Source organism: Schistocerca cancellata, chromosome 2 (assembly GCF_023864275.1).
Source record: "Schistocerca cancellata isolate TAMUIC-IGC-003103 chromosome 2, iqSchCanc2.1, whole genome shotgun sequence".
Classification (NCBI taxonomy): Eukaryota; Metazoa; Arthropoda; class Insecta; order Orthoptera; family Acrididae; genus Schistocerca; species Schistocerca cancellata.
In genome coordinates this window covers 444,044,346-444,116,434 of record NC_064627.1, presented here as the reverse complement: position 1 = coordinate 444,116,434, position 72,089 = coordinate 444,044,346, and positions in this window count along the sequence as shown.

The window sequence follows — 72,089 nt, the reverse complement described above, 5'->3', positions numbered from 1 at the left end:
GCGATGATTTTTCTGTTATATAATTATTGAGAAGCCACATCAGCCACTGTAATTTACGACAAGTTAGATAAGTAATTAAAGATAATTGAGGGTCACTGTAGACCATTTTGATAGTTTTCTCTTTTGTGAAACTTAATTTAAACCTAGATTATAGATGTGATATGGCATAGGTCATCCTTCGATCCATTGTAGAACTTGGAAACCCACTCAGGGAATATTCGTTCACATTTTTGTTGAACGCAGTTGGTTTTTATCATCCTGTATTAAAATACTTCCTTTTATCAATAGTGCGATTTATAAACAATGTTTTGTGAGTAGAATAAAATTTCCAATGGTAAAGTTAACTGCTTTTTCGAGGTTATTTTACCAGCTAACTAAAAATAGGAAAGCCTTGAAACCCTTCCACTAAATTTAGTTCGTATTAAGATTCTCTTACAGGGAGTTCAGTGGAGCTGACGCTGAAATCATTAAGTATTTGGTTATATCATCGCTAGTCTCACTGAACTTTTCTGAACTCTACATGTCATGTGTGGTCTGGCGTCTCCTTACCAGCAACAGGTCCCAGGTTCAAACTAGTCAATTCCCTAAAAAACACGCTCAGAGCGTCGTTGCGCGAAAGTGGTAGGGAGGCACGACTTAAAACAGACAGACACCACGCAGAATGTTAGACATGTGAAGATCACATATAAATACATATTTTTATTTTATTATTTTATTATTTTATTTTATACTTTATATTTAGTAATAATGGAACTATATTCATGTATTGGAAATACTTATATCGGAACATAAATGATACAATGTATTTTTGTCATTGACGTAAAGAGCCAATTTAGCCTATCGAAATCGAGTGGTAGGGTTGGTGACGAGAGAGAGAATTAGTTGTGAGCGACAGCAGGGTCGGTTTTTGGCTTTCTTGTGTGAGGACGCGGATACAACATTTATATTAATATGTGCACCTCGTCAACATGAACTGCAGAAAGATAGTGATTAATGTTAACTGAGAACTGTGCCCTGCGTTTTTATTCCTGGATCAACTAAGTTTTCACGTGTGAAAGGGAAGCAAATCGGTGGGTCGCTGGTGAAGCAGTGTAAGTGCAGGACACTCAATCTAAACATTACGAGGACTGAGCTTTGACGTGAATATGCTTCGAATTGTGTCTCTTAATATAAAGAATCTGTTTTACTGGTGCCACAGAGGAGGACAATGTATAGACAAGTATACTCCGTAAAAGTCAGCGCTGCGTGTTTCAAATTGTGCACTGTTTGGAGCTGCAGTCCCACACAACATCAAGCTTTCGACGACAGTGCGGGAGTCGCATCATTACCGGGAACAAATACAAAACGCCAAGGAAACTGGTATAAGCATGCATCTTCAAATATAGACACATGTAAACAGGCAGAATACGACGCTGCGGTCGGCAGCACCTGTATAAGACAAAAAGTGTCTGGCGCAGTTGTTAGATCGGTTACTGTTGCTACAATGGCAGGTGATCAAGATTTAAGTGAGTTTACACACGAGCGATAGGACACAGTAACTCCGAAGTAGCGACGGAGTGCGGATTTTCCCGTACGACCATTTCGCGAGTGAACCGTGAATATCAGGAATCCGGTAAAACATCAAATCTCCGACATCACTGTTGCCGGAAAATTAAGATCCAGAAAGAACGGGACCAACGACGACTGAACTGTTCAGCGTGACAGAAGTGCAATCCATCCGCAAACTGCTGCATATTTCAATGCTGGGCCATCAACAAGTGACAGCGTGCGAACTATTCAACGAAACATCATCGATATGGGCTTTCGAAGCCGAAGGCCCGCTTTGTATCATTGATGACTGAACGACACAAAGCTTTACGCTTTGCCTGGGCCTTTCAACACCGACATTCGACTGTTAATGAATGGAAATATGTTGGTTGGTCGGACGAGTCTCGTTTCAAATTGTGTCGCGCGGATGGAGACAACCCCATGATTCCATGGCCCCGGCATGTCAGCAGAGGACTCTTCAAGCTGGTGAAGGCACTGTAATGGTGTGAGGGGTGTGCCGTTGGAGTGATATGGGACCCCTGATATATCTAGATACGATTCTGACAGGTGGCACGTACGTAAGCGTACTATCTGAACACCTGTTCCATTCTTGCCCATTGTGCATTCCGACGGACTTGGGCAATTCCAGCAGGGCAATGCGACGCCCCACACGTACAGATTGCTGCAGTGTGGCACCAGGAACACTCTTCTGAGTTTAAACACTTCCGCTGACCACCAAACTCCCGAGACATGAACATTATTGAGCAAATATGGGATGCCTTGCAACGTGCTGTTCAAAAGAGATCTCCAACTCCTCGCCCTCTTACGGATTTATGGACAGCCATGCAGGATTCATGGTGTCAGTTCCCTATAGCAGTACTTCAGACATTAGTCGAGTCCATGCCACGTCGTGTTGCGGCACTTCTAACACCATGACATCGGCAAGTACTGCTGAAATGGGCATCTGACCATCTGCACTTGACGCTGGCACAGTGGGAGAGCGATGCATGGTCTGATGAATCCCGATATTTTCTGCATCATGCCAATGGGAGGGCGCGAAGCCGCACGTCTGTTCTGTGGAACGGAGACAAGCTGGTGGCGGCTCCATTGCGCTCTGCGAAACATCCACCTGGGCATCCTGGTTCCAGTGCAGCTCGTGCAAGTTACCCTAAGGGCCAAGAAGTATCGCACACTGGCTGCAGACCGCGTACACCCCTTCATGAAGATCATTTTTCCCAACGGCACTGGAATTCTTCAACAAGATAATGTACCATGTCGTAAGCCAGGAATGTGATGGAGTGGTTCGAGGGACACAGTGGCGAATTCCATTTGATGTTCTGGCGCCCAAATCACTAGATCTGAAGTCGATCGAACACATCTGGGATGTGATTGAAGGCCTCATTGCTTCCACGCCACGACACGTCGCCGCTGTTGTTTGTACCAAAGGTGGATATACTGGCTAGTAGATAGGTGGTCACAATGTTCTGGCCGATAAGTGTACTTGTTATTCACAACAATGGTATTGTGCAGACTAAATTTAATGTCAAAGAATGATGTTTATTTAATTTTATTGATCCTGCTTTTTGTATGTTTGGGTAAAGGTACAGGACAATTATATAAATGACGCTGTAGTTCTACTGCACAGCAAATTTAATTCCATTCTCTTTACCTCAGAATTTCACACGTGGAATTAATCACTCGCGACTACCTCACTCAGTGTAAGATAATCAAATTAGGCCACCAGTTGATTATACGGTCATTTTTACTATTTAAATTTAGACTGACCAACCGATTCTGTTAGATACTGATACAATGTATACAATAAATGTGTGACATACCACATGTTCGTCATGCACTGTCATACAGATTGTCGTTAATGGGTTTTTCTGCCTTAGATGAATGCACAATGGCTTCTGGTAGCTGGATCAGACTGTCCAGTATGGCTTGCAGAAATACCACCCAATGCTGGACAAGATCCCAATGGAAATCAGCAGTGGCACGTGGCAGTGGCAGTCCTTCGGCCTAGACGCTTTCACCGAAGTTCAAGAGAATCTAAGTTTGGGAATCGAGCGGGGCGCCACTGAAGGTGCTTCTTGTCCACATTGTACGGATGCTCCTCTACGATTGTTGCTTCAGCATTATCGTCTTTGAAACGGAAAGCTAAAAAGACACTCACATCGCTGTAGGACGTCGTCCCTCTAGACCGTAGTGTTACGGTACCCCGGGAAACATGTCATATAGAGCAGATGTTCCTAACACGTTGCTACTCCAGATGAGAACACTAGCACCATATCAGTCCCTTTCTGCAACATTGATTCGGTTGGAAGGTATTCCAGAAAGCGCGTCAGATACTCTGACGCTGAAATTAACTCTCCAGGCTGAAGCGCGACTCATTCATGGATCGGACACTACGCTGCTGTTCATAGTTCCATTCAGCACATTCGCTGAGTTATGCGGGTATGTAAGGGAGTCCAAGCAGCTTGTAGACTAATACAATGTCTAAGGCACGCCATCCCAAATGTATTCAGAACGCGTGAATATATCCAGGTGTGGTTACTGCTAAGTAGAGCTATAGCGAACAAAATGGCGAATTTTCTGACGTACACAAGTACTGTATAGCTGCCAAATTACTGGACCGACATTTCTTTAACAATGTATTTTTCTATGGCATTGAAATGAGTTCCGAAGAGGACTTCGACGATGCAACATCTGTAGAACTTGATAAAATAATAACAAGATAACAGCGCTGCAAACCATTTTATTGCAGTTAATAGAAGAAGCTCCAAAAACATCTGCCCTATTGTACTAAATGTACGCAAACACGTAACTCAGTTACAATTCCTGTGTTTACCTGCTAGCTCATACTGTGCTCTTGTAGGGAACAGAGCTCCCTCGTGAACTTACTGAGACGCACACGATGTGTACGGATGTCGAAAAAGTGGAAACAGATTAAGTTTATGGAGAGTGTCGCCAGTTACAGAAGCTATGCAGTCTTACTCTGCATGGTGTTCTGACCGTGCCAAGCTGTCATGACCTGATGTCCGTGTGTCACAAATATCGCCTCATATTCCGCTATACATTACTAGTTCTACATACATTTGGGGTGAGTGGTCTTAGCTGGTTCATCGTGCAGAGAACATTATCGACCCGATGATGGGGAATCTGGTCTTATTCGTTCAGCTCCAAAATAAAAGATATTCATCACTGCACATTATTAAGTTCACCCCTTTGAGCGAAACATTCACAACATGATGACTTTAAGAAGCCGCACAAATAAAACTACTCCGTAGATACAGCTGTTTTGTTAGGTAGTAGTAAATAATAAGCGACACTCTCGTTATACACAGTACAGTCAAAACACTCACATACAGTTGGCTGCTGGCAGTTGAGGGTATATAAAGCATCCCGAGGCTACGCGTACAAACGGTGCAGTCGTTTTCGTATTGGGGAAATGGAGCGAATTACATGTCGTCCAAAAGGGCATGATCCTCAACTTTCGGGGCAAGGATGGAAGCATTTCAGAAACGGCTAAGTTTGTAAATGGTTCGTGTACCGCCTTGGTTAAAGTATACAGGGCATCGCAAAATCACGGTATCCAAAACCTGCGCTGGGACAGCTGTGGTGCACCACGGGCCATTACTGACAGAGTTGAACGACGGCTGTCGACATGTGTAAGGCCGAACAGACGCGCAGCTGTTGAGCAAGTGACCGCCCAGATGAACCAAGGAGCTACCAGCAGTCCTCCTCAACGACCGGACAGCGAACGTTGCTACATATGGGCCTAAGTTCATGCACCCACTCTGGCTGCTGTTCACCGGGGACGAAGGCTGGGATTTGCACGCCAGTACTGAAACTGGACGCCCACTGTGTGGCGACAGTTGGCCTTTTCAGATAGGTCGCGTTTTACACTCCGTCGGACAGGTGGCCTTTGGTGTATACGACGTGAAACGTCTGAAAGCGAACTCCGTGCAACATTCGTCGAAAGGAGAATGTTTTCGTGGCATTCCCTGAGCGATCTCATCATTTTGGAAGACACAATGGATCAACTCAAGTGTGAATGTAATCTTGAGGAACATGCCCACCCCGACATGCAGTTTGTTTTTCCTCGCCACAATGGCATCTACCAGCAAGATAATGCAACATCTCACACAGCTCACTGTGTACGCGCGTGATTCGAAGAGCACCAGGATAAGTTTATCATACTCCCCTGGCCGCCAAATTTCCAGGATTGAAACCCAATCGAGAATCCTTGGGAGCATCTCTATCGGAATGTTCGTGCCAGGGACATTCAACCGAGAAACCTAACGAAACTGGCCGGCCGAAGTGGCCGTGCGGTTCTAGGCGCTGCAGTCTGGAACCGCGAGACCGCTACGGTCGCAGGTTCGAATCCTGCCTCGGGCATGGATGTGTGTGATGTCCTTAGGTTAGTTAGGTTTAACTAGTTCTAAGTTCTAGGGGACTAATGACCTCAGAAGTTGAGTCCCATAGTTCTCAGAGCCTAACGAAACTGGCCATGGTAGTGGGGTCGGCATGGCTGAACATCCCTGTCATTACTTCCAAAACCTCAGTTATTCTCTTCCTGCATGTCGCACAACATTAATGTGACTGGACAGTGTATCTGCGTCATCTTTGTGTCAATCTGAAAAAATTACTCGTTGCCTCAGTACTTGAGGCCACTTTCTAATCAGAATGGTCCAAGAGAGGAATGTATCTGCAGTGAACACCATCTCTCGCCAGTACAGGACATAAAGTGTGTTAGGGTGACTCACCTTCATATTTCCAAAACTTAGGCTTCTGGTAAAAGACTCTTCCGACTATCCTGTCACAAGTTGTCACCTGGTGGCGTGTCCTGCATCAGAGAGCTCCTGGCGACTTGGGCTTCTGGAAAAAGATTGGGTCTTCCGACTGCCGTGCCACAAGCGGCCCCCGGCGGCATGTCCCACATTGGAGAGCTTCTGGCAACTTCCCCGGCTGACTCAACGCATCGCGCGGCCGCGTCATACCCCGCGAGGACGCTCCACGGTGAAAGCGTTCTCCAGTAGCGGCGGCCTCCAGAAAGACCTACGCCGTTCTCTGGCCTGCGTGGCGCCCCGCACGCACCACTTGCGCTTTCTTGTGACATGTTGTCTTATCTCCCTCACAGATCTCGCTCCTGCCCACAGGCAATAGTGCTATCGCATTTTTAAGTGACTGATAGTGAGAGACTATCGGGATAGTTTCAACAATTTGTACAGTATCGTTCTAGATTAAGTCGCTGACATTTCAGAAGCTTTACCTGACGGCGGTGTATATCACTTTTAGGAAAGTTCTTCTGGGGTGTACACTACAACATGTTATACGAAGGGCGCTGAGTAGGGGAGACCGGTGCACGTTGGCCATAGGGGCAGGATGGCCCAGTCGAGTTAGTTCGTACAATAGACGCTAGATCGTGCTGGGAATCAATCAGCAAGTTGGTAACACTGTCCCGATCTCTCTACAGGAGCAATATGGCCGGCGGAGCAGTTTTGGACAAGCTGTGTTGATTAACTGTTTTTGTGCGTGTGTGAGTAAAATTCTACTCGTCGGTTAAATGTGTGTTATGTAAAGTTTGCTTACTTTAGGCGCAAGAGGTGAGTAGTATAATTAAACATCGTAGTTTGAGGATTATTTCTATATGGCATACAATCTAAATTGCTTCAGTGGGCTTTGTGACGAATAGAATTTATTGTAAACATGGCGAGGGGGCAGGTTGGCCCAGAGACGACGGGGCACGATGCCCACCCAGGTCAAACTCGATGAAAGATTTGTTATTTTTAATGATAATAATATTTATAATTCGTCGAATTTATGAAATTATTAATATAATTTTTGAAGTTAAACATATTTAGATACGTTTCAGAGGTCAAAAGATCGTCATATTCACGAAATAAAAAGCATTTTAAAAAGAAAACACCAACCTGTAAATGTTGTTATAATCTTATGTTTTTAGAACATCGGAGTTACGGCCTTTGTTTAAACCATTTGTTTTACCTATAGGGACATAAAAATGGTGCGAAATTATGAAAGAAAAAGTGAAAGAGGAATGACTTCTGAAGATACGATGCTAAAAGCAGTTTTAGAAGTAAAAGAAAAGAGAAGATCTGTGAGGGCTACTAGCGAGGTATTTGGGATTCCAAGAAAAACTTTTGGGAGGTACTGTGCTAAGTACAAACAGACCTCTTGTCAGCCTACACAGTCAATTGAACTTCAGGAAACTGAAACTGAACCTCAACCCATGCCAATGGACCAAAACCCTCAGCCTGGAGGAGTCCTGCAAATACTTAATGACAAAAAGAAACCTTGGTACAAATTTGGCTATGATAAAAGATTTCAGGTATGAAATGTTGTTAACTAAAATTATTTTTATGTGCAAAGCTATTTTTCAATTTCTAATGTTTTTTCTTTATCCCTGCCATTGTTATTGTGTCTATCTCTACGTCGTACACACACACACACACACACACACACACACACACACACACACACACACACAAACAAACACACACACTCACACACACGTGAAACAAACTGGGCCTCTTTGCATAACTTAACTAGAGTTGTTTATTTTCAGATATTTAATTCCGAACAAGAAGATATGCTTGAACAATACCTCATGAAGGCAAGTGACATATATTATGGTCTTTCCCCGAAAGAAGTCAGGCGGTCTGCATATAGATATGCTATTGCAATCAACAATAAAATACTCCAAACATGGACCGAGACCGAAATGGCGGGAAGTGATTGGTTCACAGGATTCTTTACGAGGCACCCTCAACTCTCCATTCGGACTCCTCAAGCAACTAGTTTAGCCCGGGCACCAGTTTCAACATGCATAATGTAGAACTGTTTTTTAATAATCTCGACATAGTTTTAAAAAGATTAAAAGTGACCCCTGCAGACATCTGGAAGATTGGCGAAACTGGAGTAACTACCGTCCAGCGTCCTCATCGTGTAGTCGCTCGAAGAGGTTTTCGCCAAATAGGGCGAGTGATATCGGCTGAGAGAGGGTCACTTGTTACGATCGCTTTTGTACTTAGTGCGTTGGGTAATAGTGTGCCTCCATTCTTCATCTTCCCGAGGGTCAACTTCAAACTCCATTTTATCCTTTATGGAGCAGCTCATCCTTCGGGATGGATGACGAGACAAACTTTGTAAAATATATGAAACATTTTGTTCTACACGCTCGCTGCTCAAAAGAACGCCCTTTCTTGGTTTTGATTGATAATCACAGTTCACATCTCGACTCTGAAGTTCTTTATTATTGTAAAGATAATGGAATCACCTTTCTATCTTTTCCGACACATTGTAACCACAAGCTGCAACCTTTAGACAGAAGTGTTTATGTGCCTTTTAAAAAGTTCGTGAACTCAGCATGTGATAATAAACGGCCGATGACTATTTGCGACATACTGTCTATAGTGCGAATAGCACTTCCAAATGCTGCAATTCCCAATAACATAAATAGTGGATTCAAGGTAACTGGGATCAATCCCTTTAACAAAAATATTTTTACTGACAGTGATTTTATGCCTTCCTACACTTTGGATAGGCCAGACCCAAACACTGAAAACAGTCCATCAACTCGAGCTGAGATAAACATAAGGCCGTTTCCAACTCCAGAAGAGGTTAGACCTTTTGAAAAAGCAGAGCCCAGAAAAAGTATGGGAGCAGGGAAAAGGGAAAGAGTTTCTGCCATAGTGACAGAAACTCCAGTAAAAAAAGCCCTCGAGGAAGAACAAAAAGGTGCAAAAGAAAAGAAGGCGAAAGCATTGGAAAGAAAACTTAAATCACAGGCTAAAAAAACACTTTTTCAAAAAGAAAGTAGGAACAATGGTAGAATGAAATTAACTAAATAAACTGCAGTAGGCCTAAAACGCAAGAAGAAGCCAATGGAAGATGACAATGATGAAGATGATGATGACGATGAAGAAGATGAAGATTCACTGTGCCTAAGGTGTCTCAAGCCTTTTTCAAACAGTCAACCTGAAGCACAAACTGCAAGCGTTGGGCTCATCAGACATACGTGAAAAATGAAATCCCTGGACTATTTTATGGGTGTTATAACTGTGCTGATACTTTGGATGTGGACTGTGATTAAAGGTGATTGGTTTGTATTAAGACACTATAATTCCTACTAATTTTAAGCTTTCCTGTTATAATAAAATGTTAAGCATTTAACTCAATATTCAACTTGATTTGATGTACATTAAAGTATGTTTATTGATAACTATTCGTTTTATTTTGATGTCCTAAAGTTATACTAGTTTAACTTACCAAAATATTACATGGGTCAATCTGCCCCAGCCTCTGGGCCAGCTTACCCCAAGGTAGGGGCAGATTGGCCCACTTGACATATGTCCAGTAATTAATTTTTTAAAAACTTTTTAACTTATATCTTCAAGGTCAATAATTGTGATCCAGATTCAGTAAGACTGCTCTAAATATTTAGCAATAATTTCATAAATTTAAATACGGAAAAAAATTAATATAAATTTTTTTAAAAATATGACCAACGTTTCCCCTAAGTAATGGAACACATCTTTTTCTGAAAGCAGGTTGTTTTTAGTCAGAATTCCAATACACCATATTATTCCCCATTTTTTGGCTACAAAATGCTATTTTTCAACATAATCTCATAATCAATGCGATGGTCTTACGCCACCTTACTGGGAGGGCCTTTATGCCGACACGGAACCACTCTTCTGGTCGACGTCAGAGCCAACATCTTGCTGAATCTATAACCTTCCCATCATCCACGTACTGCTACCTGCTGAGAGCATCCTCCTTTTGGCCAGACAGATGAACGTCAGAAGGTGCGAGACCTGGGCTGAAGAATGGGTGAGGAAGAACAGTCAAATGAAGTTTTGTGAACTTCTTTCGGGTGGACGGTCTTGTGCGAGGTCTTGCATTGTAATGCATTTTTGTGGCGACGAAGACCCTGATGTCGTTACTTCAGTTCCCTGAGGGTAGCACGGTACACTTCAGAGTTGATCGTTGCGTCATGAGGGGGACATCAAATAGAATAGCCCCTTCAAATTCCCAGACAGTCACCATGACTTTACCGGCTCAGGGTGCAGCTTTGAACTTTTTCGTCGGAGGACAGATAGTGTGGCACACTCCATGGATTGCTGTTTTGTGCCCAGCTCGAAATGATGAGCCCACGTTTCATACCTTGTGGCGATGTTCGCTAAAAACTGTCGCGATCAGCCTCGTAACTTTTAAGGAATTCCGCACACATGGTCATTCGTTGTTCTTTATCGACTTGTTAGGCGTCGGGGAACTCAGCGGGCATACAGCCCTGAATACCCCAAATGGTGGACGAGAGTATTAGCTCTACCATCAGAGACGTCCAGCTGCGTAGTAAGGTGTTTGATAGTGATTCGATGATCACCTCGGATGAGAGTGTATCCACGTTCCAACATTGCAGGAGTCACAGCTGTGTGCAACCGGCCAGCACACTGGAGATCGGACAGGTCTGCACGTCCTTGTTGCGATGATGGCAGACGCCTCATCCAACGAGTCACTGTGCCTCGGTTCACTGCCAGCTCAACCTATACATCTGCAAACCTCTATGAATTCCTGCGACGCTCTGGATTTTCGCCGAAAGAAACTCAATGACAGTTTCGAATGTACCCCCATTACAGATGCCCTTTCAAAGGCTACGTGTAAGACCGCAATCTATCGGAACTTCATGCAACTATAGGTGCTGAAGAGGGAAAATTCCACGAAGTCGCACAGCAAATTCCGTGTTTCGAACCAAAACAGAGAGAGAGAGCAAAAATGTGTTGCATTACATATTGAACGCGCTTGAAAAATAGTGAACCAACGTTTAGGCAAGTGGTTTTCAGGATACATATTCGTAAGGGCATATATTACCTACTTTGATGACGACAGCTGTCTTCAGCATCCAAATGGACAGCCAACACGCAGTGGAAATACTTTAGACTTTGTATCTACCAGCAGCCCCGACATTATCGACGGCGTGAGTATAGAGACAGGAATTAGTGGCCATAATGTCATCATAGCTTCTATCGTCACTTAATTTAACAATTCAGTCTAGAAGGCTGGGAGAGTATTTTTGCTAGAGAGAACAGGTAAGAAGTTCATAGAATTCCACTTAGACTATGAATTGACATCGTTTAGTTCCAGTTGATGGACATAGAGAAATTATGGGTGAAGTTTAACCACACTGTAAATCGTGCTCTGGAGTAGTACGTCTAGTGTAGTAACATAGGGAAGTCGAAGCTTTAAATTTCACGTTTAAGAAATCATTCACGCTGGGGGAGTGTACAAACATATTGTCGTTTGACTGTCGCAGGGACTCCTGCATGGAGGACATAGAAATAGGCATCCCTGGCGTCGAGAAGCAGTTCAGACAGTTGAAAACAAATAAGTCATCAGGTCTAGATGGAATCCCAGTTGGGTTTTACAGGGCACTGTGTGACATTGGTTCCGTACTTATGTCGAATTGCTTGCGAATCTCTCTTCCAGCGCAGTGTCATAGCGAGTGGGCAAAAGAGCTGTGGTTCCTGTATATAAGAAGCGTAAAAGAACGGACCCACAAAATTACTGACCAATATCCTTAACATCTGTCTGATGCAGAATTTTTGAACATTTGTCGAGTGCGAATATAATAAATCTCCTTGAGACAGAAAACCTTCGGTTCACAAATCAGCACGGGTTTAGAAAGCATAACTCGTGTGAAACCCAGCTCGCCCATTTCTCACATGAAATCCTGCAGACTATGGATGGAGGGCAACAAGAAGATTCCATATTCCTAGATTTACAAAAAGAGTTTGACACGATGCCTCACTGTAGACTACTGATGAATCTCGAGCATACGGATTGAATACCCACATATGTGAATGGCTCGAAGACATTTTAAACAATAAAACCCAATACGTTGCCCTCGACGGAGCGTCTTCACCACAGACAAGGCTGTCATCAGGAGTATCCCAGGGAAGTACGATAGAACTGCTCGTATTCTCTGCATACATAAATGATCTGAGGGACGGGGTGAACAGTAATTTACGGCTGTTTGCTGATAACGTTGTGGTGTACGGTAAGATGCCATCGTTGACTGGCTGTAGGAGGGTACTCGGTGACTTACACAAAATTCCTGGTTGGTGTAATGAATGGCAGCTTGCTCAAAATTTAGAAAAATTTACCTTAACGGGTATGAGGAGGAAAAACAATGCTATAACGTTCGAATACAGCATTGGTGGTGTGCTACTTGAGACAGTCACATAAAAAAAATACCTAGCCGTAACACTGCAAAACGATATGGAATGGAATTAGCACGTCAGGTTGCTGGTAACGAAGGCGAGTGGACGACATCCTTTTCGTGAGAGAATTTGGGAAAATGAAGCCATCTGTAAAGGAAATGGCGTGTAGAACGCGAGTGTGACTAATTTTTCAGTACTGCTCGAGTGTTTGGAATACCCACCGGGTCGAGTTAAAGGAAGACATCGAAGCAACTCGGAGGCATACTGCTAGGTTTGTTACCAGTAGGTTCGATCAGCACGCAATTAATAAGGAGATGGTTTGTGAACTCAAATGTGTATCCCGCGAGGGAAGACGAAGCTCTTTTCGCGAGGCACTACTGCGGAAATTTAGTAAACGAGCATTTAGGACCGATTGCAGATCGATTCTACTGGCGGCAACGTACGTTTCGCTTAAGCACCACGAAGATGAGATGAGGGAAGTTAGGGCTTATACAGAGGCATATAGATGTCGTTTTTCCCTCGCTCTATTTGCGAGTGGAACGAGAAATATAGTCTAATGGCTGGTAGTGGTACAAGGTATCCACCTCCATGCACCGTATGGTGGCTTGCGGAGTATGTATATAGATATAGATGTAGAGAAGTGGGGCTTTGGTCAGTAGGAGAACAGAGGTTGCCCTGCAGCAACGCAACCTGAGGCAAAGAAACTCCCCATTCCAGCCATACGACTCGCTTTCCCCTGGCATTTTCTGGTGTTAAAGTAATCAAGCGAGCTAGCTCCAGTTGAGAGCATTGCTCGTAAGACACGAGTAACTGCAGTCAGGTGTTCCACACCGGAGACCAATGGCCTGACACAGTCCCATATCGGAGAGCCAGTTCCTTTCATCATTACCTTGGGAGGAAAGTCTCTCTACAGAAACCAAATATCCTGCTCCTCTCGCGATAGTATAAATACAGCTGTTAAAAGACCACTTAACATTAAATTACGATTGTTCTACGTAACTTCACGGTGTATATATAGGGTATAATTTAAATGACTTTATTTACATTCCACACAACATGTAGCGGTTCCCTTCTATTTTCCTTTCTAAAGAGGCTTATATTCGAATTTCATTGGATATCCTAGAATTTCATAAACGTAAGTTTTTTTTATTCTGATTAGGCTTGAGCGAACCACCATTATGTCCGAAAGAACAGACACCATATTCATATATGTATATAGCTCCGCATGACCTTCTTCTTCTGTGTGGATGCACACATATTCGCCGAACTCTTACGGGACTTGATAAGAATGTCTTCCACGAGTAATGAGTGTGTTGGGGTGGGACACTACGAATGTAGATTGTGGACATACGTATAAGGTGAGAATGTGGGTCTCGCGGGAGTCGTGCGCTAGATAGTCCCTGCAGTCGCACGATCCTCTGTGCCCTCGGTGGCTCAGATGGATGCCGACACGGTAGCTCAGCGTGTTCGGTCGGAGGGCTGGTTGGCCTCTGTAACGAAAAAACTGAGTGAAAGGATCAACAAAACGAACTTGACCGGATGTCATATGGCGTCCGCAACGACCAAACACAACTATCAACAACGAAAAAAAAAATAAAATAAAAAAAGATGGATAGAGCGTCTGCCATGTTAGCAGGAGATCCCGGCTTCGAGTCCCGGTCGGGACACACATTTTCACCTGTCCCCGTTGATATATATGAGCGGCCGTAAGCAGCTGTTGGTATTAATATAATTATAATTTCGTTCTAGGCGGCCGCAGGTCATCCGAAAGAACAGACACCATATCCATATCTGTGTTATAGTTCCATAGTTCTCTTAATTCTTAAGAAAACAACAGCTAGTTGTGATGTCTTGACTTAAACTATTATTCTACGGTTTCGCGGTATCCTTATCAGTCTTTTGAGTACTCCATTCCCCAAAATGAGATGCTAGATGGCGGCTCGGACGTCCTTTGCCGCTTGTAACGTAGAACAGATTTTTACGAAAAAGATTAATAAAAGAAGTTTTTCTCACGTTTCGCCATTATCCCATCACTCAACTATCGCGTAATATTCATTATCTTTCAATTTCACTATAAAATTAATGCTTAAGAGGGGAACAGAAGTCATATGTAACTGGACTTTACAAACATGTTACACGTGAAGGAAGATCCTGCACGTTACCTGGAAATTTCGTAGGACTACTTGGAAATACTTTACACTCAGTTTTACAGTAAGATTTCATGTTCTTCTGGACATAAATCACATTCTCAACGACAGACTTTGTTTCAGCAGGTCTAATGCCTACTTATAGCTAGAGTAATAACTGATGTTGACAGAGTTACAAAATGGTTCAAATGGCTCTGAGCACTACGGGACTTAACATCGGAGGTCATCAGTCTCCTAGAACTTAGAACTACTTAAACCTAACTAACCTAAGGACAGCACACACATCCATGCCCGAGGCGGGATTCGAACCTGCGAACGTAGCGGTCGCGCGGTCCAGACTGCAGCGCCTAGAACCGCTCGGCCACACCGGCCAACTCAGAGTTACAGAAAGACTAGATATGACTGAAGTGAAGATGTAACAGTAATATACAGTGACGGGAAGAAAATAGCAAAACCACGAAGGGTTTGTGTGACATATAAGAAAATTCGTATGCGTGTTTCCACATCAGATTTCAAGCCAGTTGCATAAGAGTGGCACTAACAGCGCCACTATGAGGATGGAAATTACGCTACTGGCCATTAAAATTGCTTCACCAAGAAGAAATGCAGATGATAAACGGGTATTGATTGGACAAATATATTATACTAGAACTGACATGTGATTACATTTTTACGCAACTTGGGTGCATAGATCCTAAGAAATCAGGACCCAGAACAACCAAATCTGGCAGTAATAACGGCCTTGACACGCCTGGGCATTGAGTCAAACAGAGCTTCGATGGCGTGTACAGGTACAGCTGCCCATGTAGCTTCAACACGATACCACAGGTCATCAAGAGTAGTAACTGGTGTATTGTGACGAGCCAAATGCTCGGCCACCATTGACCAAACGTTTTCAATTGGTGAGAGATCTGGAGAATGTGTTGACCAAGGCAGCAGTCGAACATTTTCTACATCCAGAAAGGTCCGTACAGGACCTGCAACATGCGGTCGTGCATTATCCTGCTGTAATGTAGGGTTTCACAGGGATCGAATTAAGGGTATAGCCACGGGTCCTGAAACATCTGAAATGTAACGCTCACTGTTCAAGTGCCGTCAGTGCGAACAAGAGGTGACACAGACGTGTAACCAATGGCACCCCATACCATCATGCCGGGTGATACGCCAGTATGGCGATGACCAATACGCGCTTCCAATGTGCGTTCACCGCGATGTCGCCAAAACGGATGCGACCATCGTGATGCTGTAAACAGAACCTGGATTCATCCGAAAAAATGACGTTTTGCCATTCGTGCACCCAGGTTCGTCGTTGAGTACACCATCGCAGGCGCTCCTGTCTGTAATGCAGCGTCAGGGGTAACCGCAGCCATGGTCTCCGAGCTGATAGTCCATGCTGCTGCAAACGTCGTTGAACTGTTCGTGCAGATGGTTGTTGTCTTGCAAACGTCCCCATCTGTTGACTCAGGGATCGAGACGCGGCTGCACGATCCGTTACAGCCATGCGGATAAGATACCTGTCATCTCGACTGATAGTGATAGGAGGCTGTTGGGATCCAGCACGGCGTTCCGTATTACGCTCCTGAACCCACCGATTCCATATTCTGCTAACAGTCATTGGATCTCGACCAACGCGAGCAGCAATGTCGCGATACGACAAACCGCAATCGCGATAGGCTACAATCCGACCTTTATCAAAGTCGGAAACGTGATGTTATGCATTTCTCTTCCTTACACGAGGCATCGCAACAACGTTTCACCAGGCAACGTCGGTCAACTGCTGTTTGTGTATGAGAAATCGGTTGGAAGCTTTCCTCATATCAGCACGTTGTAGGTGTCGCCACGGGCGCCAACCTTGTGTGAATGCTGTGAAAAGCTAATCATTTGCATATCACAGCATCTTCTTCCTACCAGTTAAATTTCGCGTCTGTAGCACGTCATCTTCGTGGTGTAGCAATTTTAATGGCCAGTAGTGTACGTTTGCTTTAAATACAGACTGTGACGGCCGTGAGAGTTAGCTACGTTTGCGACTGAAGGCGGTAGTCTAGAATGCCTTTAAAAGGTGACACAAACGCCATTAGCAACACCTCACTGAGTTTGAACGAGGTCGCGTAATAGGGCTACGAGACGCTGGATGTTTCTTCTGCGATACTGCAGAAAGATCTGGCGGGTCTGTACCCACTGCACATGACTGCTGGCAGCAGTGGTCGCGGGAATGTATGGTCACCAGAAGACCGGGCTCTGGACGGCCACATGGCACTAGCAGGAGGGAAGACCCTCGTGTTCGGCGTATGGCTCTGGCACACGGTACTGCATCTGCAGCAGCAATTTGAGTAGCGGTTGGCACCACAGTGACACAACGCACTGTTACAAATCGGTTACTTGAAGGCCAGCTCCGAGCCAGACGAGCTGTAGTGTTCATTCCATTGACCCCGAACCAGCGCCATTTGCGACTTCAGTGGCGCCAAGCGAGAGCACCATGGAGGGCAGGGTGGAGGCCTGTTGTGTTTTCTGATGAAAGCTGTTTCTGCCTCAGTGCCAGTGATGCCCGTGTGTTGGTTAGAAGGAGGCCGGTTGACGGACTGCAATCAACCTGTCTGCTAGGTATCCTGCGACTACAAATGGAGTTATGGTCTGGGGTGGGATTTCGTATGACAGCAAGAACACTGCTCCCTGACAGCGAATTTGTGCCTCACTCTGGTGATTCGACCTGTTGTAATGCCATTCATGAGCAGCATTTCAGGAGTGTTTTCAAACAGGATAGTGCTCGCCCACACACTGCTGTTGTAACCCAACATGCTCTACAGAGCGTCCATATGTGGCCTTTGACTCTTAGGTCACCGAATCAGTCTCCAGTCGAGCACATATGGGACATTACCGGACGGCAACTGCAGCATCACACTCACTGTACTGACCGACCAAGTACAGCGGGCATGGAACTCCATCTCACAAACTGAGATCCGGCACCTTCACAACACATCGCAAGCACGTGAATGCTTGCATTCAATATTCTGGGGGTTGCAACAGTTATTAATGTAACAGCATTTCACATTTGCAACAGCTTATCTTGCGCCTACAATAACATCTACATCTACATCTGCGTGATTGCTCTGCTATTCACAATAAAGTGCCTGGCAGAGGGTCCAATGAATCACCTTCAGCTGTCTGTCTACCGTTCCACTCTCGGACGGCGCGCGGGGAAAATGAGCACTTAAATTTTTCTGTGCGAGCCTCGATTTCTCTTACTTTATTGTGATGATCGTTTTTCTCTATATAGGTAGGTGCCAACAGAATCTTTTTCAATCAGAGGAAAAAATTGGTGATGAAAATTCATGAGAAGATCCCGTCGCAACCAAAAATTCCTTTGCATTAATGATTGCCAATCCAATTCACGTATCATGTCTGTGGCACTATCTCCCCTATTTCGCGATAGTACGAAACAAGCCGCCCTTCTTTGAACTTTTTCGATGTCATCGGTCAGTCCCACCTGATGCGGATCCCACACCGCACAGCAATACTCCTAAATAGGGGGGACAAGCATGGTGTAAGCAATCTCTTTAGTAGATCTGTTGCACCTTCTAAGTGTTCTGCCAATGAATCGCAGTCTTTGGTTTCCTCTACCTACAACACTATCTATGCGATTGTTCCAGTTTAGGTTACTTGTAATTGTAATTGTAATCCCTCAGTATTTAGTTGAATTTAGGGTCCTCAGATTTGTGTGACCTATCGCATGATCGAGATTCAGCGGATTTCTTTTAGTACTCATGCGCATGACTTCACACTTTTCTTTATCAGGGTCAAATGGTTCAAATGGCTCTGAGCACTATGGGACTTAACTTCTGAGGTCATCAGTCTCCTAGAACTTAGAACTACTTAAACCTAACTAACCTAAGGACATCACACACATCCATGCCCGAGACATGATTCGAACCTGCGACCGTAGCAGTCGTGCGGCTCCGGACTGAGCGCCTAGAACCGCTCGGCCACTTCGGCCGGCTATTCAGGGTCAATTGCCACTTTTCGCATCATACAGATATCTTATCTAAATCATTTTGCAATTCGTTTTGGTCATCTGATGACTTTACAAGACGGTAAATGACAGCATCCTCTGCAAAGAATCTAATAGGGCTACTCGGATTGTCTCCCATGTCGTTAATATAGATCAGCGATATTCCGTAGGCTCACAGTTTGGTTAGAAGACGCTTCCGAGGAACTGTGTCGAAAGCCTTCTGGAAATATAAAAGTATGGAATAAGTTTCACATCCCCTGTCGATAGCACTCATTACTTCATGAGTATAAAGAGCTAGTTGTGTTTCATAAGAAGGATGTTTGCTGAATCCGTGCTGACTACGTGTCAATAAATCGTTTTCTTCGAGGTAATTCATTATTTCCGAACACAGTATATGTTCCAAAACGCTACTGCAAATCGACATGAGTGATATGAGCCTGTAATTCAGCGGATTACTCCTGTTTCCCTTTTTGGGTATTTGTGTGACATGAGCAATTTTCGAGTCCTTAGGTACTCGTGATCTTGCAAAGTTAATCACTTAAATATGTTACACAGACAAATGTATTCCCGAGATTTCATTCCTCTATATTAATTATTTTTTGATGTTGCGTTTTTTTTTCAACAGTGCATGTTGCAGCGCCGGGTAACATCCTAGATGTGTAGCACCAGTTTCAGATCATGTGGACTTGCTGGCCATTATATCAACGTGAGGTGACTGTCATGGTCCTCAGATCACTGTAGCTCGATTCTAGCCTTGTCACACGGACAGTTATCTTGCTAGAAGATGTCGTTGTGTAAGACAACAGGTATGAAGGGGTGCAGGTGGTCCGCATTAATGTTCACGTACTCCACAGCTGTCACGGTACCTTCGAATAGGACTCACGGCAGTCAAGGTCGATGTTCACACAGCATAATACTGCCGCTACGGGCCTGCGTATTTTTCGCGGTGCATGTACCGGGGAGCGTATCCGTGCACAACTATTGACCTAGTGTAATAAGAAACGCTATTCATCCAACGAGGCGACTTGTTTCCGTTGATCCACGGTCCAACCTCGAAAACTCGGTGCCCACTGCAATCATAATAGGCGACGTTGCTGGGTCCACGTGGGAAAACGTAGGGATCGTCCGCTGTGCGCCTAACGGTGTGCTCCGAAACACTTTTGCCTGCCCCACTGCTGTGGTCTGTCGTCAGATCTGCCACAGATAGCCGCCTGTCCAGCTTCACAGAGCGGGCAAGCCTCCGACTTCCATGTTCTATCATGATGCGTGGACGTCTGTCACCTTGTCGCCTGCTCCTTTAATTGTTTCACACACTTGCTCACGATAGTATCTCGTGAACGGCGGACCAGATGCGCCGCTTCCGAGATGTTCGTTCCCAGGCGCCGAGCCATAACAATCTAAGCTTTGTGAAAGATACCTATCTCACTGGATTTACCGACTCGCGGCCTGTATCGTCGCTAGAATGATAGAACGATCTGCCATCATCTCTGTTCCGCTTATACAGGGTGTTGCAGGAGAATAATCAGTATTCAGGAATGCGACAGGAATGATAATTTGAAGCAAAAAGCTTCATATGAAATATGCCCTGTGTGATATTCCTGGCTGTGGCCGCCAATATTTTACCTTGCTAGAAGCTTGCCTTGATGCAGCTTGATACACGTGAAGTAGCATATGGTAAAAAAGTGGACTGAGGTACAAGCAATAGATGGTACAGTATGTACCATTCCCGTGGGAGAGTCCGCCAATTATATTGAACTTGCTTCTGATTGGTCGACACATTCGGGTGCTAGGCGCCAAAATGCCTAACTTCTCTTATTAATTGTTTATATACTGTTCATTGTATTTAATCCAGTTTTCAGTATTACAGTCTTTCATGGTTACCCTACCAGTCTATTGTTTTTGTTTATTACATTTCACTAGATTTGAGAAACATAAGAGTAACGATATTGCAACCGAAGTGCTTCAGACACCTTCGGGTCGCTTTTGCGTGCCTATGAGGAGTAGTACTTCGGGTGCACTAGAGAGACTGTTTCGGATGTTCTAGAGGGATGCACGCGTAATTCTGTTTCCGGTGGTCATGTCGTACTCTATGTCGGAAATTGTCAGAAAAGTTACCGTACTATTAAGAAAGCTATGTCGACTGTTGTAAAAGACAGTGTAAAATGCATAATAATGAAACAGGATACAGTAATGAGAAGTGTCGCCCACCATCACTGTCAGTACTGTAGATCTTGTCCTATGTAGATACGGAGACTAACCTGGGCAGGTGGTACCCCATAAAAAAGCACAATCACAGGTTCCAGATGACGGTATTGCAGCCTCCGCCGAAGAAGATCCCGCGATCGACGAGCTGCCTTCTGCGCTGGGGGTACAATTTTAGAAGACGACAGGGTTGAAAGAACGGTTAGGGACCCTCATTCAGTCTCTCCAGCTTTCAGATCTGACTTCCAACACGACAACGTATAATTTTATATCTGTTCCGAACGGTTGCCGAGATAAACACATTTAATGTACATTGCTATTTATTTTCTGTTATGTGCAATACATCGGCAGGTTTACACATGTAAACATGTACAACAGTCAGTAAATATTGCAACATGTGTTTTATAATGTGTCATTTCAAAAATACATAATATATAAAACCATAAAAAGGCCAGTATTATTACATGGAACAGAAATACGAATACATAAATACACGGAAAGAAAGTTAAAAGTTTTCGATAGTAAAATCCTGCGAAAGGTAGTTGGACTAATCTATGACGGAGAGGAATGGCGAAGAAGAAAGAACAGTGGGCTCAGGGAGCTATACAATGAACCAGATGTAGTTGCGGTAACCAAGAGAGGAAGACTAAGATGGGCCGGCCACGTCTATAGACGAGAGCAGGGGTCTTTACTGAGAGAAAGAGAATAAATCGAAAGGACGAAGACCTCCAATCAGGTCGAAAATGAGATGGAGAGGCCAGGTTGCCAATAATCTCCAGGTACTGAGAGCAAGGAAAGAAGATGCCGAATACAGAACACTGTAGCAGAGGCTACTTGACGAGGCCGAAAACCGACTGCGGTTTGTGGGTCCAGGAGAGTGAGTGATTGAGCGCATATTTTTAACACATTCACATCTAAGCATTATCGTACACGTCACATTACAGCTCTTGTGTCATTCTCTCTTCTGAAGTGACTAGGCCTATCAGTATTTTACCGATCATGCAGAACGAAAACACCAATCCAGAGAGGAACTTTGAAACTGGTTTCGATTGTAGCGTGTGGATTTTCCTGCGACGATCGATGATTATTACATGTTTTGTTGAGTCCATTCCCTGTAAAAGTGGCTTCATGAGCTGTATGTCAAATGGGTACAAGTTTTCCGCATGTAATGTTCGCCATACAGTAGCCGCGCCATTTCAGTACTGTGTTGCGGTTCCTGCACAGGTTGTTCAGTTACACGTTCAGGACAAAAATTGTGACAAGACGTGTTCCACGCAATGTGGTAAAAATTCTCCTAAAGACGCTACGATGAGGAATTAGACGTATCGAAAAACGCCGACGGTGTTATTTTAAAGTAGAAATAGCAGTACCATGACAGTAGCCGTAACCATATAGCACATCTGCATATTCTCCATTAGTCTAGATGTGTGGCATTTTAGTCATCCGGTGTACAGATACAGCTCGATGCTTCTCCCTGATACACTCTCAGTCCCTCCCACTACTTCACTCATAACAAACCACGGATAGCTGTGCAATCGACGGACTAGTCCAGCGGCAGACAGACACCCCGAGCAAACAGGTAAAGCAACGCGGTAGCTAGGGCTAGAATAAAACCTCGGAGAGGCTGGGTGGGTAACACAAATACAGGGCTATTACAAATGATTGAAGCGATTTCATAAATTCACTGTAGCTCCATTCATTGACATATGGTCACGACACACTACAGATACGTAGAAAAACTCATAAACTTTTGTTCGGCTGAAGCCGCACTTTATTTTTCTGCCGCCAGAGCGCTCGAGAGCGCAGTGAGACAAAATGGCGACAGGAGCCGAGAAAGCGGTTGTCGTGCTTGAAATGCACTCACATCAGTCAGTCATAACAGAGCAACGACACTTCAGGACGAAGTTCAACAAAGGTCCACCAACTGCTAACTCCATTCGGCGATGGTATGCGCAGTTGAAAGCTTCTGGATGCCTCTGTAAGGGGAAATCAACGGGTCGGCCTGCAGTGAGCGAAGAAACGGTTGAACGCGTGCGGGCAAGTTTCACGCGTAGCCCGCGGAAGTCGACGAATAAAGCAAGCAGGGAGCTAAACGTACCACAGCCGACAGTTTGGAAAATCTTACGGAAAAGGCTAAAGCAGAAGCCTTACCGTTTACAATTGCTACAAGCCCTGACACCCGATGACAATGTCAAACGCTTTGAATTTTCGGCGCGGTTGCAACAGCTCATGGAAGAGGATGCGTTCAGTGCGAAACTTGTTTTCAGTGATGAAGCAACATTTTTTCTTAATGATGAAGTGAATAGACACAATGTGCGAATCTGGGCGGTAGAGAATCCTCACGCATTCGTGCAGCAAACTCTCAATTCACCAAAAGTAACGTGTTTTGTACAATCTCACGGTTTAAAGTTTACGGCCCGTTTTTCTTCTGCGAAAAAAACGTTACAGGACACTTGTATCTGGACATGCTGGAAAATTGGCTCATGCCACAACTGGAGACCGACAGCGCCGACTTCATCTTTCAACAGGATGGTGCTCCACCGCACTTCCATCATGATGTTCGGCATTTCTTAAACAGGAGATTGGAAAACCGATGGATCGGTCGTGGTGGAGATCATGATCAGCAATTCATGTCATGGCCTCCACGCTCTCCCGACTTAACCCCATGCGATTTCTTTCTGTGGGGTTATGTGAAAGATCAGTGTTTAAACCTCCTCTACCAAGAGACGTGCCAGAACTGCGAGCTCGCATCAACGATGCTTTCGAACTCATTGATGGGGACATGCTGCGCCGAGTGTGGGAGGAACTTGGTTATCGGCTTGATGTCTGCCGAATCACTGAAGGAGCACATATCGAACATTTGTGAATGCCTAAAAAAACTTTTTGAGTTTTTGTATGTGTGTGCAAAGCATTGTGAAAATATCTCAAATAATAAAGTTATTGTAGAGCTTTGAAATCGCTTCAATCATTTACGTGCGCGTCACTAGCCTTGAAACAAATGTACACTGAGATGACACGAGTCATAGGATACCTCCTAATATCGGATCGAACCTTATTTCGACCGGCATAGTGCAGCAATTCGACGTGAGATGCACTCTACACGTCGTTGGAAATCCCTGCACAGATATTGAGCCATGCTGCCTCTATAGCCGTCCGTAAATGAGGAAGTGTTGCCAGTGAAGGACCTTTTGCACGAACTGACTTCTTGATTATGTCCCATAATTTTCGACTGGATTCATGGTAGGTGATCTGGGTGGCCAAATAATTCGCTCGAATTGTGCAGAACCAGCCGTGCACAACTGTGGCCCGGTGACATTGCACATAAAAATTCCATCGTTGTTTGGGAACATGAAGCCCACAAATGGCTGAAATTGGTCTCCAAGTAGCCGAAGATAACTGTTTCCAGTGAATGATCGGTTCACATCACCCCACACCATAGAAAGTCACCACCAGCTTGCACAGTGCCTTCTTATTGACAACTGGGGTCCACGGCTAAGTGGGGTCTGCGCCACACTCGACCCTGCCATCAGCTCTTACCGACCGAAATTGAGGCTCATCTAAGCAGGCGTCCGCCCCCGGTAGCTGAGTGGTCAGCGCGACAGAATGTCAATCCTAAGGGCCCGGTTCGATTCCTGGCTGGGTAGGATATTTTCTCCGCTCAGGGACTGGGTGTTGTCTTAATCATCATAATTTGATCCCCATCGACACGCAAATCGCCGAAGTGGCGTTAAATCGAAAGACTTGCACCCGGCGAACGGTCTACCCGATGGGAGGTCCTAGTCACACGACATTTTTTTTTATCTAAGCAGGCAAAGGTCTTCTTGTAATCTAGGGTCCAAACGATAGGGTCACGACCCAGAAGAGGTGCTGGCGGCGATTTTATGCTGTTAGCAAAAGCACTTGCGTCGGTCGTTTTCTATCATAGCCCATTAACGCCAGATTTCGCCGCACTGTCCCAACGGTTACGAAAATGGTTCAAATGGCTATACGCACCACGGGACTTATCATCTGAGGTCATTAGTCCCCTAGACTTAGAACTACATAAACCTAACTGACCTAAGGACATCACACACATGCACGTCCGAGGCAGGATTCGAACCTGCGACCGTAGCAGCAGCGCGGTTCCGGACTGAAGCGCCTAGAACAACTCGGCCACAGTGGGCGGCTAACTGTTACTTTCGTCGTAGATTCCACACTGATTTCTGTGCTTATTTCACGCAGTGCTGCTTGTCTGTTAGCACAGACAATTGTACACAGACGCCGCTTCTCGATCGTTGAGCGAAGGCTGTCAGCCACTTCGTTCTGCATGTTGAGGCGAAATGCCTGAAATCGGGTAATCTCGAAACACTCTTGACACTGTAGATCTCGGAATACTGAATTCCCTAATGACTTCCGAAATGGAAAGTCCCAAGTGTCCAACTGCCATTCCGCGTTCAAAGCCTCTTAATTCCCATCGTGCGGTCACAATGACGTCGGAAATTTTTCTGATGAATCACTTGAGTACAAGTGACAATTACACCAATGCACTGCCTTTTTATGAGTTGTGGACGCGATGCTACCGCCGTCCGTATATGTGTATATAGCTATCCCATGACTTTTGTCACCTCAGTTTATTTGACTGTTTTGATTGATCTGGTCCATCCCATGGTACAGCGTTTGTTCCGTCAAGGCGATGCTATCTTATAAGACTACAGGACTCCTGTTCATACAGCTCGCATCGCCTATTTTTGTGAACATGAGAATCAACTGTCACATCTGCAACAGCTGCCACAGTCACCAGACCTCAGTACTGTTGAGCCTTTGTGGTCTACTTTGGAGAGAAGGATGCTTGGTCGCTAGCCATCTGCATCACCACCACCTGAGCTTGCCACTATTCTTGACAGAGAATGGTATAAGATTCCCTCGAAAACCACACAGGGCCTGTATATATTCATTCCGAGATGACTGGAAGCTGTTTTCAATGCAGGCGGTTTACCCACACCGTATTGGGCATCGTAATGCGTTGTATTTTTGTTTCTTATATACACTATGTAATCAAAACTATCTGGACACCCCAAAACCATACATCTTTCATATTAGGTGCATTGTGCTGCCACCTACTGCCAGTAACTCCATATCAGCGACCTCAGTAGTCATCAGGCAGCGTGAGAGAGCACTCCGCGGAACTCACGGACCTCGAACGTGGTTAGTTGGTTGGGTGTCACATGTGTCATACGTCTGCACACGAGATTTCCACACTCCTAAACATCCCTGGGTCCACTGTTTCCGATGTTACAGTGAAGTGGACACGTGAAGGGGCACGTACAGCACAAAAGCGTTAAGGCCGACCTCGTCTGTTGACTGACAGAGACCGCCGACAGTTGAAGAGGCTCGCAATGTGTAATAGGCAGACATCCATCCACATCATCACACAGGAATTCCAAACTGCATCAGGATCCACTGCAAGTACTATGCCAGTTAGGCGGGAGGTGATAGAACTTGGATTTCATGGTCGAGCGGCTGCTCAAAAGCCATACATCACGCCGGTAAGTGCCAAACGATGCCTCGCTTGGTGTAAAGAGCGTAAACATTGGACGATTGAACTGTGGAAAAACGTTGTGTGGAGTAACGAATCACGGTGCACAATGTGGCTATCCGATGTCAGGGTGTGGGTACGGCGAATGCCCGGTGAACGTCATCTGCCAGCATGTGTAGTGCCAGTAGTAAAATTCTGAGGGGGTGGTGTTATGGTGCGGTTGTGTTTTTCATGGAGGGGGCTTGCACCCCTTGTTGTTTTGCGTAGCACTATCATAGCACGGCATACATTGACGTTTTTAGCACCTTCTAACTTGCCACTGTTGAAGAGCAATTCGGGGATGGCGATTGCATCTTTCAACACGATCGAGCACCTGCTCATAAAGCAGGGCCTGTGGCAGAGTGATTATACGACAGTAACATCCCTGTAATGGATTGGCCTGTACAGAGTCATGACCTCAATCCTACGGAACACCTCTGGGATGTTTTGGAACGCCGATTTCGTACCAGGCCTCACCGACCGACATCGATATCTCTCCTCAGTGCAGCACTCCGTGAAGTGTGGGCTGCCATTCCCCAAGAAACCTTCCAGCACCTGAGTGAACATATGCCTGAGGGAATGGAAACTGTCATCAAGGCTAAGGGTGGGCCAACACAATATTGAATTCCAGCATTACCGATGGAAGGCGCCACGAACTTGTCAGTCATTTTCAGCCAGGTGTCCGAATTATTTTGATCACATAGTGTATTTCTGTCCGCCCACTGCAAGTGTCAGCTCTATTCGGGCGTCCCTGCACAGATGGCGGAGGCCGGTTTACGTGTGGCACGCGACTCTGGGCAGGGGACAATGCTCGCCGCGAAGGTGTCGCAATTTCGTCGAAAATACGCGCGAACACCCCGCGTTTCGAAAGGCGCAGCGCGGCGGTCTCCAGGGGCAGAAAGAAACGACCGGCGGTCGTCGCTCGGCGCCGATGGCGTTGCGCCATGGCACTGGAGGGGGCTGCCTGCGTCCACCTGCCGCGGGATTTTGCGACACCGCCGGCTCTGGCCAGCCAGCCAGCCTTGTCCGGACCGAATGGCCGGCGCCGGCCACTGGAGCGAACCGTTTTCCGCTCTGCGGGAGATCTCACGGGGCCAACACGCCAGCAGCGGGAGCGGGATGCTGTAACCGACGGCTCGATCTGCCGCCCTCGTCTACTGTAGTGGAACAACCCCCCCCCCCCCCCTCCCGTCAGTTGCTGCCATTCTGCGGCAGAGACCGAAGTTTGTAGTACTGTAAATACACTGCTGAGCCAAAACCGTTCTTCCACTGCTCAACGCTATACTGGATGCCGGCTGTTGCCGCTGCGGCCACGCCGTCCAATAAGGAAAGTATACGGCTTATCCCAGGAGGAATGATCAGTATTTTGGGATATGACAGGAACGATCATTTGAAGTAAAAAACTTCGTGTGGACGTATGTCCTATTCCGAATGGTTTTCGAGATAGAACAAATTTAATGTACATCGAGGTGACGAAAGTCATGGGATAGCGATGCATGTACACGGATGGCGGTTGCATCGCGTACACAAGGTATAAAAGGGCAGTGCATTGGCGGAGCTGTCACTCCTGCTCTGGCGATTCAAGCGAAAAGCTTTTCGACGAGATCATGCCGACGCGGTGGGAATAAGTGGATTTTGATTGGTTTGGATTGGATTGTTTGGGGGAAGAGACCAAACAGCGAGGTCATCGGTCTCATCGGATTAGGGAAGGACGGGGAAGGAAGTCGATCGTGCCCTTTCGAAGGAACCGTCCCGGCATTTGCCTGGAGTGATTTAGGGAAATCACAGAAAACCTAAATCAGGATGGGCGGACGCTGGATTGAACAGTCCTCCTCCCGAATGCGTGTCCAATGTGCTAACCACTGCGCCACTTCGCTCAGTAATAGATTTTGAACACGAAATAGTAGTTGGAGCTAGACGTGTGCTACATTCCATTTCGGAAATCGTTGGCGTAATCAGTATACCAAGGTCCACAGTGTAAAGAGTGTGCTGAGAATGCCAATTTTCAGGCATTACCTCTCACCACGGACAACGCAGTGGCCGACGGCCCTCGCTTAAAGATCGAGAGCAGCGGCGTTTGCGTAGAGTCGTCAGTGCTAACAGACAAGCAACACTGCGTGAAATGACCGCAGAAGTCAATGTGGGACGTAGGAAGAAATTATCTATTAGGGCAGTGTGGTGAAATTTATCGTTAACGGACTATGGCAGCAGACAACCGAAGCGAGTCCCTTTGCTAACAGCACGACATCGCCTCCAGCTCCTCTCCTGGGCTCGAGATCATATCGGTTCGACGCTAGACGAACGGAAAACCGTTGTGGCCGGCTTATGTGAGTCCGAATTTTAGTTGGTACGAGTTGATAATAGGATTCGAGTGTGGCGCAGACCCCACGTAGATATGGGCTCAAGTTGTCAACAATCCACTGTGCAAGCTGGTGGTGGCTCCATAATGGTGTGGGATTTGTTTCAATGGAATGGACTTGGTTCTCAGGACCAACTTAACTGATCACTGACTGCAAGTCGTTATGTTCGGCTACTTGTAGACTATTTGCAGTCAAAAAACGTTGGAATTTGTGTGGATGACAACGCTCCATGGCACCAGGGCACAATTGTTCGCGATTGGTTTGAAGAATATTTTGGACAATTCCAGCGAATGATTTTGCCACCCAGATTTCTTGACATGAATACCATCAAATATTTATGAGACATAATCGAGAGGTCAATTAGTGCATAAAATCCCGCACGGGCAACACATGCAATTATGGACAGCTCTAGAGGCAACATGGCTCAATATATCTGTAATAAACTTCCAGCGACTTGTTGAGTCCAGGCTACGTCGAGTTGTTGCACTACGCCAACTACGCAGGGCAAAAGGAAGTCCGATACAATGTTAGGAGGTGTCCCATGACTTTTGTCACCTCAGTGTAATCCTAGACAGTAACGGGACCTTGCAGAGTAGCAACAGGGCCCATCGGGTATGACGACATTGCTGGCCAAATCATCAACGAACGCTCGCCATGTTTCACTTTTGGCAGCAAGCAGTACGTATCATGGGCTCGGAACGGCGTACTTCAGACGTATACTTCGAAAGAAACTGGAAACAACGTGAAGCAAGGCTTTTTCGACAGAATGACTTACTTACAGTGCTGCGTATGCATATTTTATGGCCCCGGAACCACGTTTTCCCGTTACGGGCAATTGCGTCAGTGATGAGTGATTTTTGGATTCCAGTTCTCCCTGAAATTCCCTCCTTATGCAGCTCCCTTGGTGTTCTTTCGATGCTGGAAGGGTTCGCAAGTGCGACATTCAGTTCTGTGGCGACTTTTGCATCTGTCGTCCTCTCATTTTCGCCACAGTCCTCTTCAATGACGACCTGTCACGGTCACTGAACACACACTGTCGTTCGCAGCGTCACATAGCGAGTGATGTTTTATGAAACGTTCCCTTAGAAAAATTAGTGAATTACTATGCTGGTAAACCCCTTACGTTATTTGATTTTCAAACAGCTGAGCAAAATTGAACGTATTAAGACATTTCTCTCTTTACTTATTCTGATCATCACTAAACTGACACACAATATTTTTAGCGCAACGCAATCTGACTTTCAAAAATCCTTACAAAAGAATGGCCCTGACTAACAATAACCTATACTTTTCATGAATCACTTACCTCACAAAAATCTTCGTTACTCGAATTACTGCAATACAGCGAGCGCCACTACTGCCAGCTAAATAAAAGATTCTAACTACTGAAGTCACTAACTACTGATAGGCATAGTTAGCATATGAAAGATTTTGATAGAAAACAAACAATGTATTTACCTTAATAGTGTTCAAAAGTCATAATATATATATCAGTTCATGACATCCAGTCTTACAAATTTGCTGTCTCTGATGGACACACGTCCAGATCATCCGCTCTCGAAACTCGGCCATCTCTCTCCCCACATCCACCACTGCTGACGGCTCACCTCCAACTGCGCAACGCTACGCGCTGTTAACAGCCAACTGCCCAACACTACAATAGCAAATTCCAACAATGCAAACCAGCCACAGACTGCACACAGCACAGCCAGTGATTTCATACAGAGCGTTACGTGGCGTTACCAATATAAAAACCTAAACAGCCTATTTACACTGTCGTCCTCTCATTTTCGCAACAATCCTCTTCAATGACCACCTGTCATGGTCACTCAACACACACTGTCGTTCGCAGCGTCACATAGCGAGTGATGTTTTGCCGCTTTCCCTGTATGCGGTATAAATCTTCGATATGATGCCTTCGGCTGTCTTGCTTACAGAAGCATCCGCCATATGAGCACCAACAGTTTTCCCACTTCCAAATTCACTTAGGTCCTTCTTATACAATGCACTCAGCACAACAAGGTACACTGTTCTGAGCACGAATGTCACTTGAAACGGGTTGAAGACACTGTACAGGTAGAATTCGTGGTCAGATACAACCTCGTAACCTGCAGGCTTGGCTAGCATCTACATTTATGGCTCAAATAGCTCTGAGCACTACGGGACTTAACTTCTGAGGTCATCAGTGCCCTAGAACTACTTAAACATAACTAACCTAACGACATCACACACATCCATGCCCGAGGCAGGATTCGAACCTGCGACCGTAGCGGTCGCGTGGGTCCAGACTGTAGCGCCTAGAACCGCTCGGCCACACCGGCCGGCCTACATTTATGTTCGAGCGTCCTTTTCCGAGGTATTTCGATATTTTTGTGCAACCTCTGTATGTCTGTACTGGTCTATAAGCCTCTAAACGATGTCTTTTCTGGTCAACTTTGTGCATGCCCTTGACGTTTTCCACAGTGCAGGGAGGGCATGCATTTCGCACACACGTATTTTGTGGAGAATGGATGACTCACGTCAAAACTTGTGACGTCCCGTGAGTGGTGGGAGATCCGTACGCTACTCGACGATAATATCAAAGCATTAGCAGCCACTTTCTGAAATTGGAATTTATTTACCATTTCTCATGGTCATATCTATCAACAGTGTGGTTGTTCTGGAAGTCTAATTCAGAAGCTGCTCTTGAAAAAAGTGTAGAAACAGATAGTTGCCCACTTGACAGTAATTTTAAGTTTTATGAACTGTAAAAGTTTCATAATTTGAGTTTTCAAATAAAATCATTGACATGAAGATATGTGACGTTGTGCGTCTGCTCCGTCAGTTGTCTATGAAATGTCAGAATTAAATAATTGTGTAACTAAAAATGAATTTTTATTGTACCAAGTTTTTAAATCGACTCAAAATTATAAAATAATTTCTTCTAGTCCCATAAGGATTCCTAACCCTGTATACAGACTCATTAAAATTTGTGATTGTGAAATTTTAATAGCTATGAAAATACTTGTAAGATGCAACAGATAATAAAAATGGTTCAAATGGCTCTGAGCACTATGGGACTTAACTGCTGTGGTCATCAGTCCCCTAGAACTTAGAACTACTTAAACCTAACTAACCTAAGGACATCACACACATCCATGCCCGAGGCAGGATTCGAACCTGCGACCGTAGCGGTCGCGCGGTTCCAGACTGTAGCGCCTAGAACCGCTCGGCCACTCCGGCCGGCGCAACAGATAATAGTAAGGAGGTGTTATATTCATTAGTTAGTTAGGAAGAATTGTAGCAATACGAAGGTAAAATAGGGGTGATAGAAACGAATCTTCCTACCAGTTTCTATGTTATTGTGTTGGAAAACAAATGGGAATATCGTTCAAAGATTTGTTTGTCTAGATTAGTGATGAACCAATCAAACAGGGGAATTATGAATTTCAAAGTTGGCGACACTGTCAGTTGAAGTTCCGTTCACTCGAAGGCAAAGATTGGACGGACATGGTGCTGAATTTGCTCACTTCGAACTTCATTTGTATCAATCTAAATTGTATTGTTTTGATTCAAGTACATGGTACATTTTCGGTCCGTTTTATTAACCAGAAGTTCAGTTTTAAATTGTACTTCAGTCTGACTTGTGTTTCGGCTAACTGAAATTGCTACCGGTCGGTCAAGAGGGCTCAGTGACTCTGAACGTGGGCTAGTCACCACTGACTAACAGATCTGCCGGGGACGTTTCAACCCTTCTAGAGCTGCCCAAGTCGACTGTTCGTGGTGCCGTTGTGAAAAGAAAACGCGAAGGAGCAAGTACAGCTAAACCAAAACCAGGCAGTCATCACGTACTGACGGAAAGCGACCGCCGAGTTTTGCGGAGGGTTACTGTTAAATACGTATCGCACGAATTCAGCGGAATGAATCGCTCCTAAATTCCAGAATGTTACCAGCAGTCCAGCTAGTAAAAGAGCTGTGCGTAGCTAGTTGAAAAGAAGAAAAATAAAATCGTGAACAGCTCCTCATAAGCCACACACGTCCGTAGTCAGTGCTAAGTGACGCCTGCGGTGGTGTGAAGAGCGAAGCCACTGGAATGTGCAATATTAGCCCGTATCTCGTGGTCGTGCGGTAGCGTTCTCGCTTCCCACGCCCGGGTTCCCGGGTTCGATTCCCGGCGGGGTCAGGGATTTTCTCTGCCTCGTGATGGCTGGGTGTTGTGTTCTGTCCTTAGGTTAGTTAGGTTTAAGCAGCCCTAAGTTCTAGGGGACTGATGACCATAGATGTTTAGTCCCATAGTGCTCAGAGCCATTTTTTTGTGCAATATTGGGTACGAGTGATACGGTGGCGGTGGTAAGCTCCTACGGAACCAAACTGCTGACATCATCGGCCCCTAGGCTTACACACTACTTAATCTAACTTAAACTAACTTACGCTAAGGACAACACACACACACCAATGGTCGGGGAAGGACTCGAACCTCCGACGGGGGGAGCCGCGCTAATCGTGTCAAGGCGCCGTAGACTGCGTGGCTACCCCGCGCGGCTGGTGGTACGTTATGGTGAATCACTCAATACCCTGAGGCAATCCGATGGAAGGGTTTGATTTTAGCGAATCTCTGGAAAACTTTACCTGGCATCAGTGTCGTGTCAACAGGGAAGTGCGGAGGAGTTGGTGTTACGGGATGGGGGTGTTTTCCGTCGTTAGGATGTGATCTCCTGATTGCGTTTAAGGAAATGATAAATGCGAAAAACGCGGAACGACATGTAGACATCTTACAGCATTGTGTAACGGTACAGTAGAGGAACAGTTCGGAGACGATGACTGTAACAGCATTATAGTGCATACTGTCATTAAGTAACGTCTGTGAGGCAATGGTTTGTGGAAATTGACTGGCCCGTGCAAGGTCCCACCCTGAGCCAATAAATACCTTTGATGTGAGTTTGAAAGATGACTTCACTCCAGACCACACACCAACAACACTGCCTCCACTAGTTCCGCCGGCCGGGGTGGCCGAGCGGTTCTAGGCGCTTCAGTCTGGAACCGCGCGACCGCTACTGTCGCAGGTTCGAATCCTGCCTCTGGCATGGATGTGTGTGATGTCCTTAGGTTAGTTAGGTTTAAGTAGTTCTAAGTTATAGGGGACTGATGACCTTAGAAGTTAAGTCCCATAGTGCTCAGAGCCATTTGAACCATTCCACTAGTTGTTCCGGCTCTTGAGGATCTAAGGACTGCCATTTCTCCACAGACATTAGGCACGTCATTGAAACTCTCCCCAGCAGAGTGCAAGCCTTCATACAGACGAACGGTGGACGGACCCAACGTTAATGGCCCATAATAGGAGTCCAGATACTTTTATACAATAGTGTATGTCCCCTCGTTGTTGTAAATTTTGCAAATCTTGGTCTGTTTGCGTTAGTAATAAGCGAGGAGATAAGAAAAGACTGGGAAACTGGCCTGCAACAGTTACTACGTCAGACTGAAAATGACTGTTTAGCGGGACATTAGCGGGGAAGGATACATTATGAATTCAAATGTAACTCCACTGAGGAGACAAAACTACAGTTCGTTCATACTTTCCATGTTGTAAGTGAAGAGCGGTCGTGATGTGATAAAATTGGACTATAAATGTTGTAAGTCAATGCTCACAATCAACAAAATTTTTGTGAACAGTGACTTAAAACTTTCATAGTCAAAACTACAGTTCTCGAAAGAAGGAAATTTGCATCAAGAGAAAGCAGATGTGTAAGATAGCTAAGTTGGTGCTGCCAGTACAGTTCCGTGGTCTTGGGACGATGATTGCGAAGATCACATTGCAGTGCTTCAGATGGTTTCGTCAAAGTTGTGTGAGCCTCAAATAAGTGTCATGTCCGGTAGTAAATTTTCCCTTATACTTTCACTGCTGTAAACCAGGCGAAATTGCGCCAGGATCGCTCTGCGACCTCGTAGTGGTTATCACACGGCGCAGAAGTAGGTCCCACGTGGGCGAACAGTGTTCACTAGAGGAGCGCAGATTCTGGCGGAGAGGTGGTTGTTGTTAGTGTAAGGTGGATTGATTCAGCAGTAAGAGCTGTGATACATGTTTGTTTGCTTCTCCACGCTTCTGACTGGTTTGATGCTGGCTGCCACGCCACGACTTCCTCTCCCGTGCCAACCTCTTCCTCTGAAAATAACACTTGCACCCAATGTTCTTGACTGTTGTTTCTGTATTCCCCTACAATTTCCCCCCTGGGCTCACTCTTTTATCATGGGACTAATTCCCTGTTCCCTTTACACGTCCTGTGCTCGTAGCCCTTCTTTCACATATTCGTTTCCTCGCCGATTCTGCGGAGACACGTTTCGTATCATATCAGCCCACTTAGTTTTCAGAGACCTTCTGTAACACCATGTCGCACAGGCTTCGATTCTCTTATTTTCCTGTTTCCCCGTATGTTTGGCTCAATGTGGACTCAAAGAAATGTGCCTTAACTTATCTCCAGACTTACGCTTTATTTAAAGATGAATACACAGTTGTGCTTTTCCTGCGGTTTTATGCGAGTATAACCACGATGTGAAGCTTACACGTTACCCAAGAATATGTCACTTCAAATTTTCCGCATGAGAGCAACTAATTTCACATTCAGTAACCTATTGCTTGCTAGCGGAAGTTCAATTCAAGCGGGTAAACTTGAGCAAACGTGCATCTGCTAAGAGGCAATAAAGCAGCTATATGTTCTGTACGTACTGTCTGTATAGGAAGAAAAGAAAGAATGGAATGCTAATACTGCCTAGGAGATCCTAGGAGGTTGTTTTTGTGCTATGTAAAAGATCTTCCTGCACACTGGCACCTTCTATTGACGATGAGCGAATGTTGTGTCTTGCGTGCATATACGGTGTCTGAGTGGCTGTGCAAAGTCTTAAACTGTTCTTAATCTGCTTCCTTTACTTACATAATAACCTGAATGACAAAAGTGGCTGCTCGCACCTTCGCTACCGTTTTATCAAATTAAACAGAAAATCAGCTGCCAATTGTGTATGTTACTGCTTCGATGACATGTGCTCTTGACTATTGGTCCGATGCATACGCCAAACTCTCGTATTAAATATCTTTCCGTCTATTCAGTTGATAAGTACCTGCACTGACAGGCAACTTTACTGATACTGCACTGTCGGACGTCTTCCTTTGCTAATACTGCCACACAAATAGTAAGACTTTGACAAACACACACACACACACACACACACATACACACAGACACACATTAAAAACAAGTAGCAAAAGGTAAATACAGAATAATAACATATAATAATACAAACAACTTGGGTAAATGATTTGGTAAACGTTGAGTATTGTACATTGTCTGTGTTTAAATATAAGTAAACCAAGGAACATTGGTATTACAATTCAGTTACTCTAATGTGGATAAAGATTAAAATGTTGAATATTTAAAAACTTTCACTTGCAATCCGTCTTTAACTAATTCTGTTTACACTGAAGCTGTATGTCAAATAACTATGAGAAAAGTCACTACTGCAGTGCACGCAATGACAGATACTGGTAACCTGAACTTGTTATCACAGTTTTTTAAATGGAAAAGATTTTGATTTTTATAATTTAATTTATTAATGCTCAAGATTGTTTTGGTACTTTATTAATTCATTAATGGCACTGGCGTATTGTAGGTTGCGTCATTTTATGATACTGTACACATGTTATCGTGTTGTTGTTATGAATGTGAAGTCAAAGATGTATTTCTGCACTTTTCATACACTAGGTCGTAGCAACTGCTGATGGTGGGAAACTGGGCTCCGTGGTCTCTGGTCAACTGTATGCTGCTGGAGCAGGATGGCGACTTTACAAAATCAGTACAAAATATGTTTGTCGAACACAAAACTCTTGAAAACAACTCATTGAAATAAAATGTTATCTTCCTCACGGGAAAGTGTTGAAAGGCATTTAGCTGTAGTATGTGGCGGAACATTCGCTTTATACATTAACAGTGCACTCGCACAACAGTTCTATTGAGCGATTTGCACTGTTATTTAAATTTCCACTCAAATGTGCTGTTCCCACCCACGACGTGATAAACTCTTCTTAAGTTCGCTACAACTCATCTTCGCTCCACACTCTTTATAAGGCCTTCATGTCACAGAGCAGTGAGGTCCACGTAACTCCACTCTGAGCGCAGCACAGTCGTTCACCTTCTGCTAGACAAATGGAAGTAAGAACCAAGTTAACTGGTCAGTTCTTCAAAATCACACCACATATGCCGTCTGCCATTAAATACGTCTTGATTCTTCCTCTCATCTCTACTTGTCTTGGAAATCTTCAAAAAATAATAATTTTGCGCTCATTCTTCATCCAACAGACCAGCCTCTTCTCTTCTTGGGCCCCTTCAACGCCACTGAATACTTCACTTACTGGATGTTCAATTACAAGCTAACCAATACTTTCACCAAGACGCCATTAGTCTGTCTCTGACAAAACCCTTTCTTCATTGTGTCTGGTAATCTTCCAAAACCGGTTCAGTGTAACTTCTTCTGTAACGGTATCTGTTTCTCCTTCTGCTCTACATATCACAAACCGAAATTTGACTCAAAAACTTTTTCTTCCAACAGTTACAGAAAGGGCACTTTCGTGGACGCATCTACAACCAAAAATCAGTTCAAGTGTCTCTTCTCAGTTTAATTACATACATATAAATTTTGTACTAAAGGGCGTAGAACTTCATTCACAAAATCATAACATTTTACATTAATAGTACATTAAGTACAACAAAGCTATACATTTGCAAATTCACTATAAATATACACACTTTTCTCATAGTGCTAGTAAATATCAGTAATAAAACAATAACAATACAACGTTAAAAGTAAAGATACTTCACGAAATACGCATGTTGCATCGATCTGTATCAATTACACGGGAGAATATCTCCGTCTCAAGTAGCTGGAGTGTCGTTTCTGTGTTTTGGTGACGACGGAAGAAAGGGAGAAGACTGAAACGTTGTCAACAGATTGCCTACTTCTCTCGAATACCATCAAAGGAGTCACCGAGTATAGCCTCATCTGATTAGTTAATTATCGAAATTTTGTCAAATAAAGGCATGGCTGCAGTACGTGGCTGTTATATCAAATACACACATCAAAAAAAGTTTTGCACCAGCTCGGTTCCGAGAGTTCCGGAACCTCTACAGAAAATTGGGATATAGATCAACATAAACATCATTTACGCCCTTATTGTTGCTCATGAAAGCCACACAGTGCATGCTGTACCACCATACAGCGAGACCTTCGAAGTTGGTGGTCCGGTACCTCTAATTCCCAATAGCACGTCCTCTTGCATTGATACATGCCTGTATTCGTCGTGGCATACTATCCACAAGTTCATCAAGGCACTGTTGGTCCAGATTGTCCCATTCCTCAACGGCGATTCGGCGTAGATCCCTCAGATTGGTTGATGGGTTACGTCGTCCATAAACAGCCCTTTTCAATCTATCCCAGGCATCTTCGATAGGGTTCATGTCTGGAGAGCATGCTGGCTACTCTAGTCGAGAGATGTCGTTATCCTGAAGGAAGTCATTCACAAGATGTGCACTATGGTGGTGTGAATTGTGGTAGATGAAGACGAAAGCCTCGCCAGTACGCTGCCGACGTGATTGCACTATCGATCGGATGATGGCATTCACGTATCTTACAGCCGTTACGGCACCTTCCATGACCACCAGCGGCGTACGTCGGCCCCACATAATGCCACCCCAAAACAGCAGGAAACCTCCACCTTCCTGCACTCGCTGGACAGGGTGTCTAAGGCGTTCAGCCTGACCAGGTTGCCTCCAAACACGCTTCCTACGATTGTCTGGTTAAGACATATGCGACACTCGTTGGTGAAGAGAACATGATGCCAATCCTGAGCGGTCCATTTGGCATGTTGTTGGACCCATCTGTACCGCGCTGCATGGTGTCGTGGTTGCAAAGATGGACCTCGCCATGGACATCGGAAGTGAAGTTGCGCATCATGCACCGTACTGTGCACAGTTTGAGTCGTAACACGACGTCCTGTGGCTGCATGAAAAGCGTTATTCAACATGGTGGCGTTGCTGTCAGTGTTCCTCCGAGCCATAATCCGTAGGTAGCGGTCATCCACTGCAGTAGTAGCCCTTGGGCGGTCTGAGCGAGGCATATCATCGACAGTTCCTGTCTCTCTGTGTCTCCTCCATGTCCGAACAACATCGCTTTGGTTTACTCCGAGACACCTGGACACTTGCGCTGTTGAGAGCATTTCCTGGCACAAAGTAACGAATGTGGAAGCGATCGAACCGCAGTATTTACCGTCTAAGCGTGGTTGAACTACAGACAATACGTGCCGTGTGCCTCTTTCCTTGTGGAATGACTGGACCTGTTCGGCTGTCGGACCCCATCTGTCTAATAGGCTCTGCTCATGCATGGTTGTTTACATCTTTGGGCGGGTTTACTGACATATCTGAACAGTCAAGGAGTTTGTATCTGTAATACAATATCCACAGTCAACATCTGTCTTCAGGAGTTCTGGGAACCAGGGTAATGTTAAACATTTTTTAATGTGTGTAAGTTGTTGATGGTGTATAGCAGCCAGCCAAAAGGTGGTTTTAGATTGGTTTATTCAAAAAGTACCGTTACCGGTTTCGAATTTTTCACAGTTCATCATCAGAACCTTTTTCATGCTTTCATCAAAACAAATGATACCTTGGTTTACTGTGCGTTGTCCTAGGGTAAACAATAATTCACAATTGCAAACGTGTTACAAAAATGTTTAACTGTCGCCAGATTGAATCACTATATGAGACAATGCGTGGAGATTTGATGCAGGAAATTGGAGCACAGCCTGGTGATCAGGAATTATGTACTGTCTGCTCTCTTCCTTCCTGGGCCACCAGATTGCATTGATATGAGGACCTTCCATCTCCGTGTCTGAATCAGGTTGCCTGCAGGAGGAAAACTGCCTCATTTACGTGTGTAGCGAGACTGTTGGAAACAGCTGATGTGCGTTATGAACAACTTTTTTTCGTTCCTTTCGATTAACTTTTAATTTAAAATTATAATTATAGTTCTGTATATCTGTTTAGTTATAGCTCTTGGTTAACAGCGTTACATGAATTTTTGTTACTGACATGGTTTCTTAGAGGACAGTATAGTAGTACTAAAACACCTTAAACTATGTGACTACTAAAGCATCCACCAGCAGCGCAGATAAATTCTCGGTATTTAGATAAGCGGGTCAGAAAAGCTACATAAACCAGGAGGGTTCAGCGAACATAGGAGGTCTTGACAGAAGTAAAGTCCGCAAATTAATGTGTGTGAACGGTTTTTGTATACAGTCGTCGTATACTGTATGTATGCGGTAATGCCGTGCAGAATACAGTTGAAAGGAACAACTTCGAAATAAAACGCAACGCAAGTTGCAACAAGCAAAAGTGTTTCCTTGAATCACTGCGTTCACATAAAGATCACGGTGCAATCCCTTGAAATGTGACTGATGCAAACAACTGTTAGATGCTTATTGCTCCATAGGTATCTGAAGTACTGGTGACGGCTATGTGACATCGGATTCTTATTGAGAGTAAGACTGCTGAGATGTCTCACATAGATTCAAATGTATAACTATGAGGCTAGTTAAGGCGACAGAGAACTACTTTGAAGGAATGTGTCTTCCGACAAAATTCGGACGCTTCACCTTGTGTGGCAAGATGGATTAGGTAAGAGTCGTACCCTTCGTAGCGTAGACTATCACAATGTATAGATGAGTATGACATGTGACAGTGGGTTCGTGATTGAAGAGTGGCTCCTCCGTGGATTAATGGTCCAAAACAGTGTTAAAAGTAAAAAAAGTCTTTCTCTAGGCACAATGTCCCCCCCCTCCCTCCCCCCCCCCCAATCCCCCAATTGCACTGCTGCACAGTCTTTGTTCTCTGAAATTTCTCGTAGGATACGACGATGAGCATAGATTTTTTTTTATGCTACAGAGAACAAAACTCATCAGGAGAAACATATCTGTCTACAGTCAGTAGCGGACCTCTTTCTAGACTGTCAAAAAATTCGCTTTTATCGACAGGATGGATGCAGACACAAGCCATCTACAGGTTACAGTTACAGCACAGCATATCGATTGGTCTTCGTGTACCATCGTAGCCGACGTCTATGTTCAATATGAAAGGCACATTGAGCTCCGCGGTATCCACGGCTGTTAATTGTAATACTGGCATCAGTTCGCTCACGATACACTTCCACAACAGATGAGAGCAATAAGTGCGTAAACGTTACCAATTTCCGAAGCAATGCACTCCTTCGTCTCTTTAGCCCGTAAATCCTTTCTTCAAGTCGGATGTATTGGTTCATTCATAAACGAGACCGCAGATCGAAATATACACCCTTTTTCCGGGTGCACATCACGAACTACATGCTGTAGACGACAGATCTAGGAGGTGGTCATAGTGATGAGAATGGACACTGTATTTTCGTAATGTGTGCTGAAAAATGGAGTGTATCTCCACCACTATATGAAAAATACTGGAGTAATACTAAAAAGCTAAGCAGACTTCAGATGAATTCGCATACGGAATGCTAGCAACGTAAAAAGTCGGCATAGGCTACATGAAAAAGAGCGATCTTCTGAATCAAAGCGGCCTTGATGAACCTGTTGGGTGAATGTAAAAAACAGGCATTCAAGTAAAACTGACTGCCTCTAATCATATATTATTTGATCAAAAGCATTCAGACAGCTATTACTGGAAATTCATATGGGGTTTTTCCACCCTTCGCCTTTGTGACGGCTTGAACTATTCTGGGGACACTTTCAACAAGGTGCGGTAATGTCTGTTGACGAATGGCAGTCCATTCTTCCACAAGTGTCGAAGCCATGGAAGATAGTGTTTTTGGACGCTGGGGTCTGGAGCCAAGTCGAAGTTCTAACTCCTCCCAGAGCTGTTCGAAAGGTAGACCAGTCCATTTCAGGGATATTATTATCTACAGACAATTGCCTCGCCGTTGCTGCTTTATGACAGAGCGAGTTTTCATGCAGTTTCAAACAATCATTCTCTCAGCAGTATATAATACTGTAAAATTTGTTCATACTATTCCGCATTTGGTGTTTTCAAGAGCTCAATAAGGGAACTACATCCTAACAATGAAAAGCATTCCAATACCAGAACACCACCTGTTCTGTACTTCATTGTTGACACTACACGTGACGGCCGGTAGCCTTCTGCGCTCGTTCGTCAAGCGCAAACACTTCCATTGGATTGCCACTGCCTATAGAATGATTCATCACTCCGAACCGCTCGGCCTCCGTCATCCACTGTATACATTCTCCAGTGACGTTCCTCTTCACACCACCTCAAGCGTCGCTTATCATTCACTACAGACATTTGTGCATTATGAGGAGCTGCTCGGTCACTGTACCTCATTCTTTCTGACTCACTATGCACAGTCATTGCGCAAGCTGGTTTTCTGGTAACACTTTTTAGCTCACGGGTGATTCCTCGAGCCCATTTCAAGCGATTTTTTTGTTACAGCCAACAATGATCGACGGTCTCAGTACATGAGGTTCAAAATGGCTCAAATGGCTCTGAGCACTATGGGACTTAACATCTATGGTCATCAGTCCCCTAGAACTTAGAACTACTTAAATCTAACTAACCTAAGGACAGCACACAACACCCAGCCATCACGAGGCAGAGAAAATCCCTGACCCCGCCGGGAATCGAACCCGGGAACCCGGGCGTGGGAAGCGAGAACGCTACCGCACGACCACGAGATGCGGGCAGTACATGAGGTCTGCCAGTGTTCGTTTAGTTGTTTTGTCCCTTCCCCTTTCAGTTGACGTTACCATCATCATCAACAATAGCCGACTTGGAAAGCTTTAGAATGATTGAAATGTCCCTGATGGACTTGTTACGCAGATGGCATGCAATGACTAGAGCACATTCGAAGTCACTGAGCCCCCCTGAGAGATCCATTCTGCAGTAACACGAGGCTCACTCTAAAAGAAATGCGCACTATTTTTGTAAAAATACAGTTTTCATTTTGCATGTGTGATAGTTTTACAGTGTGTAGATATATCCTTCCCGCTTGCTTTCAAACTTAGTTCAACCTGTTCCCGTGAGTGGCGCCGTCACAGCATGTCTCCAGGATGGCTGCTACACTTGACGTTCGTCAGAAGCAACGTGCTGTCATAGAATTCCTGTGCTGTGAAAACGAGACAGTGGGAAACATCCACAATAGGTTGAAAAAGGTGTATGGAGATGCTGCTGTCGATCGCAGGACAGTTAGTCGGTGGGCAAGCAGGTTACGTGATAAAAGCGGGCACGGCAATATTGAGGATTGTCCTCGCAGTGGCAGGCCTCGTACTGCACACAGTCCAGACAATGTGCAGAGAGTTAACGAATTGGTGACTGCTGACAGACGCATCACAGTGAAAGAATTGTCACGCTACGTTGGGATAGTGGTAGGAAGAGTCTGCAGAATACTGAAAGTGTTGGCGTTAAAAAAGGTTAGTGCTAGGTGGGTTCCCAGGATGTTGACAGTGGCTCAGAAAGAAACAAGAAAAACGGTATGCAGCGAACTTTTGGAACAGTACGAGAATGGTGGAGATGAATTTGTTGGAAGAATTGTGACAGGTGATGAAACATCGCTCCATCATTTTTCATCAGAGACGAAGAGGCAATCAATGGAGTGGCATCATGCAAATTCACCCAGGAAAAAAAAAATTCAAAATCACGCCTTCTGCTGGAAAAGTTATGGCTACGGTGTTTTTCGATTCCGAAGGACTCTTGCTTGTGGACATCATGCCAAGTGGAACCACTATATATTCTGATGCATATGTGACGACGCTGCAGAAACTTCAAGCTCGACTGACTCTTATTCGGCCACATCGGCAAAAGCAGGATATTTTGCTGTTGCACGATAATGCACGGCCACATGTCAGTCAAAAAACCATGTAAGCGATCACAAAACTCGGATGGAAAACACTGAAACACCTGCCTTACAGTCCTGACCTAGCTCCATGTGACTACCATCTCATTGGGAAACTGAAAGACTCTCTTCGTGGAACAAGGTTCGAAGATGATGACTCCCGTATGCACACTGCCAAACAGTGGCTCCAACAGATTGGTGCAGAATTTTACCGTGCGGGTATACAGGCATTGGTTCCAGGATGGCGTAAGGTAGTTGAGAGGGATAGAAATTATGTGGAGACATGAAAATATTGTTTCTAAAGGATGTATCTACACACTGTACAACTTTCAAACTTGTAGAATAAAAGATGTCTTTAAACAGAATAGAGTGCATTTCTTTTGGTGTGACCCTCGTAGCTTCTCTACTGACAACATAATACCCCCTGCCTCTGTATATACTAGAGGGTCCACCTCTCGTGACATATGGTGGTCAGTTCAGCATTACACATGGTGTGACGATACTTTTGATCATGTAGTGTATAACTCGCGTACAGGCCGTGAAAATAAGACAGAGGTTAGAGGCCGTATATGCATAAATCGTCGTTTTCCCTCGTCCTGTAGATGAATGGAATAGTATAGAATATCTATAATATTAGTATGAAGTACCGTCTGCTACGCATTATACATTAGCTTCGAGAACGTATATGGTGAACCCGAAGTCCACTGGGAATTTTCAAGTGGTCGTTCAGACCTGTTTTCTGATATTTGGTATAAGATCATGTGGTCCCCAGTGACTCTATGTACCGTCTGCTCTCTTCCTCCCTGGGTCACCAGATTCAGTGACTCGGGTGATTACTATTTATTAGATAAGTTATTCCAGTTGGCAACGGCCTTGCCGTAGTGGATACACCGGTTCCCGTGAGATCACGGAAGTTAAGCGCTGTCGGGCGTTGCCTGCACTTAGATGGGTGACCATCCAGGTCGCCATGCGCTATTGCCATTTTTCGAGCTCCACTCAGCCTCGCGATGTCAATTGAGTTGCTAATCGACCGAATAGTAGCGGCTCCGGTCACGGAAAACCATCATAACGACCAGGAGAGCGGTGTGCTGACCACACGCCCCTCCTATCCACGTCATCAACTGAGGATGACACGGAGGTCGAATGGTCCCGATGAGCCACTTGTGGCCTGAAGACGTAACGCTTATTCCAGTTGCATTCGTTTCTGTGACAATGCTTCCATAAGCAGAGGAAAATTCTTAACACGCAATCACCAAAATGTACAAACAAAACAGAGAGTAATGCAATCATCCTCACATGCACAAGTACTGTGTTATGGTTGCCGTCGCTATAATATAAATTAGAATAGCACTGGTGGGCTGATCTTCTACTGCATTCACTGACCCCATACGCGATGTGCAAATCTGCCAAATCAAAAATGGTTCAAATGGCTCTGAGCACTACGGGACTTAACGTCGGAGGTCATGAGTTCTCTAGAACTCAGAACTAGTTAAACCTAACAAACTTAAGGACATCACACACATCCATGCCCGAAGCAGGATTCGAACCTGCGACCGAAGCAGTCGCGCGGTTCCGGACTGAAGCGCCTAGAACCGCTCGGCCACCGCGGCCGGCAAATCTGCCAACTATTCATCAGTAAATATTCACTATGCAGCGGAGATGCTGATACGCTGATGGGCACAGACTGTCATAAAATGAGCTTTCAGATGAAGCTGCCAGAGACTGTGGTCATGTGACTGTAGGCTGTGTTTGCGCGGGCACGATTGCGTGCGTGTGTGCGTGCGTGTGTGTGTGTGTGTGTGTGTGTATCTGTCGATTGTTTTCGACAAATGCCTCATAGGCCTAAACCTCATTTGGTGACAGTCTTTTTGTTGTGCCTACCTGCGACTCAACATCTCCGCTATATAGTGAGCAGCAACAATCCATTTCACAATACTGTTATACTGCCTCCAGGATTTTCCACTATTTATCAGTACACATATACATACTTCTGTGTGCAACTGTAAACGCACAAATAACACTGACAGAAAAACAAACTGGATAATGCAAGCTTGAGGCTGAAGAGCAGTGTGGGCATTACTGTTCTCTACAACAAGTACTGTGACCAACTGGGCCGGCCCGTGTAGCCGAGCGGTTCTAGGCGCTTCAGTCTGGAACCGCGTGACTGCTGTGGTCGCAGTTTCGAATCCTGCCTCGAGGATGGACGTGTGTGGTGTCCTTAGGTTAGTTAGGTTTAAGTAGTTCTTCTAGGGGACTGATGACCTTAGATGTTAAGTCCCATAGTGCTCAGAACCATTTGACCAAATGGAATGTGTGTGTTTCTGATCACGACACACAGCGCGTACCGTCGACATTTGCCCTATTCTGCAGATATTTTCAGTATAACAGAGCTACAAAGCTAAAGGTAGGTAAGAATTCAAATGAAATGTAACGGGCCACAGAAAACGACGAGTCCATTGAACCAAAATACTCCGAAATTTTGTCGGCCCGGTGTTCTGAAACCCTTGTCAGAAAAAAGGCCACACCAGAGATCCGCCACAGACCGGCAGTAGCGGTGTGACCGCTGTCGGACGCAAAACACGAGGTGGCTGTTGTGAAAGGCGCCAACAATGTTTTTGGGGTGCGTGCGGCGCAACCTTGCGCTCGCCGGGGCCGCCTCGGACTTCACTGCAGCCGCGGGCGCCGCTGGGTCAACGACTCACTGGTGGCCGGCGAAAGTCGCCGCCTGCCCACCGAGGGAGGCGTAGCCGGCGCTGCCGGCACACATGTCGGGCCGACTCTGCCAGCACGCTGTGACACTGGTGAGCGCTGGCAAGTTACACCTACCAGTCTCGTTAACGCTTAGCGACACAGTACCTGGGTAGTAGCCCAGATGCGCAGAGAGATGAGGAAATGTCTTCTGGTTTTAGCTAAGGAATCATCGCGACGGTCAATATAATTTAGGGGGCGCAGTTACTGCATGTTGGGCTAGTGGACCTGCAACAATTCCAACGCAGACCCAGCATTCGCAACTGTTAGTATTGACATATCCTATCAGTCCAAAAAGTTTCGATACTATATTGATAAAAAATAAAGGAAAGTTAGGGTGCTCCTTCTTAACGCATCACATATTCTACAGTCTCCCCCCACTTGAGTAAAAGGGCACAAAACGTTCCTAAAACCACGCGAAACTGTCAGGAAAGCGAGTTTTTCAACTCGAGCGTCAAGGTGGCTTGAATGTCGGTTATGTCGTAAAAGCGTTAACCCTTCATGTGAATTTCTGTACTTTGTCGTTTCGTGGTGGGTTCGTATTGGTAACACCAAGTCTCGTCACCCATTATGACTATCCGCGTTTTGTATTTCTGTCAAGTCGCGGCGGGCGTCCAAGCGTTGTTGTTTTCGTTCGAGAGTCAAGGTGTACGAGACAAACTTTGCATACATTTTTCTCTTCTTCAAAACATTCCAGGAAATGTCTTAGACACTTGATTTAGACACGTTCAGTTTGTCGTTTCACTGCGATTTGTGCCACAACAACATTGGCACACTGCGGTCGCACGTCCGCTATTTAACAGTGCCTGCTCACAACTAACTAGTCGAAAGCGCATTTGCTGTTTACAGTTATTAGTTCAAGCTTCCACCGCAGTTACTGCACTGGCGTCCCTTAAACACCGAAATAAAATCAGACTCGGAACTTTTTGGACGGAAGATGTAATATTCGTTCAAATGGTTCAAATGGCTCTGAGCACTATGGGACTTAACATCTGTGGTCATCAGTCCCCTAGAACTTAGAACTACCTAAACCTAACTAACCTAAGGACATCAGACACATCCATGCCCGAGGCAGGATTCGAACCTGCGACCGTAGCGGTCACGCGGTTCCAGAGTGAAGCGCCTAGAACCGCACGGCCACACCGGCCGGCTGTAATATTCGTGTCCTCCTTGATCATATTGGTCCTTGCCTATACATACCGCCAGACTTACATAATTGCACTTAGCGCTAATGCGGGGAAAGCTATTCTTGTAACAGGGGTAGATCCTCGAATTGAAGGAGCACTCCCAGCCGCTGACTGAATGTTGTACCTGCGGACAATGCCCGTACGGAACCGAGATGGTGGTAGTGCCCACCTCGACCAAGTCACACTGCGCCATTCCATCGATGTAACTCAGAACTGGTAAGTGGAGAGTGAGCATCACGTCAATCTCTACTCACAGGGAGCTACAGAACGTAGTTGACCAAACCTGCCGTTGTTGAGCTCAGGTCCCCTTGGGCCCAGCAGATTTTAGTCTGTCACTGTCACTCTCAACAAAAACTACTACTGATATTGGTGTAATTTCTCTGGAAATACCGTCGACAGCCACATGAGGGCATTGAAATAATTCAATGGCGACAAGTGCAAAATCTGTGTCGAACCGGGACTCGAACCCTTATTTCCTTCTATTCGAGTCTTTGTCCGGCAAAAGTTTCCGCTTGTCACCATTAAATTATTGCAGTGCGCTCATACGGATGAGTTGCTATTTATCTTTCAACATGTATATATACACAGCCGCAGAATCATGACTGTGTGGAATCCGTTATTTCGGACACGCTTGACGAGTAACGACCAGGAACGTTTGTGCATAATCTCTACCACACACTTTACAATACCGAAAACGCTCGTTACTCAGGGATTTGTACAGGGAGAAACAGCCTTATGGTTATGAGTAATCACCGTGCTGTCTGCCAAGATTCTTGATTGTTTCCCAGAGGGTAATTCATTCGCCACTGAGTCCCACATGTGGGCTCACACACCAGATGACTGTCCCAGCTATTACCCTACGTCACCCTCCCGACGAAAACAAGGCTCTCTTGTCGCCATATCGTATGAGTCACTGTCAACAATGCTTTCACATATCCTCTGCCGCCCATGTTTTACCAGAGACTACCCACTGTTATGGTTCTTGGGATTGGGTAGTTACTAATAGTTTCGTGGGTAAACAAAATGGGATCTTCATGACCACAAAGGGCCTCGGGCACTACGAAGTCCCACGCCACTGCGTGACGCAACACCTCAAACGACTGTCTCAGTGTTTGCCTTCTGTCGTATTCCGATAAAGCCACAAACTTCTTGTGTTACTCTCTGCGTCTGAACCACCCCTAAACGTATTATGCAGCTCAGGACGCTTGTTACGCTACTAACGGCACAAAATAGGGGCTGAGTGGTAACAGACCGGTGTTTGGATAATGGCTGTACAGTCTGCCAGGAGTTGCATCCTGGCCCCACACTGGCACTCGATTAATTAGTGAATTCCTTGAACAATTCGTGTAGCGACACCTCAAATGAAGGACCTGTCCGGATTACCTGGATCCCGTGGTCTGGAGGCAGAGAAATCAACTCCTGATAGGTGAAAGGGATCCTGCGCCCAGAAGCTCCTCTACTACTTAAAGCCAGTTCTCTGCTCCGATGGGCTCCTCTGTAGCTTAGCGGGACTTACGCTGTCAGCCTTAACTATAATGACTAGTGGTACGCAAATCATACCCGGTTAGCTTTATAGCGAACACATATCTCTGACGTCATTCATGGTTTTCCCTCCTTTGGCTGTAGTTTCTACTCAATACCGAACAGAATGTAACGGGTAGGCAGCGCGTTAGACCCGGTCATTATAGAGGGGTGTGCTATATCACATGTGCAAGGACTCGCGCAGGAATCGCCGCCGGAACGGTACTATTTATCTGAAGAGATAACGGAAATCATGCAGCACTCTAATAAGGATAGTCGGACAAAATTTAAAGCTCCAACATGTATTCTGTCTACAGCACTGCATTCGTTATTTCCTGTTATTATCAGTTACGTGTTAGTACGTATATTTGGAGACTTTTGAAAAAAGGTTTCAAGTGAAGTGTGCTTAATTCACTTACATTCGTTCAAGCGTCTACATGTCTGGAGATGCAGGGGACAGCAATGGGATACCAACCTGTCTGTCGCTCACCGTACGGCCCGAGACCGAGGACTGACGGTCTTGGGTCCCATTTGTTTTCAATGCAGGATCCCTTTGGTTGTCATCCGCTCTTACAGAACAGCGATAGGTCGGCGATATTCTACGCCTCATTTTGTTGTCCTTCATGGCAAGCCGCTCTGGGCTTACTCTTCAGTAGGATAATGGCCAACCGCCCACCACGAGAGTTTCTACTGCTTGTCTTCGTTCGTGCCAAACCATACATTGGCCAGCAAGGTCGCCGATATCTCCCCCGTTGAGAACGTTTTGAACATTAAAGGCAGGGCCTTGCAAAACAACTAGGGTTTTTGTTGATCTGACGCTGCAGTTTGACAGAATTTGGAGTGCTTTTTCTCAGGAGGTCATCCAACAACTCTGTCAATCAGTGCGATGCCGAATAACTGCTTGCATAACGGCCAGAGCTGAACCAACGTTAAATCAGTTTGCTCAATCTGTGGGGCTCTTTCTCTAGAGTAAATAATCCAGTTTTTCTGAAATTGTAATCAGGTGTTTATCTGTACATGTACATTTACAATTTTTGTTAACATCTCTATACTTTTCGTTAACGCATGCTTCCGCGCAGATTTGTTTGTTACGGTTTTCCATCTATTGGCTTCGATTTGCCTTTGATTCAGTATATTGCTTCTGTTTACTCAAGTTTTGAAAACACGTTACGTCATTCCTTTGTAAGTTCGACTTCTCGTAACTTGGAAAACGTTCCTCACCGAAGTTCCCTGAAGTGTGGTCCAGATCACTCCATAGCCCGATCAAATCACCGGAATTGTTTTTGAGATCAGGAAACGACCGTATCTGTAACTCTGATCTACGGATCTCTCCCAAGCAACGGCCTCCCAATAACATGGGTTACGGGAGTATGACACGACTGCCACCCAAAGCAGTCTCGTCACAAGTTTTCAGGAATTAAGTAAAGTCATCCGCTATTGCCATCACCCCAAGGTGCAAGTCTGATGCACATCCTTTTCAGCAACTAAATCCAGATGCCACTCAAATTCATATCCTCGTTCTTCCGATCAAAATTATTGTAGAGATTAATAATAGGTGATATACAGGGTGATTTTTCTCCACCGAACTCAAGGGATTGATCGATGAGATGATACGGAATAAAAAAGGTCTAATGAACTTATGTCCGGAAATGGATGGTTTCCATGTTAGAGACCATTTATTCAATTATACATTGTTACAGAGACTGCGGTGTAATACGCGCTGTACAATACAGCCACTGTTACAGTATATGTTGAAAATGGTTTCCATGTGCACCGATAGCCTGTTCTGCCTCACACGTTCACATCGCCGAGGATGCATCCGAACAGTGTCTAAGGCAGCATAAAAACGCTGCTCCATTGTCTCCACATCTGTAATGGCTCTGCATAGCCGTTTCTTTTGAGATGGCCCCATAACCAGAAATCGCAGAGTTGAGATCCAGTGTACGAGCGGATCATGCAACTGGACTCTGTCGTCGGATCCATCGACCAGGAAAACACGACTGAGACCGCCCGGACGTTAACGGCAAAGTGGGCTGGAGCACCATCATGTAGCAGCCTCATAACACTTCTAATCATCAATGGCACTTCTTCCAGCAGGGGAAGCAAAGTCACCCGCAAGAAACGCCTATAGTTCCGGCCCGTTAGGCGACGTGGGAGGAAGACTGGTCCCAAAATACGGTCGCCAATTATCCCGCCCCACGCATTCCAGCTGCACCGATGACGATTATTCGCTGTCACCATACCATGGGGGCTCTGTATACTATTCGGCAGATAACTGTTATGAAAAGCTGAAGACACCGCTCCACGTAAAGGTGGCCTCATCTGTGAATAGGACGGATGAAAACTGCTCCCGATGTGGAAAGTCTGTCGCTAGTAAGCCCTGTACACGCTGTAAGTGATAAAGGTAGTAACAATTGTCATGGAGAATGTTCCACACGGCCGTCTGGCTTACCCTGTACTGCCGGGACAAATGCCTTGTACTGACACAGCGGTCGCCTTCCATATTGTGAATCACATTTTCCTCCAAGTCTGGTGTCCAAACATTTCGGAGACGCCCTTCGTGATTTCCTGCTTCCTGAAACAACCCTGTCTCAACGGCGAAACACTGTTGCAACCACTGAATGCTATAGTGGTTGTCGGTGGGGATAGTTCTCCTGTTACAACCTTGCTGCCCAAAGCCCGTTGCCATTTGCCTTTCCGTAAGTAAACACCATGTCGGCAAGCTCTCGATTCGAATACGGAACCATCGTGCACAACGCTGGATCACATCCACTACAAGGTGAGTCAGCAAGAGAAGGGAAGCGCACACAACATTACCAGTTACTATGACAGAAGAGGACGTTAGGGCGTGACGTATGCGGAATAGTGCCACCCTCTAGGAGGAAACCATGCGTACTGTAACTGTGGCTGCATTATACAGCGCTATCAGTCCGCAATCTATGTAACAAAGTTTGGCAAAATAAATGGTTTCTAGCATCGAAACCATGCATTTGCGGACATAAGTTCATTAGACCTTTTCTGTTCCGTATTCTCTCATGGGTAAAACCCCAGAGTTTGAACACGGTGGAAAAAATCACCCTGTGTTTTATTTCGTAATACGACCATAATTTTTCGTTGTATTCTAAATGGATTCTCATAATGTACGTTTCTGAGTTCATACCTGACGTGCATGTTTCTTTCTAGCTTTGAATTTTTTGTACTATGCATCTCACAGTCTGTGATCACCGTCAGTTTTGTTTAGTGCCCGAGGGCCATTACTCCCTACGCTGTTTCTTTAGCATTTACCAAAATAGGTTCAGTTTATATTTTAATTTTATTTGATTCTTCAGAAGAACACCTTGTTTTTCTCGTCTGGAAGACTGAATTAAGGAAAAAAAACTCTCTTCTACCAAAGTGCGACATCTGTCATTTCCAATATCGTACCTATTCACCAATGAAATATTCTTTAACTTTCATCTAATTTCCGCATGAAAACACCGGTTTATTGTTTCTGTAGCTCTTCATAGAGGCCTTCGTCAGTATTCACATACTGATGAGGACTCGAATGATTTGCATGGACTGCTTTTTTTATTTTGCTCTTCTATCTGAGCTCCCTTGAACAGTTGTAATATTTACTGCGCCATGCTCTGTTCTTCTGGTAGTAAAACGTATATCTGATACTGACTCTGGTTGGTCTCCCTTATTTAGTTACACTTCTGATACCTAATCCAACTATAAATCAACTGAACTTATTAAACTTGTCCTTCACTTTCACTAAAATATTTCTCGAAATTATTATCCTTGAATATAGTGAATCTGAACCAGTTTTGGTAAGGCCCATGATACTTTTTAGCCAGCCAAAATGTAGCATGGTGTGAGCGTCTAAATATTCTTTCTTCCCGGTTGGAACACCGACGTTTCAAGGAGCCGCACGGGGTAGTAGGACGTCCCACAACGCTACCGTGGCGCACTAGAAATCCTGGGCAAAGCTGTGATCCTGCCAGTGCTAGGCCAGGCCTGAATGCTTCTGAATATCAGAGTGTGAGTCTAACACGACCAATAAGCGTACTGATAGCATGTGCGCAGATCTTCACCTCTTACGTTACACCCACTTCTCTCGGTAGTAATCTCACGTTTAGTAAAAATTAAATGAGTTTTTTTTTAAACAATCAATAATTCATTACGTAATCCTACCCGGAATAATATTCGTTATGGGTCTGCAGCCAGATCATAAGTCATCTTGACACAATATTTCCGCGAGCCACTTGGCCGCCGTCTTCAGGTGAGTGTGCTGTTGCACGATCTCGCCGCAACTCGCAACAGCTTACTAACTTGAAGATGATGGGCAGGTCGACCGCGGAAATATCGTGTCAAGATGACTTCACGGTCTGGCTGCAGACTCAAGAAGAATACTGTAACCAATAATTCAAGTTTTTTGTGTTACTAAAGATACCTTAGGCTTCTTGTAGCATAGCTCCGTGCTATTACGCTTTGTGAACGTCCGCATAAAGAAAAAAAAATTGCGATTTTATTTTCATGCTTGTTCCTATGACATGACGCCAACTTTAGGTTTATAACACTACCGGAAATAATCTATGTTTTAATTAAACAAACGCACAGTGGGACATCTCAAAAACGTCATAGAAAATCTGGAGGTTTTTTGAGACACTACAGCTTCAATTGTGTTGTGCAGTTAAAACGAATTCGGCCAGTTACACTGGTTGAGACGTTAATTGCTGTAGGGCTGTCTTCCTGCGAGGGCTAGCGGCGCAGATTGCTTCCTCCGGAGAGTGGGGGCAGTCCCGTACAGAGAATGCCGCTGCTGGTGAAATCTGTTGCGCAGTTGCCGCCGCTGCCGCCGCAGTTACAGACGCGCGTGACGTCACAAGGACGTTCCTTGAACCAGGAAACTTGGGCGGCCAGGCGCAAGCCGGCTACACGCGCAGCTCCCACCTGCTGGGGCGGCCGCGGGCAATTTGCTTCCTTTTCTTCTTCTTCTTCGTCTTCTTCTTCATTTCAGAGTCTGCTTCTTCGTCTTCACAGCGTCTACTCGCTTTTCCATAAAAGATCTTCCCTTTATTGTACTGACATAAGTGTTCTATTGCTTCTAGTCTTTTTCTGTCGTACAAGAATAAAGAAAGCAGTACAAATGAAACGACGTATTTTAGTAGACTTGGTTTGCTGATAAGTGGATCAATTTGACGGCGAAATAGCACGTCCTTAAAACAATAACTCATGAGATATAACTTTTCAATTTTCACCTCAAAGAAAGTAAAACTAAAAGCCTGGTAGAAAGATCTGAGAATGAATGTGGACACACTGAACAGATACAGGTATAACTACAGCGTTTCAGCTTCTAGTCAGATGGTGAATTTTCAGTACTAATTGTGGGTGATTTGGGATATGTATAGGACTAAGAGAAATTGTTCTATAATTTTTCATCAGAGGCTGTAAATACTCAGACAGTAGTTTCAAATTTAAACAAGCGCAACAAGCCAAATCTAAGCTCACCAAGTCATGCCGACATGTGTTACGGAGCTTGCAGTCGAGAAGAGTTGGAGCTGTTTTCTTTAATTAGCGCAAAGGTCCACGGTCTGTCACATTACAGTCTTTAATTTCTGTCAAACATGTTTTTGGGCTTTTGAATCATTGAAATAACAATTTGTGGGCCCTACTGCTAAACAGTGGACTCTTCCCCACCACAGGCTCGGTAAAACACGTTAGTCCGACTTCGCGACCTCACTCAGTTTGACTTTCTGAATTTGTTTAAGTTTTCAACTGCTTTCTGAGTGCTTACAGCGTTTGATGATGTCTCCAGTATTAAGAGAAGGCTCTTTCGGCATAGAACTGTGCCTTGGAGAACTGCCTAATGCAATTAAAACAAAAACTACTTAAAAGACTTTGTCCTTGTTCTTGTATGTGCAAAATGGTCAATAATTTTAGAAAAATGAATTTTTCGTTCTCATTAATTCTGTACATAAATTTATAATTCTACATCTTCATCTTTACTCGGCGAATCACAGTAAAATTTGTGGCAAATTATATTTTCTATTAAGTCAGTCAAATAAAATCGAGACAGACTGTACAGCGAGTATGACGCGGCAGTTGGTAACGCTAGTAGGTGCTTGCTTATACGTGCTCTCTATTGGGAACGTTCGCCGCTATGCCATTTTTCTGTTAGACGTGGTCGAAGTGGGGTAGGTGAGTCTTATGAGCGTCTGACTTCAATATGAAGGCCGTAAAAGAGGAACAGCGACGTTTATTGTGGCTTTTGCCTGCGGAAGGAGTGCCAGGAAGTGAAATTCGTGCCCGAAAGTCTGCTGTGTGGCGAACACACTACGCCACGCGCGCGCATGTATTTGCGTGGAGTAAACGATCTCGAGGAGTTCGGGTGTCACTGCGAGGCAGCAGCTGGCCAGGACAGGGTCGTCGTGTCGTTATATCTTCTATTGCTGTGGTGGATACTGCCATCAAAAATGACCGACGATGGATGGTGGAATACATTCGGCTCATGTTGGGCAACAGTCACGGTATCGCTGACGCCATCACGACAGAGCATCTCAGGCTCCGGAAAATCTGTGCATAGTGGATTGCCGACAGCCTGACGGAGGAATTGAAGTTGAAGAGACTGTCGACATCATCACATATCACTTTGAAGAATAACGTTTCTTGTCCCGTATCGTCGCTGGAGATTTTGAACCAGATCGCAAGCCTCAGAGCCAAAAATGGAAGCACGTGAATTCACCAGCACCGAAAAAACCAAAATCCGGTGACGCCAGCTCCGAGAAAGTCACGATAACTTCTTCTTTTGACTGCAAGAGACCGCTGCTCATTGACTTTCTGGAACAAGGTGCCACAATTAACTAACAGCGATATGTGAACACTTTGCAAAATTTGAAGTGCGTGATTAAGTCCAAACGCCCGGATTAGTTGAAGGACGGTGTCATTCTGTTGCAGATAATGCCCGCCCACGTTTTATCAAGGCTGTTTCGACTACGCTGCCGTATATGCGCCCGGAAACCCTTACGCATCCTCCATGCAGTCCCGCTTCCTTGCCGATCGATTTCCATATTTTTGGAGACCAGAAGAAAGATATTCGTGGCCATCGATCTGCTTTGGGAGAATAGATGAACGCCTGGGTACAATCATGTTTTCCTACGCATCCACAAACATTTTCCAGAAAGAAATTGACCATCTTGTCTCGCACTTTTTTTGACGTTATAAACTGTTTACTTACTTTTCCCATCTGTCTAGTTTTCGTTTGACTGTCCTTTAAACATTAAAAGGTTGTTCATGTTCTATTTGAGGACAGGGAATCTGGAGAATGACTGCTTCCAAGCCTCTGTGTGAGCCTAATTTAATTTGTATGATCTCTACGGGATAAGTACGTAGGGAGCTGAAAAATTCATGGTTGCTGCCCTGAAAAACAGGTGTTGGAGCACTTCCAAGAGCGTTGTAGAGAGACGTACGGCGTGTTTATCTTCCACTGGTTACGTGCTATCTTCTTAGATGCAGTCTCAATAATTGAAGATCTCTCTGTCTCTCAAAGAGAGATGGTGGTAATTTCAGGATATGTCAAAACACTTGTACTCGCCCTTCAGAGGTGCTGACACTTAATTAAGATTTCTCAAAGAATCTTTGCGATAATATAAATGACCGTGTTTATCGGCAGGACGACATCTTATATGAAAATGACTTCGTAAATGATTTTACACCTTCCTTTGTCGAAAATATATTCCACTTCCTGTTAAATACAGGGTTATTACAAATGATTGAAGCGGTTTCACAGCTCTACAATAACTTTATTATTTGAGATATTTTCACAATGCTTTGCACACACATACAAAAACTCAAAAAGTTTTTTTAGGCATTCACAAATGTTCGATATGTGCCCCTTTAGTGATTCGGCAGACATCAAGCCGATAATCAAGTTCCTCCCACACTCGGCGCAGCATGTCCCCATCAGTGAGTTCGAAAGCATCGTTGATGCGAGCTCGCAGTTCTGGCACGTTTATTGGTAGAGGAGGTTTAAACACTGAATCTTTCACATAACCCCACAGAAAGAAATCGCATAGGGTTAAGTCGGGGGAGCGTGGAGGCCATGACATGAATTGCAGATCATGATCTCCACCACGACCGATCCATCGGTTTTCCAATCTCCTGTTTAAGAAATGCCGAACATCATGATGGAAGTGCGGTGGAGCACCATCCTGTTGAAAGATGAAGTGGGCGCTGTCGGTCTCCAGTTCTGGCATGAGCCAATTTTCCGCGGGCTACGCGTGAAACTTGCCCGCACGCGTTCAACCGTTTCTTCGCTCACTGCAGGCCGACCCGTTCATTTCCCCTTACAGAGGCATCCAGAAGCTTTAAACTGCGCATACCATCGCCGAATGGAGTTAGCAGTTGGTGGATCTTTGTTGAACTTCGTCCTGAAGTGTCGTTGCACTGTTATGACTGACTGATGTGATGATGTGAGTGCATTTCAAGCACGACATACGCTTTCTCGTCTCCTGTCGCCATTTTGTCTCACTGCGCTCTCGAGCGCTCTGACGGCAGAAACCTGAAGTGCGGCTTCAGCCGAACAAAACTTTATGAGTTTTTCTACGTATCTGTAGTGTGTCGTGACCATATGTCAATGAATGGAGCTACAGTGAATTTATGAAATCGCTTCAATCATTTGTAATAGCCCTGTATATGTATATCAGGTTCGCTTTATCTTCCTAAATTAGAAAGGACTGTGTTTTAGATTTTTAATAAATTATTTTCGTGGTGTAAGAATAGCCTTTCACTGCGCTTAACAATGACACATCGACTTGATAAAATTCGCTTGACCACGGATATTATTTAACAGTTCCGCTGCAGGGCTTCAAAATATATCATTTTCGGCTGCTTTCTTCTTAAAAATGATCACTGACTGATAAGAAACAACAATAATTATTATTTGTCTAAATTAAAACGTTCATTCGCCCGCCAAACATCTATTTAATCTAAAATGTTGATCAGTGAGCGTCAAAAATCCTTTGACAATAGCTATTTCTGACGGCATCCAAGCGATATGTCACAGACGTCAGACAAGAGACACTTATTCGAGAGCACAACGATTCAAATCCTTATCCGTCCATTCAGATTAATGTTTCTTGTGATTCCTCCCCAAATCGTTTAACACAAATTCCGAAATGGTGCCTTTGAATAGGATATGACACATTTCCTTACCCACCCTTCCTCTACACGAGTTCGTGCGCCGTCGATAACGACCCTGTCGTCGACGGAAAGTTAAACCTCAGCATCTCATCTTTATTTTTGACAGTGTCCGTTCATATGTAGGAACCATATGTAGCTGCCACGTCGACCCACACTGCAAAGGCTCAGATGATGTATTAGTTATTTGTAGTGGTTTTATATTGAGTCCGAAAAGAGTAAGATTACGCTTTTATGACCTATTGTCAAACTTTGTTTGTTTGATTTCTTACTATCACGATTTCTGTTTGTCAAGGCATTAAGAACGTCAGTATACCTCTCTTTCAGTGTGTAGATGGTTTCTTATCCGCCAGCCCAAGCACTGGATTTGGTGTTTTTAGCGTTACCGTGGAAATACTCGCGGACAATTTTTTAAATCCTACCACTGTAACATGCTATGGCCAAAACATCTGTAGGTCTTCCAAATCGTTCTAGAATATAAGACTATTTCTTTGTTAAAATGTCATTCGCCACGGAATCTTTGCATAAAAAGTTCTCAGTAAACTTGCCGCATCAAGTTTGGATAGTCCCAAACTTTCGAAGACTACCTTCATTATCGCGCTCAGGAGCCGCTGACAACCATTATGAAGGTAGTCATCGAAATCTTAGGATTTTATCCGAATTTTACGCGGCAAGTTTACTGAGAACTTTTTATCTCGATTTACCTCTTAACCTCCAGAGTGTCTTTACGTAGTAAACGTAAATTGTGGCCTGATTCTTTTTTGCACATCCATCATTGTATATGCCGTTCTAGACGGATGGCTCGTCATAGCCTTGGCCAAAATACTTGTTCAAACATAGTCACTTGAGTTCTACACACTCAATTAAACGATTCTCGTATCCTAATGCAGATTGATCTTTGAGCTGGGTGAAGAAGTCAAATGATTCGTTTATCTTTACAACAGAATGATTTCCGAAACAATCTTTCATTATTTTAGCACAGCGAAACACCCGTTTTGACTGATAGATGTTACTAATTTTTATACTTTTCCTTCGTGTTTTAATATTTCCCAATTTTTTCCGTTTCCAGAGGTATCTTGTCCTCGCGAACATTTTCCCGGTCGTCCCAGCCTAGTTATGTCCATGCCATTATCGCTGGATAGTTTCCTTAACTGTAGTGATTAGTTTCGATAGACCTTCTTAGAGCACGGGTGGGCAATCTACCGCCCGTGCGCCGAATCCGGCATGCAATTGGTTTCAATCCTGCCTGTGGAAGAAGTTCGTGGGAGAGAAAGGGAGCGAGGCAGTGGCATTGTGTTCCACCTGTGAGGCACTGTCGGTTATTTCCCGCGACGCTCGGCTCGACTAGATTTTGCATCTGATAACGCAGATCACGTAAGTTTTGCTTAGTCCGAGGATGCACAATGCCATTTCGCCGCCGCTGGAATCAAACAACACAGTGAAACACTTTTCCAATCCGAGAGTGGGAAAAACAGCTCACCCCCTTGATGTGGTGCAGAGAGAAGTATTTTCGCCTCTGGTTCAGTGCTGACAACACACACACATGTTATTTACTAATTACTGCCTACGTCTGTGCTGTACGCTGATAGCTCACAAGCGTTAGCGTTGGTAGCAGCCGACAACGGCAAGAAAATAGCCGACTACTCGCAAAATGTGCCGATTTGAAGGAGCGCAGCAGGGGTCATAACTTGGTGAAGAAACTAGTTACCTATTGTCGGTAACAAGCAACGTTAGTTAATTCAGTATAAATAATTCCATGTATCTCTATTGAGTTTATTCTCAAAATGTCTGGCATTAAGAAGAGAAATTTAGATGCCGACTGTCACCAATTCCAGGAGAAATGGACGGAGGAGTACTCCTTTTCCATGAAAAGAGATAATCTTGTTTACTTGTTTTTTCTCCAATAACAATGACAAAAAGGCATGTACGTAAAAGGTTAGGAGACGACAACCTGGGAAATACGGCAAGACTCTGTCAGTGATATAGATCCAAACACGAACAACCTTGTATTAAAAATTCAAGCTCAGAACTCACATTAACCTGGTGTTGATTATCTTTTTTTTTAAATGGACAAACCATTTTATTGACATTTATCTGTGTTCCTATTAAGTGTGACTTTACTGCCTCCTTAATGGCTGATAGCAAAATCTGTGTTTAGATAAAGTCGCCAAGTTATGCAAGGTAATATTCTTGAAAAATATGTCTTTTGATGAATTAAAATTAATAAACCAGTCTTGTTCATTGTGGACGTATTAATATACTGAAACTGTTGAAACTGAAGATAATTTTTGAGTTAGCTGTAATCAGTAGCTTTTAAACTCGTTAATTTTTCCACGGTGAAATTTCAACATACCGTTCATCCCATCTTTAGATGTTTACATTTATTTACTTTTGAGGAATATGGTTTCTTTACTAATGACGTTGCAGAATTTTGCAATCGAAGTTTGAGAAATGTATTATAACACGTCGTAAATAAAGAAACAATGTTCACGAGACGTAAATATATTTAAACATTCGAATATGGAGTAAACGTAATATGAATGTACTCCCAGAAATGTGTTTTGAGGTATGATGTGTTGGCGTTACCCCACAAACATTAACGTATGGGACACTACTGTTTTGATTTTATCCACTAGGAGCGCTGCTGATGCGTTTCGTCACAAGGTGACCCGCGAGATTAAGTATGTGAATGAAGCCCGTGGGTCACCAAAGGCAGCCCATGTCCGTCTGAGAGTAAATAATATATCGCGACGTGACGCAGTTCTCAACAATATATGGGTCTCTGCCGCGGCTCACGTCGTTGCTTAGAAACGGTATAAGAAGACAGATTGCCAGCATTGCGAATGTGTCTTTACCCAGTCACCAAAATCTTAAGAAGTCAGTGAAATGCAGTAAGAACATGGAGCAACGATAGCAGTGAGAAGGTAAGCTACTAACAAACTTGAGTTCCGTCACTCCGTGGCACCGAAAATCAGGCGTCAAATCGATTTAACCTTCTGCACACATATAACATGAAATCTCACAGGCATCTGCGTTTAATGATTATGAAGATCTTCGAAAATTCGGTTATATTCATAGAAGTCCGAATTTTGCAAACCAAGTCATCCAGACTGTTAATCAGTGTTCATATGAGACAGTTTGTGTTGGAGAAGCTAGTGCAGATAGTTTCATTATGTCGAACGTGTCACCATTGCGTCTTGATACATACGTTTCCCGAGCACACATCAAAAGAAATAATACATTTTTGTAAGAATTTCTAACAATCGTAGACGAATTCATAACTTAAACATAATTTTTATCTGAAAAATGATATGCGTTTTAATCGTAGGTTTGTTATAAATGGAATGGAATGCGAGTGGAAATTGTTTCTGCTTACGTGGGTCAGTTTTCGCTTTTGTGCCAATGCAGTTTGTATCCTCGATGCCACGTTTCCTTAGCTTCTCGTGTCCCTAATACTGACGACGTACATGTCGCCGGTATTGGAGCTACTATTATATTGATTCTTCTCGGTGCCAACTTTGGCAATTAAAAGACACTGTGTGCAGCTGTGTCACTGTAGTCGTATTCGTTTAGTGATGAGTCCCACAATTGTGACAAATAATTTGTAGCAGTGCGAATCATTTCTGCATGAATTACGTCATTTTGTATCTCGGCATCTGATGCAACAGGCATTAATCATTCACTCTATGAAAACAGTCGAAACAGTGCCTGAAGGGGGTATCAGTTTCTACAGACGTCGAGAGAGTGTGCATGACTTCGGATAGATATTCACTTGTATCCAGTCACTCTTAATCTTAGCTCTCAATACTGTGAGCAGAGACCATCTTCATTGAACGGACCAATGAACTTAGACCGCTTCAAATTTAATTTTTTCACACGATTTCTGTGATTTTTGACTCTGCGTCTTATGTCTGCTTCCGTTTACGAGTGCGTATGCGCACTGAAGGCAGCGTCGTCTGCGAGGTGAAGCTGACTAAACGATACGCATTTCTTTGCGTCAGAATAATTTTCAAATCCAACTCATATTATTTTAATATACTGAAAGACTTCACTTGACTGATGGATTTTACTAATTTTCTTTTTTTTTTCATTTTGTTTCCACTTTAATTTTCCCATGCGTGTTTTTAATTCTTTTTTATTTATTTATGTTTGTTTTTCGTGCGGCTCAGTGTCCCAGGGCAATGCCTCAGTTGCGCTGCCAAGTTGTACCCTCGTACCTACAGTGGAGAGTCCACGACCCAGCTGTGGTAGCAGGTCACCCGAGTGCAAATATTTCTTTCCATTTCATGACTAACAAAGTAATACTAGAATATATCTCAGGTGTAAAAATACATCTTTCGCATTTAGTGCTATAGTGATTGTCTCAAGAGGGTGCAAGGAAAATCATGTACCACTGTGTACTGAATCATGTACCACTGTGTACTGTAGGGAACTTCCTAATAGGAAGTTATGGAGACGATTTTTTAAAATATGTAGTGAACTTACAGTGCAAGGAATATGCTATTAATTCTGTTTCTAAAAATGAGCTGTTGTTGCTGCTGTGTTATGAAAGAAAGTGCGAAAGGTGACAATGAAGAAGTTCAAGCTCACATAAAACGGTGTTATTAGGAATAAATTAAGCTTATTAGCCGATTTGGAGACTGTAAATAAAGGCAAATAAATCACATTTATGTGCATGACATATGTAGCGTCTTCTGAAAAAATGGATCATATGAGAACGAAGGTTTCTCGTTGAAGGAGGTGTAATATTAGGCAAATAACAGTGGTCATTAAGGAAATATTGGAGATCAGATGCCCTAGGTTGTATTGTAGTACCTAAAATATTACTACTTTTTTAGCATTCCACACCTCAGTCTGTAAAAGCACAATCCTTATAGATAACTTTGTTGTCCACCTGTCTGTCTGTATGACTGTTAAAAACCCTTTTTCTTATTAACGAGTAGATGTATCAAGTTGAAATTTGTCACATACTAAGGTATATGAGTAGTAGGGCAAGGGTGACATGAGCGCATTTTGTTATGTTGGTTGGCTACATTCAGGGGCAAATCTGTTGTTCTCTTTTGATTGACAGGGGCTTAACCTATTTTTTTGTAAGAAGTTTATGACTCACTGGAGATAATCTACCCTTTTGACAGGTCCTTAACCTGTTGTTTGGTTAAGTGGTTCTCCATGTCATCCCTACACTTCCCCACCATCTTGGAAACCCAAAAGCGCTTCTGGTATCAAATTCATTGGCTAACGAATTGAACTAATTGAAAAAATGCGGGAAATAGTTCTTTTGTAGCATTTTCATAATAGTAGGGCAAGGGTGACACAAGCACATTTTGTTATCACGGGTTGCCTACATTCTGGTGCAAACATATTGTTCTCTTTTAATTGACAGGTCCTTAACCTATTGTTCCACTAATAGGATTATGACTCCCTTGGGATAATCTATCCTTTTGATTGATAGCTCCTTAACCCATTGTTCATTTAATTGGTTCTCCATGTCACACCTACTCTTCCCCACCCTCTTGGAAACCCAGCACCACTTCTGATATCAAATTAATTGACTAATAAATTAATTGATTGAAACAATTTGTGGGAAATAGCTCATTTGTACCATTTCCAGTATTCACGAGCTGCTTCAGTTGTATAGAGAAAATATAGTAATCAAAAGCTTTCACGTAGTGACAACTCTCAGTCAGTTTCATGTATATATCTGAGAACACATTACAAACATTTCTTGATTTCATCCACTAAGCGGTAACATTCTCTTTTCCCAGCGAATGCATAGTCCTCAAGGCTAGCTGTCGTAACATATTAAGGAAGTAACAGCTCTAGAATATTTTTTCTAATGTGTGGCTACAGTTCTGTTCTTGAAAAAGCTGAGTTGTGCAGACCCTACCCCCCACCCTCCCATAATAGTGATATCTAAAGCATGACCATACTTTGCACAATACACTCACTACCACTCCTCAAATTCATTGTCAAAGTTATGGCAATGCCTTATTCACAGACATCCTGCACGTATTTGAAGTTGAATACCTGAATGACGATGGATTCATAGTAATTATTCAGTTACATACTGCTGGTGTACTGAAAGGTACAAACAGCAATCTATTGTACACTTGGAATAAAGCATTCTTTGCATAAGAGCCTTTGAGAAGTTTCTACATAACATGTATTTCTTTTTGAAAATTCAGCTCTCGAACAAACGTTATATGATCTGAAGCATCATTTCTGGCACATGTAACAAATAAAATCTTTGTATGACGTTTTAACAGACTCTTTTTGTTTTGTTGTAAAAAAACTCAGTTTTGCCATCTGCAACAACATATCTGTCTCACAGTCATCCTCCTCCTTCTCCAGAATGTTAAAGATGTATAGAGCTTAGCAACAGGAACTTAAAATGTGCTTAGTCTCGATACAGAACAGTTTTGTGGTTTCTACACCCACTTCCCTGGCCTTGGCCCTCGAAAATTAACTTTGAATGCATGTAGTCTACTACATATTGTACTCGCAATGATATCTTAATCAGAGGAAATTTGTACGATCTGGATGGTGGTAGGTGGGTCTATGGTAGCTATGCATTGAATGCACTGACACAAACCTCGACTTGGCAGTCTGAATATATATATAATGATGCCACTGCGTGTTGGCTGGATTTACAAGTGTCAAAATTTCGGCAAGGATTCATGGAAGTGATGAAATCGATAAAATAAAAAATATGCTAATGCTTTTTTAAACTGTCATTACATTCTTTATTCACTGACAAATATGTGATGGTGGGAGGCTCTTTTGCAGTGCGAAAACGACACCCAGCTGGTGCGAGTATGAACGTAACATAATTTCTTTTGTTATAGGCCTACACCTATAATTCATAGAAGTGTTATGTTGCTGCTTGAACATAAAGCTTCTGTGGCTTATGTTCGGACATATCACCAGACGTTTGTGGAAAATTATCAGACTACTATTCATGTAAAAAAAAATTATGTATCTCTAATTGTAAGGGGAAGATTGATTTGATGAGGTGATTTGTGATTTCAGGGCATTGAGGAATATATCAGAATGTGAGGGGTGATAGATTCATTTCATTAACAGCTACGCAATACAGCAGTTCGAGGGTTCAACTGGATTCGCTCTAGTATACAAACAGGAAGGGCAATCGGGCTGTAACAAAATGGGTACACTGAACGTCCTGTCATCGGCTACCTTAAGCATTTCCTCGCGTTTTTCTTGTTGCACAATCGACTGTAATATTGATTACATTACATCATCCTGTATTGGTGATGTCTTTCCAACCCTTTCGCCGCGGGAGTGCTGTTGTTTATCACAAAGTGCTGAACGCCTGTGCTTTACAAATGGTTCAAATGGCTCTGAGCACTATGGGACTCAACATCTGAGGTCATCAGTCCCCTAGAACTTAGAACTACTTAAACCTAACTAACCTAAGGACATCACACACAGCCATGCCCGAGGCAGGATTCGAACCTGCGACCGTAGCAGTCACGCGGTTCCGGACTGAAGTGCCTATAACCGCACGACCACCGCGGCCGGTTGTGCTGTACAACACTTATTTGAGAGAGTCTTGGCAGGATGCAGCACCTTCCAGAAGCACTGACTGGAAAACTTAAACATCAAATAATTTCCTAAAACTAAGGAGAATTGAGACATATAGCCAATGTGAATGTGGGCATTCCATAATTTTTTCGGGTGCTGTACACACATAAACGATAATTGCACTGCTCGTCTGAAATGTGTATATGTTTTAGTGTAAAGTTACTGTAGCTCATGTTCCGAGAAGTGTAGAGTTAATGAATGTGTGTCCTATCGTGAGGGAGGTATAGATTCAACACATCAATAGCTGTAAGGGTAGGAGAGAGGTTTTATGTGAAAATTATGTGCACTATAGTTATTGAGATTCATTCCAGAACCACAGCCGTCAAGAGGAAACCTGTGCATTGCTCAGCGTTAGACTGCAGCAGTAACCGTAATATTTAATTGTAGCTACACTGATAAATATGACCCCAATATTCTTGTGAGTCTGGAGACAGCCGTATAAAGCATAGCAGCAAGCAAGCAGGTTGGGGCCGGAAACATTAGCTCCGTGGATGTCTTTCTTCTGGGCTGGGGCTTGCTCATCCTTTATACACTAGTTCGGAGAGTCCAAGAAAGCTTCCAGTTTATGACGATCTGGCTCACACCTCCCCCTGGACGTGTGTATAGTGTACTAATAAGCAGTTTATGTTGAGACACCTTTGGGACCACGTGTGTCGCTTGTATACTCCTTGGAAATTTGAGAAGATTGAATTTGATGAGTGCGCTGGGAGTATTGAAAGCATTCGAACTTCTACGACTCAGGGCCTTTTTGGTTGGGGAACCTCCACGGCGGGACTCTCTCTGGCTGACATGCACTTCCACTGCTGCGATCATGGGCCACGTTTATGGCAGTCGTTTCCTCCATTGGCACTGTACTGCGGCATGGTGCTTGTGGGTGTCAAGAAGGTGAGTACCTGCGATGTAAGAGTGTTTTCAACGATCTCAATCATCTATCCACGAATGGATCATGTTTCTCGATACATCGCAGTGGTATTTATTGTTGTTACTCCCCTAACACGTGCTAGACCCTTTCCTCCCTCCTTCGTCCTGTTGTCGCTGAGAGAACCAGTCAACTTAGGAATTATATAGTACTTTTAAAAAAGAAAATAGACTTAGCAGAGCTGAACTCTGTAGCCGTGATGGTTTACATTCACATCGAAATTTGATATTCCAGCTATCATTTCATACATCGCCGCTTCCAATCATGACGTAAAATAATAACAACAGGTTTTGATTATTTAATAAAATTAAACTGCTGCACAGTGTTGGACTTTTTTTATTTCGAATAGTTTAAAACCGTGTGAAGCAAATTGTTTAAAGGCTACATTAAGTATTTAATTAATATTTCCTGTGGCACGTCTCCTGAAGCAGCATTTGTGACATCTTCAAGATGTGATACTCCGCACCAGATTTAATAATTCCTGAAGCAGTTCGTGAAATGCAATACAAGAACGTGCGCCAGGAAGGCTGGGGCAGCTTAGAGCCCATAGCAGAATGAAATATCCCATGATAGTTTCTATGTCGTCTTCAAAGCAAACTACAGCTCTCCCTCTCTTTGTATGCAATGATCTTTCTTTAAATTGTGTTTCGAGTGAGCCTCCTACTAGCTTTGTGACACTGTCAATTTGCATGTGTGAAGTAGCTACCTCATCTGCCTTATATCCTCTGTATTACGATCATGCGACCGGAAATTAATTATTTATTAACTTCAGCAGTATTTCTGGATCGATTCCCTGCCAGGTATTTGCTTTGGAAGGAAGGCGTCTAGCATGTGCCAGTATCGACCGCTTGGTTCGTTCATACAGACCAGTTGAGATGGAGGTGGACGCCAGCAGGAAGTGTGTTATCGTTCAAGGGGGGGGGGGGGGGGGTTAGCTCGCTGCGACTTGTAGTGGCCATCTCAGACACCGGTGGTTCCAAGTTCCTGGCGCATAAGCCAGAGCACGCTGCTGCATGGGCCTGCATGTTGAGGCAGCCGATAGTTGTTGTGGACCCCAGGGTGCATGGCTGGGACAGCCTGTGCTGGTGGTGGGATGCGAGAAAGTTTTTCAGATATGTTTAAGAAATCTGTGGTGGTGTAGTTACTTATTTCCTTATGGGATTGGAATGAAAAAATCGCCACCGTTGTTTAAATATTACACACACTGCGATCAGTCCCCTGACAAATTCTTTACACAAACTATATTCCATACACCATCTTCTATCCTACTAATTTTTTAAAATAAACAATATTCCATGCACTGTGTAAATTGTTTAAACAATATTCGATACACTGCAATCGATCAATCAATAATTACAGATGGGGGTGGGAGGCAAGGAAAACTGAGGGATATCAATTTAATTAATTAGTCAATCTAACTGATGCATTGGTGGGGGGGGGGGGCTATTTGAATAATCTGAAGTAGCTCGTGAATACCGAAAGTGATACAATGGAGCTACTTCCTACCAATTTTTTCAATCAGATTAATTTATTAGTCAATTAATTTGATATAGGAAGTTTTGCTGGGTTTCTGAGAGGGTGGGGAGGGTAGGGGTACATGGAGAATCACTTAACCGAACAACAGGTTCGCGCACCTGTCAATCAAAAAGGATGGATTATCCTGAGAGGGTCATAATCCTCTTAGCAGAACAATAGGTTAAGGACCTGTCAATCAAAAGAGAACAATATTTGCCCCTGAATGCAGGCAACCCACATGAACAAAATGCACTCATGCTGCCAGTGCCTTACTTATATGGTCCCTTGCTGTTGCAAAGCATTGAAGATTCTAGGTCAGAACAATCATAAGACAGGGTCATTTGTGTCACATATTCTGATGCAAACCGACTCATTAGAACCTATAGGGTACTTCCCATTGACCTAGAAACATGAAATTTGGAAGATGCAAGGTTTCACAGTACAAGCCAAGAAAAAAATCAGAAATTTGTTAAATGTATTTACATCACATAAAAAAGTATTGCTTTTGTCATTTGTTATCAGACTTAAGATTTAAAATTAAAACATATATGGAAGTCTTGGAATTCACAGGAAAGAATACTTGCCAACAGCAGTATCGAAAAGAGGAAAAATCGTCGAGATTCTTGATTCCCGCGATGGATGAACTGTCTATATATAATTTTTTTTAAGCTAAAGTTTTCTCAATGGTGTCATGTGGCCCATCACACATTGTGGACCACACATCCTGTGGATACGTCTTAATTGTCTTTAATGCAGTAGCTTCCAATGCCTTCTGCATCCAGTGCCGTTAAGAACTGATGATTCTTCTTCCTTTTCTACGCGCAGTTTCCCATCCCAACGGCAAGAGATTGCCCTGAAACTCTGTCCGCTCCTTCGCCCTCTTTGACAACGCTGTTGGCATAATGAAGGTGAGGATTCATACCGGAAGTCTACGGCCGCCATTGCTGATGATTTTATCCAAAATTTCACCAACAGTTGGTATCGAGGCTGTGACACAGGACGTTTTGATTACTAGTAAAAGATGTCACTCCAGGACCACGTTGAAGATACGAAATGACTATGAATCGCAATTTTTTAAGTGTTATGATACTATTACAATAGTTAACAAAAGAATTACAATGGACTGCCCCCGCAACAGGTCGCAGAACATATCATAAATGAAGTAAGTACTTCTGTGCTTCAGAGTTACCTGCTTGTTAGCGACAGTATTCATTTCATCAGCCACTATCACAAGCCAAGATTTTTTTATGATGACTATGGTCGCTAGTTACAGTGACTTCAAATTGCAGAACGGATGCGCTATAGCTCTAATATCAGACTTAAACCAGAATTAAACGAAAAAAGTGCCACTAAAAGACGTAGTGAGACACTCTTAAGCGCGACGGATTTTGGTGACTGATGGATGCTTTGGACAACGACGCCGTTCGCCCTAATGAGCGACGCCGGCCAATTGGGCAGGGCAGGTAGAGTTGCGACCGCGACAAGGTGGTGATTTGTATGCGCTAGCGGCACCGCCGGCATCCCTAATGCAAACCGTAACGGAACCCTCCTCCGGGCTGTACTCGGCTCCTGGAGAGCTGTCTGCTCTAGCAGCAACAAAACAAGAACAACCACCGGCACCGATTCAGAGCTCGTCTGCTTGGTAGAAGTAAAGCCAACGCTCTACGACATCAAGGAGTGCTTCTGGAAGTGACGGTATACACCAGTAGTAGTCATCCAGGTCGCTACCGCCGACTAGTGGGCGTTCCAGCTTTGATGGCGGGCGGCAGGTGGTAGGGGTTTTAAAAAGATTCTCATTAGGTTTCCATAAAACTTTTAAATAAAGTATTTTGTGGGTAAATTTTATCAAATGCTTTATGTTGCCTTGGTTATGAATTATAAATTTTATATAAGTACAGTTACTTCCCTACTTTATAAATTATCATTACTTAGGGACCGATGGCCGCTAGAAAATTTCACTACTAACAGAGATACAAAAGTGAGCGGTAGGTAAAAGAATATGACTACCCATGCACTACACAAATCACGTATTACAAATACGTTACTGTTGTAACAGCCATTAAAGCATGTGAACGAGGTTTAAGCCGCATTCGGAAACAGCAATAACAGCTCACAGTAATCGGAACGTACGCTTTCTGCATTCGTAACAATTCATTACCGCCATTCATCATGTAGTAGTCAAAAAATAATAATCTTATTTGAAACGAAGCGGGAGCTATAGATTATCGATAAGCATGCGACAGCATGCACCTAAACGCCTCGCTTATAAACAGGACTTTTCCGAGGCTCATACCCCGGTCTTTGTTGGTGGCAGAGAGGTAGGGTCAAGCGTTTCGGGCGGCCCTTAGGCTAGGAACCACTTGTATACCCAACAAAAGGATCGTCTTACTGTAGTTCATAGTCAAAGATTAATATTACACATTTCCTCTAAATTAGGTAAATGGAACAAATCTGTTGGCTCTTTTTGGACTGTATGTACTTCATGGTGCGCATTAAGTGGTTAATGGAGACGTTCTTTTGTTCACGGTCGGTTCCTGAGAAAACCCGAAAAGCATGGTTTTTGGATGCCAAAACCGAGCCGCTGATTCCAAGGCGGCTATACACAGCAAATACCTGCAGTTTTTACAGTATACTTCCAACATCCAGATCTCGAACAACCTAGAAAATTTTATTGATACTCCATTTTTAAACATAAGAACATTCACCGGTATACTTGGGAAGGCAGGGGAACCAGATCTGTCATTGACTATATAATAACAGATCAGGAATTCAGGAAGGCTGTGAGGGACACACGTGTATTCAGGGGATACTTTGATGACACTGATAATTATTTAATCTGCAGTGAAATCGGGATTGTGAGGCCGAAAGTGCAGGAGGTCAGGTCCATATGTAGGAGGATAAGAGTGGAGAAACTTCAGGATAAGGGAATCAGGCACAAGTACATAACAGCGATCTCAGAAAGGTACCAGTTAGTTGAATGTAGTCAATTACAGTCATTGGAAAAGGAATGGACAAGGTACAGGGACACAGTACTAGAAGTAGCTAAAGAATGTCTTGGAACATTAGTGTGTAAAAGTAGGATGAAGCAAACAGCTTGGTGGAATGATACAGTCAAGGCAGCCTGTAAAAGGAAAAAGAAGGCGTATCAAAAATGGCTACATACCAGAACCCAGGTAGACAGAGAAAGTTATGTTGAAGAAAGAAACAAAGCCAAACAGATAATTGCAGCATCCAAAAAGAAATCGTGGGAAGACTTTGGAAACAGGTTGGAGACTATGGGTCAAGCTGCTGGAAAACCATTCTGGAGTGTAATTAGCAGTCTTCGAAAGGGAGGTAAGAAGGAAATGACAAGTATTTTGGACAGGTCAGGAAAACTGCTGGTGAGTCCTGTGGATGCCTTGGGCAGATGGAGGGAATATTTTGAAGAGTTGCTCAATGTAGGTGAAAATGCGATCAGTAATGTTTCAGATTTCTAGG